Source organism: Dreissena polymorpha, chromosome 4 (assembly GCF_020536995.1).
Source record: "Dreissena polymorpha isolate Duluth1 chromosome 4, UMN_Dpol_1.0, whole genome shotgun sequence".
Lineage (NCBI taxonomy): Eukaryota > Metazoa > Mollusca > Bivalvia > Myida > Dreissenidae > Dreissena > Dreissena polymorpha.
Window position 1 is genome coordinate 80259761 of NC_068358.1, and position 72089 is coordinate 80331849.

Consider the following 72089-nt stretch of genomic DNA (forward strand, 5'->3'; position numbering starts at 1 on the left):
TGATAGCTTTACAATATCATTGATATGCTGTCTCAATGTTGTATCAATTCTTGTGCTTTTGTTAATAAATTTTGTTTTTTAAATAAAGTTGCCAAGTGGTCTAGGTTGAAAGAAGGAACGAAATTTAATAAGATAATCATTTGCGTATTTTATGTGATAAAGATTAAGTTTATTGATCGAACTAGATCTTGGCAAATGTCATTCTGTATGCGTTGATTAAACCCCGATGCAAACATGATGTCTTTTTTATGCAAGGAATATAACAACAATGAATAAATTGATGTTAGATCAAAAGGTTTATGTTATATTTAGTTCCGACTGCCAAGATATATTCTCCCTATTTCATAAAGAAAATTCCAAATGGCGCCGTTACGTCAAAATAACCGAAATAATGCATTCGTTATTTAAAATTGGCTGTCAGAAGTCTAGATAAATATTTATGCTTTTACCAAAAATTGAATTGTATGATTGCTGTTTATGGATTTATGTATGTTGAAAGAAAACGTTTACTTTTCAAACTGGTCGCACATCATGATCTGTGTCATTTTGTTCATGGCATAATAGATGTACATATTTGTATGTTTTAGGACAAGACATTCCTTTGTTAAGTTAGTTATACACGTTCACGATGTCGGATAAGACATTGTTTTGTCTTATTATATATATATATATATATACACACACAATTGCAAGATGTCGGAACCGACATCGGTTTTGTACGTATTTTAGCTGCAATTCGATATAATAACGCAATGTTTTCACTTCTGAAATGATTTGACAGATATAATATAAATACATATTTAAAAAGTGTTTTTTCTGGTTTCTCATATATACCAAATTACTTTGCAAAGATTTTGTTATTATGAACTAATATCGTGTATGCGAAACATGTGTTATTGCAAAAAAACGAGAAAATAATGAATTGTTTCTTTTATAAGCATATTTTGACTTAAAAACTTCTGGTGCGATCGCTTTTTTTACACTACAAAATTACGATCAATACAGTTATAATCGGCCGAGTTAATCACCATCGATGAATATGGCGCTGTATAAATACCATAAACGCGGCGTTGCATTGTCAGTAGCATTTTCGCATTATGAAAACAAATTATTTTTTGCACGCCCTAAAGCCCAATATAATTTATAAAACACGCAGGGATATTTAAAATGGAAAAAAAATCGATTCATTCAAAATTAACTACACATTACCAAAAGGGGTTTTATATGATTAATTTATGTATATTTACCTACCGGTACTATTTGGTTTTAGAAAAATAACTTAATATGAGAAAATAGCTTCATAAGTTTACAAGTAATACACCAACTTTCGCTTTCGACTATGGAATGTGATATTGCAAACTTAACAACAGGTGAAATGATATCATTAAGTTTTTTTCTGTATATTTATTCATGATTACATGTTTTGTAAATTATGCCACTCTTTCTATTTTATACATGCTTTGTGATTATTTGTTATTATTGTATAACTTTGCTGTTCGAATCTTCGATATCGGAGGAAATAAAGAATATATCATACACCTCAGGAAGAAGCGATTATTCAATGTGTTAAATGCCTGATGAAATAGATTGAATTTATATGGAAATACAAATAACTAACATTCTGTGCATTTTATTTCTAACAAAGCTCTGTATAATTAAACTGGAAGGTACCATAACATAGCCCGTCATTTAATTTGGCCCGACACATTTTAACAACAAAATATAGCATTTTGAAAACGTCGCACATTTTTGTTTTAAACCCGATGGGAGATTAATATTCGAAATCTCTACAGACCATCCCATTAAGAGTGATAAAACGTTATGACTGGTTCAGAACGCCTTCTTTTATTTAAATATCCATCCTTTAGCCGAAACCCCATTGAATATATCTATGATAAATTTACATTTTAAAAAAGTTCAAGTTATATATGCCTATACACGTCAGTGTATAGATAATTGAAAAAAACATCACGAGCATTTCAAAGACTTTCTGGGGAAATGGAGACGACATGAAATGCCTCATTCAATACAGTTATTAATCAAATCCCACTTTCTGACGCGCGAAAAAAGGCACCTTTGTTTAAAAATATTTATCGGTTCAGAATAATACAAAATAACAGTCATGTGCATATAAAAAAATATTTGAACCTTTCATGGATAAAAAGGCATGCACATCTTCGATCCTTATTTTAGTTCTGTTCATTGCTGGAGTTACTAGGAAGAAACTGCGATATGGATAATAAAGAATGCTATTGTAAGATGACCATGTTGTCTAATCGTTCTGAATAATCTTTATATAATACCTTACAGGAAATTTTATTGTGCAGTGACCTCGAGGAATTTACATCACGTGTACAGTCATTCTAAACCAGTAGTATATGCAAAAAAGAAGTTCGTATTGACATACACCCATGTGGTATAAGGGGGAGGTGGATACATCCGAACCACTGTCTATATGTCAAAGCGATTTGTTGCTGCAATGAAGCATTGGACACAATGAAATAGAAATATGTTGTGCTAAGATGATAGCCGATCATCACCAACCATTATATTGCTTAACGTCAATGGACAGGGAAAATTTGACAGAAATGAGTTACGTGTGTTAACAAAATTTGGGCACTGCAATAGGTAGTGGGATGGCGTTTCTTCTGCATCACATGAGCAAAGAGGACTATTAGTGATATATCTACGGTGTAACTCATAGTTTAATTTGCTACAACCTAGACGTAGTCGGCAGAGATGGACTGCGATTTTCGATGACCGATATTATAAAGATTTTGCGATCTGTGTCTGTGCGTGACTTTATGTTCGAATGCAGTTACCATAATTGCGTTTCGTGTGGGCGATGGGAAGAGATCCCATAACCCGATAGTTGAGGGCAGGAATTAAATCCGTTCTGCAGTATTAGGGAGGCCTTAAATGCATGAAGAAAAAGTATCATTTTTACTTTGACATAAAATTAAGTAATAAACAAGAGCTCCGCGGTAAGAGACATATGCCCCCCAAAACAGGGCTTTCAATAGGGGTCTTTCTGCTGTCCAATGCCAATGCACATGAGAAGTATCAAGCCAATCGGTTGATTTGTTAATGAGTTATTGATCGGTAATGATTTTCACACTAAATGTGACAGTGACCTTGACCTTTGGCCTGGTGACCCAAATTACAATAGGGGTCATCTACAGTCCTAGGCCAAATCACATGCGAAGTATCAAGCCAATCGGTCAATACTTTGATGAGTCATTCATTGGAAACAATTTTCACACTTATTGTGAAAATGACCTTGACCTTTGACTTAGTGACCCCAATTTCTAAAGAGGTCATCCACTGCCCAAGGCCAATGCACATGTGAAGTATCAAGCCAATCGGTTGATTCGTTGACGAGAACTTGATCTTAAACCAACTGGACCAACAGACAGAACGACCGACATCCAGCAAACAATATGCCACATCTTTTTCGAAGAGGGGCATACAAATATATGAGAATTGCGGGGCCATCAGTGTACTACCCAATAAAAACTGTTATTGAAACTAAGTCGTGTTTAGCTAGAATGTGACCCAAAAACTGCCTCGGCCTAGATATTACTAGGACACATTTTCTGACTAAGTTTCATGGAGAGTAATCAATAAATTATGCTTCTATGGTAGTCAAAAGATTCTTTCTTTAATTTGACGTTGTGAGCTAGTTTTTTTTATCCTATGTGACTCAGTTTAAAACTTGGCCGTGTTATCATTGATCTAATTTTTCTGACCAAATATGGGAAAAGTGAACCTAAAGCTGCACGAATGTTTGCAGAGTAGGCGAGAACAAGCGAGAAGAGCTGTTCTGAATATTGGTTAAAACACTGATGACATAAGTATGTGACTACAAAGCGAAGAAATAAAGGAACAACGAATAATAAAAAATTGACAATATTATGTCGTATGGAAAACGATGAAACGTTTCAGAAAATTGAATTTTGTCTCTTTTATCTATCTAAAAGCCGTTGTTTACTCTGCTTAAAATACTTTCTTCTGTTAATAAAAATTAAACCACAGTTAATATCGATTGATAAATTACACTGTGATAGTGATAGCCGATCTGAAACAATAATTGATTGTTTTTGGTTTTATATGTAGACAGTGAACACTGCATTTCATTCAAAGATGAACATTTTTGGAATGCCCTCACAACTGGAAGTTTTAATATTTGTATAATACAATCAAAGTTTTTTGCAAAAGCTCTGTTGAAAACTAATTTGGAGTCTGAGGAGGCGTGTGATGTACATTGATTTGCATAAAAGATGACTATGAAAAATACACAAACACAACATGTAATGGACAGGTGTGACTCGACTGTAATGTAATTGCTGTGCATTCAAAGAGCCGTAGCTGGTTCTAAACAGAAACATGGGAGAGGCTAGATAATACAAATTTATATTTTATCAACACTAATGCTGTTGTACAAAATGCATGTACATCAACTGAACATGTGCTCATGAACCTGAACAAATACAATGTACGAGTATACAACAATACATACGACACCAGAAAAATAGTTAGACAATAAATCGGGGTTTTAATAAAATTTCAATTACAAACTATAAGAAACAAGAGATGTGTTTGTAAGAAACACAATGCACCCTACAGCGCCGCTTTAAAATAAAATTTCTATTTATCATTTGGCAGGTATAGAAATCATCTCCCTTTAAAGCTTATTACTTCCCTTGGATTTTGTTTTTTGACCTTTGACATTGAAGGATGTCCTTGACCTTTCACCACTCAAAATGTGCAGCTTCACGAGATACACATGCATGCCAAATATCAAGTTGCTATCTTCAATATTGCAAAAGTTATGGCAAACATTAATGTTTTTGGACGGACAGACTGACTGACTGACTGACTGACTGACTGACTGACTGACTGACTGACTGACTGACGGACGGACAGTTCAACTGCTATATGCCACCCTACCGGGGGCATACAAAATTATAGGGAGGGCCTTTTTATTTGTTAACAATTTTTTTTTTAAGATTTGTATTTATTATCCTTTGAATGTGGACTATGTAAAAAAAAGTATTATATCCCTGCTTAAATCAGGATATTAAGATTAATATTGTACTGTATAAATATGTTTGTATAGTTTAAAAAAATGGTCATCAGCCCAATACAAAAGTCAAGAGGATAATAATTTCTCTACGGCTAATATAACTTGATGTTCACTTTTCCTAAGTATATAGTATGGTTCTTCTCTTAAGGCATACACTGGCAGAAAACAAATATATATATATATATATATATATATATATATTTTTTTTTTTACAACGCATATCTGAAGGTCTCCAAATCTGTGGTGCAGTAACCAACTGCTTAATGATGCGGTGAAAAACTGCAATTAGCCATTACTCTGTCAGCTGATTCAAACAAAATATGCTTGGAGATTGTACGGTGGGCCTATAAACAAAGTGGAATACCACATGGAGGGGCCCGATATTATTTGCGCTAGGCTTTAAAAACAGACAAAACGTTCTGGAAAAGAAATCAAAGCAACATCTTAACACTTAAATATACAATGTATACATTTTTCGTTCTTACAACATCATATATACTATTGTAACTATTGCACAAGTGCCTACTGTTAATAAAAAGGTGCGCAAGTACAAACGGTATTTTAAAAAATCTCAATTTTCGAAGTACTTTCTTCAAAACAAAACAATGTCTCTAATTCAGCAAACGGATTTCTTTACAGGAAAATATAAACTATCTCTAACGACAAAACAACACTTTCACAGATTAAAAATTCTGAACACTGGGACAACTTTATTATCTTAAACCTGTGTGGCGTTGAATGCAGTTCACTGTGCAGCATATATGGTTTTCTCATCAATAACATCTTTGAAATCATACATTGCACTTTTAGTCATGCAACATTTATTGAATGACCTCTGGAACATAATAATTTATTTATTTAATGACATGATTGGCTGCATATCATAAACTTGTCAAGGTCATGAACGTGAACACTGGCACCACAAGGTTGTCAATCTGCTGTGTACAACTTTCTAGAACTGCGTTGCAGATAATCGTCAATAGTAACGGCAGAGAAAGATGTGAATGTGTCACACCTGAAATAGAATATTGGCAACTCTGTGAATAATAAAAGTTCACGCTTTCATATATCACAGGAAGATATTTGTATACTGATTCATGCTCCCAAATACACATTAAATATTATATAAATGCAATATGAAATTCTGATTTATACACATGGCTGAACATTCATAGAGCCTATAGGTGCACAACTATTAAACAGTTATAAAAACAAGAGCTTGATACTTAATGTAATACATACAAGTGATATACATTTTACATAAAGCCACTATTTTTGGAGAATCAGTCTAAACATAAATGCCTTTTATTTCAAAAATCATATTCCTTAAGAAAAAAACTTCAGCACACCAGTATAGTATTATTCAAATATTATATTGGCAATAACAATTTGTATACAAATTGTGCTTTCCAACAAGCAGTTGCTAAAGAATAGACTAAACAAGAGATGTGTTTGTCAGAAACACAATGCCCCCTAATGCAACGCTTTTTTTTACCTTTGACCTTGAAGGATTACCGTGACCTTGAATCACTCAAAATGTGCAGCTCCATGAGATACACATTCATGCCAAATATCAAGTTGCTATGTTCAATATTTCAAAAGATATTGCAAAACTTTACTATATTAAAGTTTTAAATTTTTGACCTTTGACCTTGAAGGATGACCTTGATCTTGACCTTTCACCACTCAAAATGTGCAGCTCCATGAGATACACATGCATGCTAAATATAAAGTTGCTATGTTCAATATTTCAAAAGTTATTGCAAAACTTTAATATATTAAATTTTTACATTTTTTACCTTTGACCTTGAAGGATGACTTTGACCTTTCACCACTCAAAATATGCAGCTCCATGATATACACATGCATGCCAAATATCAAGACAGGCCAAAAACAATATACCCCTGATCTATCGATCCGGTGGCATAAAAAGAGGGGTAAAAAAGGTTACACTCAAACAACAGTTATAATGAAAACAACTCAAGAGTTCAACCTTGGACAATTTCTTTAAAGCAGAACATCCTACTAGTGTGCACATGTAAGTAAAGTTCCCAATACCCAATATTTAAATCTGGCAACTAGTTCAGGTTTCCCATAAAGAGGCATTCAAGTATGGCTAGTAGTCTTAACCATACTATAATATACATATCACAAGGTCGTGTGAAACAAATTGATAATACAGTTATTTTGTAATACTATCTAACATAACATATGACAGTGGGGGAAAACACAACATAATCACATTTTTCAAAGTATTTATTTGGCAAGGTTATGGCTAGTAGTTGAAGTTGCCCATAAAGAGGCATATAACTCTGGCTACTAGTTAAAGTTTCCCATAATGTGATATGTAAATATGCAGAGAAGTTTAAGTTTCCCATAAAGAGGTATAAAAAGCTGGCTTATAATTGAAGGGGCATGGACATCTGGTTAGTAAATGAAGTAACCAATAAAGAAGCATTGAAAACTTGCTAGTAGTTGAAGATACCCATAGAGAGGCATTGAAATCTGTATATCTGCATTACCTGTGTATACCAGGCCAATAACTGCTAACAGTTGGAACACGACTGATGCTGCTGTGCCTTCCAATGTTTTGCTGGAGTCTAAAATGTAATATACAGCTTCATCTTATTCATACTCCTGAACACATAGCCAACCAAAGATCTCTTTTGAATTTATTGTGTTAATGGTGGCATACATGATTATTATTGTGCAATTACTTTAAACAAATAGTTAACCTATCTAAATCTTTAAACAAATACTTAACCAATCTAAATATTTTCAAACAAGTTAATTTAGTACCAAATTTGACTTTTGACCTCTAAGTGTGAATTTTTCCTCTGAGGTAGGGAGACAAGTTTTACACTCCAAGGCTGACTCCTTACAGTGGTAAAAAGTGTTAAGTTGCTTCAAAAAATCATGATGAATGACGAAGTTTCAGTCCGTACAAGCTGTTTTATGGCCAAATTTAACTTTGAACTCTCACAACCTTGACCTCTAAGGTAAGAAGAGTATAAAAAAGGACACATTTTCTCATGATATATTTTTCTTTAATTTACCAATGTATGGCAAAATAATGAGACATGAATTTGTATGCTGTTTTATGGCTAAACTTGAACTTCTACACCAAAGAGTTACCATGTCCTTTGAGATAAGTTATTGCAATAACAAAGTTTGGAAACATTTTGACTGAGGCAGGATTTTTTGCCAAGATACACAGAAAAGCAGATGTACAGACAGACAATGCAACAGCTGCATATTGCTTTCCTTAAAGTGCAAATTAACATAAACAAAACATATATAATGTGGCTGTCCGGTAAGCACAGTGGTTGGAACAGCCACGTCTCACTTAAGCAACCCAAGTTCAATTCTTGTTGTCACAAGCATCTGAGTAAGGTTGCTGATCACCATATCAGACAGAGCGGGTGTACTCCAGGTATTTTGGTTTCTCCCAACAGCACAAGACCACTGAAGAACTAGCAAGTTTGTTGAAATGATATCTCCGACAAATAAATTGTGTTCATGGATGGGATAAAACTGTATAATCAACAAACAAATAATTAAGTGTGGTGTATTTATTTTAATGCATTGAAATTTTCCTCATCGATATCAATACACCCATGAAAATTCATGTTGAAATCTTGTAGAGTATCTGAGATAGAGCCCTAAAAGTTACATCATACAAAAACAACAAAGGGCAATAACTCTTATTTAAGAAAGTGAAGGGCTATGGCTCTTGTGCATGGCACATGTCATCATTGATGTCTATACACGCATGAAATTTCATTTTGATATCCTATATAGTTTCTGAGATATAGCCCTGAAAATTTGGGACAGATTTTGTGAGGGACAGACAGATGGTATGACCGACAGATGCCACGGACAGAATGAAGTACGGACAGACAGATGGACAATGCCAAGTCTATATCTCTCTGCCTGTGGAGGAAGATAATTAAATTACTTTCATTAAAAAATAAATAACTTGAAATTGCAGCTTTACTTAACTTAAAAAACATCCCATCTTTGAGTCTCGTAAATTATTTAAGTAAAAGTGCAGGGATGCACTCCGGGTCCTCACATACTTAAGCCTCAGGTGCAGAAGGACCTCATAAACTTCAATATAAACACATATATTGCTCATCCATACCAAGTGTAACTTACCTGGCCATTTATGGACTCCAAATTTTCTGCCTACAATGGATGCTGCACTGTCCCCAACACCAATTGAGAGCAGGCCAGAGAATAGTGAAACATGGGCATTCCCTGAAAAAACAGTCTGTGTAACAAATAATATGAAACATGTTGTGCAAAAGAGCATTATGCCATATGGGGCTAGGGTTGCTACAAGCTACCACACGCATTTGCACATTCTGGTCAGCAGCTACTCAGTCCTCTATAAAGTCACTCTCAAGGCAACCATGTCTCATTAGCCGACAAGTTAACCTCTCATAAGAGAAGACTGATGCTGAGGCATATCCGTAGCTACACTGTTCTGATGTCTTAAGACACAGTTGTGCCCGAAACAGCTCATAAAGTACAGTAATAATTGTCAACAAAAATATAATGGTATAATGGTCACTTTTCGAAACTGAACTATACTTTTCAAGCAGGACTGCAAAAACAACTATTGGAAACACTACATTGAGCATTTAGTGACTCATAGGAAGATTCCAAAGCAACCCCTAACATCAATATCTACAAAAATCACAATAAAACAAGATGTGTTTGTGAAACACAATGTCCCCCTAATTGATGTTTGACCTTGTAGGATGACCTTGACATTGTGAAGGATGACCTTTACCTTGACCTTTCACCACTCAAAATGTGCAGCTCCATGACATGCACATGCATGCCAAATATCAAGTTGCTATCTTCAATATTGCAAAAGTATTTATAAAATAAGCGATTAGGGCCACATTTATTTGACCTCTGACCTTGAAGGATGACCTTGACCTTGACCTTTCACCACTCAAAATGTGCAGCTCCATGAGATACACATGCATGCCAAATATCAAGTTGCTATCATCAATATTGCAAAAGTATTCATAAAATGAGCGATTTTGGCCACATATATTTGACCTCTGACCTTGAAGGATGACCTTGACCTTTCACCACTCAAAATGTGCAGCTTCATGAGATACACATGCATGCCAAATATGAAGTTGCTATCTTCAATATAGCAAAAGTTATTGCAAAATGTTAAAGTTGGCGCAAACAGACAGACCAACAGACCAACAGACAGACCAACAGACAGGGCAAAAACAATATGTCCCCCACTACTATAACGACACTCCCCAGTTTATCAAAAGATAATTCTTAGCATAAACTGTCCCTAGACATCATCCTCGAATATGCTTCCGCTTTTCCAGTATATATTGTTGGCATTTTCTGTCAAAGGCCTAACACAATGACACCAAATACATACATGTATTTGAGGTTAACCAAAGTACATGTACTTTACTGTACTGTACTATACTCAGACCTGTCAATTTTTAAGTACTTCAAGGGATGCCTCAACACGTTTGATAACTCACATTCTTCTGCATTGATAGACTAATGAGCATTGTCTGTCAGTAGACTGAGATGATGACAGCAAAGAAACATTTAATAAATTGAATATCTGTAGTACTTTGAGTCATTAGTAAACTGAAACCTATATAATTGATTTATTAATAACAAACCTATTTATGTTTATAATAAAAATATGAAACATGGCAATGCCACAAATTAGATTTCAGATGTTTAAGAAATAAATTAACTTAAATTTACTTCAATTTAATTAACTTTTAAAATCCCAATTAAAGTCTGCATTTAAGCAACATTCACATAAATTGTCCACTAATGTTAATGAGCCAAACCATTTTATCCATTTTTAAGAACAGTGACTTTAACCTGGTACCAAATGCAATCCTAGGCTAGGCCCTATTGCAATCTTGCCATATCCAAAGTTTCATGAAGGCATGATAGTGTTGTGGGTTTGGTCAGTGATTATATATATATATAATATTGACCAAGAATAAGATTTTTAGGTCAACATCTTAAGAAGATAGAGAGAAAACAAGAGCACCGCCTTGCGGGTGCAGACGGCTCATCTATATTGCGATGGTATTTCAAAAATAAAATAATAAAAATAAATATTTGTGTTTATTACCCGTTTCACAAAAAATAAATTTGGGGGTGGGGTGGGGGGGGGTATAGTGTGAGGGTGTGGTGGTCATTTGTGAGATGATCTTAAAAAAAAAAAAAAAAAAAAAAAAAAAATAGGGGGGATTCAGGCGGGGGGGGGGGGGGGCACAGAGGAAGGTTTGGGTGGAGTCTATTGTGGTATGTCAGGTAAGAGAAGTTTTGTCAAAGTATCAATCAAATCTAATCATAATTAAAGAAGTTATGGCAATTTTAGCAAAATGTAATAATTTTACCTTGAGAGTCAAGGTCATTCAAAGGTCAAGGTAAAATTCAACTTGGCAGGTACAGTAACCTTATGATAGCATGAAAGTATTTGAAGTTTGAAAGCAATAGCCTTGATACTTTAGAAGTAAAGTGGATCGAAACACAAAATTTAACCATAGATTTAAAGTTACTAAGTCAAAAAAGGGCCATAATTCCTTAAAAATGACAACCAGAGTTATGAAACTTGTCCTTTTACTGTACCCTTATGATAGTTTGCGAGTGTTCCATGTATGAAAGCAATATCTATGATACTTTAGGGGTAAAGTGGACCAAAACACAAAACTTAACCAAATTTTCAATTTTCTAAGTATAAAGGGCCCATAATTCCGTCCAAATGCCAGTCAGAGTTACATAACTTTGCCTGCACAGTCCCCTTATGATAGTTAGTGTTTCAAGTATGAAAGCAATAGCTTTGATACTGTAGGAATAAAGTGGACCTAAACACAAAACTGAACCAAATTTTCAATTTTCTAAGTATAAAAAGGGCACATAATTCTGTCAAAATGCCAGTCAGAGTTACATAACTTTGCCTGCACAGTCCCCTTATGATAGTTAGTAAGTGTTGCAAGTATGAAAGCAATGGCTTTGATACTTAAGGAATAAAATGGACCTAAACACAAAACTGAACCAAATTTTCAATTTTCTAAGTTAAAAAAGGGCACATAATTCTGTCAAAAAGCCAGTAAGAGTTACATAACTTTGCCTGCATAGTCCCCTTATGATAGTTAGTAAGTGTTGCAAGTATGAAAGCAATGACTTTGATACTTAAGGAATAAAATGGACCTAAACACAAAACTTAACCAAAATTTTCAATTTTCTAAGTATAAAAAGGGCACATAATTCTGTCAAAATGCACGCCAGAGTTATCTAACTTTGCCTGCCCAGTCCCCTCATGATAGTAAGTAAGTGTACCAAGTTTGAATGCTATAGCATTGATACTTTCTGAGAAAAGTGGACCTAAACGCAAAACTTAACCGGACGCCAACGCCGACGCAGACGCCTACGCCGACGCCAAGGTGATGACAATAGCTAATAATTTTTTTTTCAAAAAATAGATGAGCTAAAAATGTTGAAAACATCAACCTGATTGTTCAATGTACAAAAAGAGGCATAATTCTGCCTTATTGCAGGTAAGAGTTATGGGCAATCGTCAGTGACATTATATACAGACCATAATGGCATTGATTAAGTTTTCAACTGAATTTCATTAGTAGATAGAGATATATAGGTGTGGCACACACATGTTTAGTTTAAAATTATTACCTTGAACCAGAATATAACAAGAGCTGTCAGAGGACAGCGCGCTTGACTATTCGAGTGCTTGACAGTATAACGTAAGCCATCATGGAGGGGGGGGGTAAATGTGGGTGTGTGATCATTTAATAGATGATCTTTCAAAAATAAGAAAAATCATTTTTTTTTTGGGGGGGGGGTGGGGCTTGGGGGGGGGGAGAGGAGGGTATAATGTGGGTGTGCGATCATTTCATAGATGATCTTTCAAAAATAAGAAAAAAAAATTGGGGGGGGGGTTGGGGGGGGGGGCGTGGGGGATGGTTTGGGTGGAGTGCATTGTGGTATGTCAGGTAAGTGTTTTGTCAAACTTTAACATAGATTTATCATAAATAATATGCATATTCTAAGTATAAAAGGGGCCATAATTCTGTCAAAATGCTTGATACAGTTGTCTGCTCTTGTTTATAGGTTGGGGTCATGTTGGTTAACAAGTATGCAAAATATGAAAGCAATATGTCAATGGACGCAGGAAATATTTGGGGTAGAACGCAAACTTTAACATAGATTTATCAATAATATGCATATTCTAAGTATAAAAGGGGCAATAACTCTGTCAAAATGCTTGATACAGTTGTCTGCTCTTGTTGATAGGTTGGGGTCATGATTGTAAACCACAATGCAAAATATGAAAGCAATATGTCAAGGGACACAGGAAATATTTGGGGTAGTAAGCAAACTTTAACATAGATTTATCAATAATATGCATATTCTAAGTATAAAAGGGTAAATAATTCTGTCAAAATGCTTGATACAGTTGTCTGCTCATGTTTATAGGTTGGGGTCATGATGGTAAACAAGTATGCAAAATATGAAAGCAATATGTCAAGGGACATTGAAAATATTTGGGGTAGTACGCAAACTTTAACATTTGCACGCAAACGCCAACACACACGCTAACGTCGGGGTGAGTAGGATAGCTCCACTATATATATTTCATATATAATAGTCCAGCTAAAAACAAGCATAACACAGAAAATTGTAAACAATATATGGATTCATAAGGAAATGAAAGAAGACAGCTGAAATACTCAATAACAATTCTTTTGTCACTCTGAATCCTAGCGTTTCTCAAGGGAGAACTTTTATTATGTTCAATACATTTTTATGGGCTTCAAAAACTCAGCACAGAAAAATATTCATAACGAAAGACTTGTTAGTATGATACAGCCCTCCAGAAACTCCACACAGAATTATGGATTGAATGAACAATCTAGTTTTCTTAGATGGAGCATTCAAAATGAATATAATCATTAAATCAAAGATTAATCACTGTGTATTGTCTTTCACATAGCCATCTAAAAGATGAAATATTTATCAAGCATCTCAAAGGGTTTTGTTCAGGTATTATTTGGAGTGTATCATTTAATGCCTTAAGTTAAGAGATTTAAAAGACAGAATAAACAAGACAAAATAAAAAAAGACACACAAAGATTAACAAGTTAGCATAACCAAACTGAATCCAATGTCATTTACGTTAAAACTTTAACCATCTGAATTCCACACTGTTATAATGTGCCATGCATTTTTATATGTTCGACAACTGATCCTTTTAATGTTCTAAAATTAAACAAACACAAACACAACTTTAAACTCTAAATGGTTTTGCATCTGTTATGTTTTATAATTTTGTATTTTGAATGTGTATTTAAGCAATTAGTATTATTTTGCTCTCTGCTGTAACTTACTGTTGTTTTTAATCTTTGAACTAGTCTCTTTAAATATATAAGCAAACGCTTTTACAAAAACTGAATAATAACATTTGTTACATCATTAGGACACATGTTTGGACAGACGATGACTTTGACATTAATATAAATAATAATTGTCATGTAATTATTTTTTGGTTTTAAGTAAACCTTTCTTACTAGATTTTTAAGTTGTTAAGGCTTCATCTCCAAACCTAAGGTACTGATGAGCAGCAAACAGCATAAAATCTGAACAGACTGCGAGTTACTCACAGACTTATCTGGTTTTATGCTGTTTGCAAATAGCTATTTTGCTCTGCTTCTAAGTGGGAAAGGGTTAAAATGTTATGACAAACAAACCAAAAACTGACGGGCTAATAATGAAATTCCTCCCTGAATTACTAGATGCTGGGGCCTAAACAATTTGAATATTTGATTTCTATTGCATCATTACATTGGGCATTTTAATGAAGGGGTATTTTAATGAAGTGGTATTTTCAACACATTATAAAATATTAACAATCTTTTTGAACAGTTGAACATGCTTGGAAAAAGTCACATGCATTTACATCAATTTATAAACAGTCAAAATTGGTCATTTCTATTACATTGTTAACATTCTACAGCAGTTTGAGCATATTCTGCCTAGATGTTTAGGTCAAGCCTGGACAATAAAAGTTCAATAGTTGCTAGAACAACTCTATGAAATGATTCCTACCCCACTCCCAATTTTTAGCAGCATTAACAGTAGTCCTATTAAAACAAGATTTTAGACCTATCTTCATCTTGTTATGTTTGAACCCACCCAAATCTATGAATAAGTATTTGTGTTTACTGGCATCCTGCTGTTATAGCAGATCAGCTGATATCAATACATGTACACAGACGAGTCTGATATTGTGCCCTCAACCATCACAAAGTTAGACAAGAGAAAACAAGAATAGGATAAGAGATTTTAAGCACACACCAATAAACGGAAAGGCCTAGTAAAAGGAATGTATGGTCCCATAATGGGGTATTCTACTTTGTATTTTCATCCATTATTCAATATTTTCCAATTCCATTCAGCTCAGTTGGTAGGATGGCGGTCTTGTTCCCTGGCCTGACCACATAACATTTGTGAAAATAAGTCACGAAATTCTTTTTCCGCCCAACTTCAGATCTAGTGAGGCAGTTTCAGTCTACCTCACAAGAGTGCATGGAGTACTGGTATACCAGCCAGCCCGGTAAAAGTCTGAGTTTGTTAACTAACCACCGTGATATGTCAGAAATATGGATGTGAAAAGAGAAACAATTGAACTAAACAAACAAAACCAAGCACAATATCTCTCTTTATCATACCACCCCATTGATATCTGCCTGATATAACGTTGCCTGATATTTTTTTTACATCATGGTCAACAGGAAGTTCTTATTTCAGTCATGTGTGGAGGATGGTCATATTATTCGGATCAACTATTAAGTTTTCATTTTTAGTAAAATTGAATCCAATCAACAGAACAAACATTTTGATACCCAAAACTGATACCAAAAGAGGCCCATATCAAAGTTGCTATGACCAGGCAGATTTAAAATTGGCGTTTGATGCAGTGATGATAAATCACATGTCTGTACAGAGAGCTGCCACTACTTATGGTGTACCAGTTACTACACTAAAAGACAGGGTCCATGATAACATCCCAATAGATAATGTGCCGTCAGACCGACCCAGTTATTCTCAAAAGATCAAGAAAACATGTTGGCCCGGCATTTGATTTCCATGGCAGATGGATATTATGGAGAGAAGCTATTAACCTGGCATCTGACTATGTGGTCCACCTTGGCCTAAGAGATAAAGATCACCCTCTCACACCCAGATGGCTATACAAATTCCTGAGCAGATTTCCTGAGTTGTCCGTAAAAAAGCCTCGCAGTCTTGAGTCTGCCCTTGCCAGATGTGCCACCAGAGGTGCAATTTCAAATTACTTCACGGAGCTTAATAAGATCCTGAGCGAAAATGATTTGCTGAGTCGGCCGGAAGCAATTTTCAATATTTATGAGTAAGGCCTATCAGTTGACCACAAACCCCAAAAAATTATCACTGGTGCTGTAGACAAGGCCAATGCAATAACATCTGGAAGGTCTCAAACAGTAACCTTGATTGAAGGAGCCAATGCCATGGGTATTCAGGAACCACCATTTTTTGTCTTTCCCGGCAAGCAAATGTTACCTGAATTACTGCATGGTGCTTCAACTGGAGCTACAGGTGTTGTTTCCGAAAAGGGTTGGTCAAACACTGATATTTTCAGCCAGTACATGAGGGAGCATTTAGTGAAGTATTTGCCACTCCACAATGCCAAATCCCCAGTGCTTGTCCTCTATGATGGTCATAAAAGCCACATATCACTGCCACTGATTCAATGGGCAAAAGAAAACCAAATAATCCTGTTTGTCTTGCCTGCACATTGCAGCAACTTGCTTCAGCCATTAGACATCAGTTGTTTTGGCCCATTTGAAGTTTCCTGGAACTCAACATGACATGGCTACATGCAAGAATCTGGTGCAAGAGTAATAAACCGGTACGATGTGTGCAGATTTGCATGCAAGGCATATGCAAACACTCTGACACCATCCAATGTTCAAGCAGCCTTCAAGAAGAGTGGAGTATATCCTCTAAACCCGAATGTTGTGTAAGACCTTGAAATTGCCCCATCATTGAGCTTTCCAGCTGCCAATGAAAGTGACAACAACAAAAACAAACAGCCTGAAACCAAAGTTGTAAACACTGACACTGATGCAGCAAACACAATCCTAACAACAGAGGTAGACACATTTTGGAAAATGTTAAGGTTACTAAATCTAGAAACACCCTCAGCAAAGTTGTAGGAGGCAAGGCAATCACTAATGAGGATGTGATAACAAAAATACAAAATCACATTCACTCACAGTCCACAACTATGAAGAGAAAATGTATTCCTCCATTTAAAGACCACCAAACACACCAAAAAGAAACCTCTATTCTGAGTTACACAAAAGGGAAACAGCCACAAGCTCAACACAAAAAAGTGAAGACAATCACTGCCATGGATTCAGATGATGACATAGAATCTGAAAAAGAAAAGTGTTGTGTATGTGGCAAATTCTACCCTGAAAAATCAGATTATGATGACATAAAGATAGTTCAGTGGGGACAATGTGACACTTGCAACAAGTGGGTCCACCTGAAATTCTGCTCAAGAGTGAAAGTACTCAGACGTGGTGATAGTTTTCTCTGTCCCACATGTTGCAAAGCAGAAGAGTAATCAATAACTATTAAACACCTTCCTGTAAATAAGTTCAATTTAGTTCAAGTTATCAACTTTTGACTCTTACTGTTTATGTAATTGAAAATTGCTGTATAGCCCACCATATATTGACCCCTATGATGAAAAAAATATCCACCAATCAAAATCGTTGAATTTAGGTGACCTTTCATTCACACTGGAAGTGAGTCATATGGCGCCATTTTTGTTGTCAAGTTACGATAAAATGGTTGTTCATCAACTTGGAATCCATCCAAGGTAATAAAACTAAGTTCAAAGTAAATGACTATGTGATTTAAAAGTTCAATGTTTCTTTCATTTATTTGTTATTGCTGTGCGTATCTGTTGCATCGTCGAATTTAGCTTACACCGGGATATAATTTTAAACACAAAATGCAACACAAACAGCAAAAAACATTTTTTACAAATATTAAGTGCGCTTGCTCATGACATCCTTATGAACACATCAAACAACAAGTCATATTCTTTCAAGCTAAAACTGCAACTTTTAAGCGATTTCTTTCATTATTTCTTAAAAATCGGGGACTTAGAGGTATGATAAACAGAAAAACAGGTTACTACCTGATCTGTTTGTAATATATATGACTCAACACGAATAAAATAACGGCTCGGCAAGCCTCGACGTTATATTACTGTAAACGTATAGAAATTGGTCGGTATAAAATTTCTTGGTTTAATCAAAAACAACTAATTCGTTGACACGTAATTAAGTGGATTTCAAATAAAAAAAACTAATTCGTTGATATGTAATTTTGTGGATTTCAAACTTTCGTGGAAGACTGACCGACATAATAATTAAACTTTTACTAAAACAACCAGAGTAATAACCAAGCATAATCTGCTTATCTGTGTTGACAACAAGACTTGAGGTTAATGTGCACTGAAGCAGGAAAGTGTTGTCAATAATTGTCGATAAGAGCAATAAAGTGACGCACTTTTGGGTCCACGTTCGCCAATTGCCATCAATGTTGTTTTGACTATATTTGCAATTCTTAGTGCAATCGGTCCCATAGTAGTAACAATTGAGTAATAAGGTCCTCAAAATACAAGTGTGAAAACCATTATGTCTCTTTTAACTTTAATTGGCACTAATTGACAGATGTGATATATCTGCAAACTAATAATATGACAACGTCACATAAAAGAGGATAATCGTTGATGTTATATACTGCAACGCGGTATTCACTTGCGTCTTGAAAAGATCTTCAAATATCAGATAAATGATTGAAAGGACAATCATTTTTAACTTAACTTTATTTGACATCTGCCTTTTTATGAAGAAAATCCTTTAATATAAACTGCTGTATAAACAAATCTAACACCACTGTCTGTCATTATTGTTTATTTTTTCTCCCGGTAGATTTGACAAGAAAGTCACGCAGGTTTGTTTATAAACATAAGCCAGAGGGTGCTAATGAAATATCACGGCTTAACCCTACCGGCGAGCTAACTGGGTTTGAGTATACTTATTAACCATGATGAATAAAAACGTACATTAACGATGATGAATAAAAAAAGAAAAAACTCACAAAACTTTAGTGTTTTATTAAAGCACGGGATGGCGAACAAATTGATTTTTTATATAAACACACTACTTGTTATGCATACTAAGTAGTCATCAACATCGTAGTTCTCATCATACTAAGTAATTATAAACATCTTAGTTCAAACATATATAATTTACGTCAAATGGGTGGAAAATATTAACAACAATTTCGATTCGGAAATATTTTATTGTCAAGATATAGTGTAATGTGACCTACTGAAGTAAAGTAACTATTACAAAAAACTAATATCTCGGATAACCGACAACAAAAGAAAAATTTGAACTGACATTCGGAAATGCCCGATTTCTGATTAAAATGTATATATAATCGTTGGTACTTGAATTTGTGGTTCAGCAGACCAACGAAATCCACAAAAATTCGTACCACACAAAATTTACTGGTTTTACAGTATTCTAAGCCTTGTCTGATATATTACAAAGATCAGGAAGTAACCTGTTATTCTCTCTATATATAATAGTTTCTCTCAGCTGACTTATCAATAGTTAACTGCACTTTTTCTTCTGCATCTGTGTGGTAATCACAGCTGATAAGGGCTGCTGCAATGTGACCTCAATGGGATGCCAGTACAATTAGATATTATACAAAGAATTTGGAAGGGATTCAAGAATAGAGGGCTTACACAGGGCTTTTAAAGTGAATTATACGGGTGTACTACCTGTGTTTGGAAGGCACCAGAGAGGAAGTGAGCAGCCTAAAATGAGGTAGAGAGGGGTCAGGATTATCTGCCCTTTGTCCTGTGTGTCCACAAACACTGACAGGTAGGAGTGCAATAACTCTCCCATGGGTGGCAGCAGCATGTACCGTATGAACTGAAATATGAATTATCACTGTCAAATTCAGGGACACCAAGCAAATTCTTTAAATTGATATCCCCCACCAATATGCTCCTGGACACAAAAGCGTGATATTTGACACTAAAAAAGCATTTTTTCAAGATACAAATGGCCATAACTCCGTTATTAACAGACAGTGTACAATGCCATGTGGCATGCATCATCCTCTTATCCATATATATACTCATACCAAGTTTCAATGAAATCTGCCAAAGCACTTCCAAGATATGGCTCCGGACACACAAAAAAGCATTTTTTCAAGATACAAAGGGCCATAACTCGGTTATTAACAGATGGTGAACAATGCCATTTGGCATGCATCATCCTCTTATCCATATATATATATACTCATACCAAGTTACAATGAAATCCGCCAAAGCACTTCCAAGACATGGCTCCAGACGGACGGAAAGATGGACAAACAGAAAGACGGACGGACGGAGGGACAACACCAAAACAATATCATCGCCTATGGCGGGGAATAACAACTATGGCAAGTTTCATGGCTTAGTTAAGGAATGACTAATAACCTTTTGATCTCAATGTGTGACCCTGGCAAGTTTCATGGCATAGTAAAGGAATGACTAAATAACCTTTTGACCTCAATGTGTGACCTTGACCTTAGCCAGAAGGATTATGGGTGTTGAATGTGAAGCACCGCCAGATGCTTGAGAACAACTATGGCAAGTTTCATGGCATAGTAAAGGAATGACTAAATAATAAATAAATCATCAAATTTGTGACCTTTTGACCTCAATGTGTGGCCTTAACCTTAGCCCCTAGGATTATGGGTGTTGAATGTGAAGCACCGCCAGATGATTGAGAACAACTATGGCAAGTTTCATGGCATAGTAAGGAATGACTAAATAACCTTTTGACCTCAATGTGTGACCTTGACCTTAGCCCCTAGGATTAAGGGTGTTGAATGTGAAGCACCGCCAGATGATTGAGAACAACTTTGACAAGTTTCATGGCATAGTAAATGAATGACTTAATAATGAATAAATCATCAAATTTGTGACCTTTAAACAAAATTTGTGACCTTGACCTTAGCCCCTTGGATTATAGGTGTTGAATGTGAAGCACCGCCAGATGATTGAGAGCAACTATGGCAAGTTTTATGGCATAGTAAAGGAATGACTAAATAATGAAAAATTCATCAAATGTGTGACCTTTTGACCTCAATGTGTGACCTTAGCCCCTATGATTATGAGTGTTGAATATGAAGCATTCCCAAATGATTGAGAACAACTATGGCAAGTTTCATGGCTCTGGCTCATGTGTGAATGGAGATAAAGCTCTAAGTTTATATTAAAAAGCATTTTTTTCAAGATACAAAGGGCCATAACTCTGTTATTAACAACTGGTGTACAATGCCATTTGGCCTGCATCATCCTCTTATCCATATATATACATACCAAGTTTCAATGAAATCCGCTAAAGCACTTCCAAGATATGGCTCTGGACACAAATGTGCCGAACGGACGGACAGACAGACGGACGGATGGACGGACGGAAAGACGGATGGACAGATTGACAACGCCAAAACAATATCCCTCTGCCTATGGCAGGGAATAATAATGATGAAAATGATGATAAATATCTTAGTACTTTTGTTTTTGTTTCTGCTGGGGCTTAATGCTGCTGCTGATGATGTTGATGTTGCTGCTGCTGCTGATGATGGTGCTGATGATGATGATGCCGCTTCCGCTGCTTCTGCTGATGATAATCATCATCAGCAGCAGCAGCAGAATTGTGAGTATGAAGAGTTGAAGGATTACACAAGCAGCATTAATAAAGAAATTTACTACGTTTTTTTGTTCTAAACATGGTTCCTTATTTTGACTTTTGACCAAAATGTTGGTCGTTGTCATGCAGGCCATATCATCTCATATAGGTAAACATGCGTGCCAAGTTTTTCTATATCCTTCATTGCAAGGGGAATCTGAGACAAGTTACGAAACATAGAAGCACTACCCATATTTCAACAAACATTACCTCCATGATGAAGATCACCCCAGTAGCCAGGGCAGATGCCACATACAGCAGACGAGGCGTGTACATGAGCCCAGGGATAAACACAAGCAGCAACATCAGGTGGAAATACTTCCGTGTAACAGTAGACACATGGGCCTGAATACTCATAGTATCCCTCCAACTATGTTTGTGAACTTCGACATTATTTCTTGTGTGTGATGGGACTGCAACTTTACTATTCTTGCAACTGATTGATTTTGAAATTTCCTTGTATTCTGAGGCTTCAATCTGTTGACCAGATGTGTCAGGAAGTTTGTCAAACTGTCCGATGTGTTTTGTAAGTTGATCCCTGTCTGATGTTGTTGTTGTTGCAGACGGGACATTTCCCATCAGCGCCACCACTAGAATACTGCTGACAGTGAGGGTAGCCCACCAGGCAAGCATGACTACCTGCCAATCAATAGTCAATATGTAATGTATGCATTGAATTGAAAACTGTTCTTTTCTTGTTTTATGTTTAGAATATTACTCCTTCAGTTATAAAGTGCATGATTTATACTTTTTAATCCAAGTAAAACTGACATTGTATTTATTTTAATAAATATATGAATACGTTCATTTCCTACCATATTGTAATGAATTAGTGAAATAACACTAACTGAAAACAAACATATTGGAGTAAGATGTAGTTTACAAATATCATCATATAACATGTGTAGGGTTTCATTCTGTAATGTTCAAAGTATACACTTGGAGCATTATTCTACAAATACATGTAGAAGTATAGAGTATGAATATAATGGAATTGGTCAATCATTTAATTAAATCATGACTCAGAAGGCAACAGATATATTCAGTTTACCCTTTGCTCCATAATAAGCAATGTGTAAATGGCTTTTGCAACAGGAATAAAACCAGAACAGCCTGCGAGTAACTCACAGTCTGTTCAGGTTTTATGCTGTTTGTTGCTCATCAGCATCTAAGGGCTGGAAATGAAGCCTTTAAAACTTTAATCAAGTAAGAAAGGTCTTGAGTTAAATTTTACTTTATATGGGACTACAAATGCATCAAAATACGTTTCTAAGTGGTAAAGGGTTAAAGCAGACAAAAATTACCTTAATCATAATGAAATGCCAACAGGTGAGGCGTATAGCTTAAACAATAACATGAAAAGCAATCTAAACACAAAATTGAAAATGTACTGTTGCAAAACCCTCTTGATTTGAATCTTTGAGAAGAAACCTACTGAAGTTCTGGAGAACATCCACACCTGCAGCTGTGTCAAATTCACCAAAAAGTGCAGTGTAATAATGGCTGTAGTAAGGCCACACACAATTAGAATCCCCCAGACAGCGAGTGGTGAGAGGCCAAGTTGCCGTGACAACAAAACTATGGCAACAAACACATGCACTCCACAAAATGCAACCTGAAACATTATTAGCATACTGTATAAATAGCAACAAACAATTATAATACAGAAAGGCAAAAGTGAGTAACAAACTCCCATTTTTACGGTTTCTATAGTCATTTACAAATAGGCACTATTGAAAATTGGAGATATTTGGAAAACATGTCTGCCATTGATTGTGTATAGTTCATGCAAATATGACCCTGACCTTTGATCTCTTGATCTCAAAATGTTTGTTTTTTCCTTAACTAATAAGGAAAAAGCACACCATAACAATTAAGATGACCTTAGGTAAAATAATTCTCTGATATAGCCCAGAAACTGATTTCATATTACAAGTCCATGTGACTTTTGACATTTTGACCTTAAAAAGTTAAAACCACTAGGTGTTTTCCTTTCCATGATCATACATCAAAGATCAAGATTCAAGATGAAACAAATGGTATACTGGCAGACTGACTATCTGATAGATTCAAGGTTGCACTTACAAAATCCCATAATTCTGTTTGATGATAATTAATTTATGTATTAAACTTGTCTTTAGATTTACAACAAACACTTTATGCAATGTTCAATTTAATATGCATTTAAAAAGTTTGCCAACTCAATACCAATGCAACACTTTTAAAGAAATATAACATTGTTTAAAACATTAAATGTAAACAATCATCAACTTGGATATTTAAAGAGCTTGTACACATTTTTAGTGATCATAATAAATAGGACAAACATTTAAATTAAATTGAACAGCATATTCATTCAGAACATCTCTGGTTATAAAAGTGAAACGTTGAAAGTTTTATCATTTTGAGTAAATATAACATAATACAATTTAAAAGGCTTTTTCTTGTACAATTTGTCCACACATATGTCATAAGTGTAAGACAATCATGTTTGTGATAGTCTTCCAGCAAGAATGGCACACAATCACAGTTGATTTCCAAAATTTTGATTGTCCAATCCATAATACATGGAAATTACATGGTACAGTCAGAAAATATCTTAAAAAACTAGAGATGTGTTTGTCAGAAACACAATGGCCCCTACTGGCCGCTTTGAATTATTATATATTTTCTTATAATATCTCTTTTGAAAAATATTACTTCCCTTGTAAAAATGATCTGTACCTGCCAAATGATAAATAACAAGATGTGTTTGTGAAACACAATGTCCCCCTATATGACGTTTGACCTTGTAGGATGACCTTGACCTTGACCCTTCACCACTCAAAATGTGCAGCTCCTTGAGATACACACGCATTTTAAATATAAAATTGCTAACTTCAATATTGCAGAAGTGACATTACATGCGCAATTTTGACCCATTTATTTGACCTTGAAGGATGACCTTGACCTTTCACCACTCAAAATGTGCAGCTCCATGAGATACACATGCATGCCAAATATCAAGTTGCTATCTTCAATATTGCAAAAGTATTCATAAAATAAGCGATTTGTGCCACATATATTTGACCTCTGACCTTGAAGGATGACCTTGACCTTGACCTTTCACCACTCAAAATGTGCAGCTCCATGAGATACACATGCATGCCAAATATGAAGTTGCTATCTTCAATATTGCAAAAGTATTCATAAAATAAGCGATTTGGGCCACATATATTTGACCTCTGACCTTGAAGGATGACCTTGACCTTGACCTTTCACCACTCACAATGTGCAGCTCCATGAGATACACATGCATGCCAAATATCAAGTTGCTATCTTCAATATTGCAAAAGTATTCATAAAATGAGCGATTTTGGCCACGTATATTTGACCTCTGACCTTGAAGGATGACCTTGACCTTGACCTTTCACCACTCAAAATGTGCAGCTTCATGAGATACACATGCAAGCCAAATATGAAGTTGCTATCTTCAATATAGCAAAAGTTATTGCAAAATGTTAAAGTTGGCGCAAACCAACCAACCAACAGACCAACAGACAGGGCAAAAACAATATGTCCCCCACTATAGTGGGGGACATAAAAATTCTCCCTTTAAAGCTTGTTACTTCCATTGGATTAGTTTTTTTTACGTTTGACCTTGAAGGATGACCTCGACCTTGACCTTCACCACTCAAAATGTGCAGCTCCATGAGATACACATGCATGCCAAATATCAAGTTGCTATCTTCAATATTGCAAAAGTTATGGCCAATGTTAAAGTTTTCGGACAGACAGACGTCACTACAGATGTTATTACACCTGGTAGATGTTCAATTGCATTCTACACCATGAAATATGTTCTTCTCATCTCCAAAGATCAGCAATCAACACACTATCGCACTATTTTACATAGCCAGCCACTTACCATGCCAAGTCTTATGTGATCTTCCACAGCCTGAAAAGTACAGACATACATTATAAATACAACATCAAACACTTTTGCACAAATCCTTTAATACAATCAAGATTGAATAGTTCAAATAGTTCAAATAAAAACTTTAAACTGAACCTAAAAATATCCATTTAGAGTTACATAATACTGTAGTACAAAAATATTAGGGATGCAACAAGTAAACCAATTTAGCAGTTAATCTACTAAAACAATTAGTTAAAAGGTAGTAACATTTTAGGAGAGGTTAACCTGAGACATTTTCAAAAGAAGTCATTGTTCATGGAGTTAAACGCACATTTTTTATTTGTGAGCAAAACATTCTACGAACTATTTCTGGTGCCTACTTAAAACAACATCCCACATCATCAACAGGAATAAATTGCCTGTTAATAAAAAACAGTAATAAAGCAATAAATCAGTATCTTTGTGGTTAAAAACATGGGGTAAGTTTTGATAATTGGCACTATTGTTTTGTTTTAATCAAAAACAAATTAACTTGCCAAATGTGGGGAGTGGATGCTAGTAGGATAGACATTATTTACATATTTATTTAACACACAATACAAAATCAATCAGTTGAAACTTGGTGGGCTTTTTTATGTTTTGCTAAGCAATAACCAAAACTGATGGATTGTTGGGCAAAATAAAGGGTTTAGATTTTTTTTTTTTAAAGATTACCATTCCTTGCTAAAACCATGATGATTATCATCGCTATACATGTATCAGAATTTAACAAGACTATTGCCAAGCAATATATGTCCCCTACCGACTCCACCATTGTCAGAAATTCCAACATTGTCAGATTATGTTTTTTTATTTGTTGCCATAGCAACCAGAATTTTTGATGTAGTTACAAAATGAAATGATGTGCATAATGTCCATATTGCCATCTATCCATGTTTCAAGTTTCATGAAAAAATATGAAAAACTTTTTAAGTTATAGCAGGATCCAGAAAACCACCATTTTCAGCAGTATTTCTAGTCTATTTGTTGCCATAGCAACCAGAATTTTTGACATAGGAACAAAATGAAATGACGTGCATAATGTCCATATTGCCATCTATCCATGTTTCAAGTTTCATGAAAAAATATGAAGAACTTTTAAAGTAATCGCAGGATCCAGAAAAGTGTGACAGACAGACAGACAGACTCACAGACGCACAGAGCGCAAACCAAAGGTCCCCTAAGGTGAAACATTGGTTATTTACTTCATCAACAATGTCACAATAACAGTAAGAGGACAGTTTAATAAATTAATTAAAAGAGGCGCGGAATGGTACATTAAAAAACATGAGTAACAAGACTATTGCCAAGCAATATATGTCCCCTACCGGCTCCACCATTGTCAGAAATATTTTTTTTTATATTATTTTATATTTGTTGCCATCGCAACCAGAATTTTTGACGTAGGAACAAAATGAAATGACGTGCATAATGTCCATATTGCCATCTTTCCATGTTTAAAGTTTCATGATAAAATATTAAGAACTTTTTAAGTTATCGCAGGATCTACAAAAGTGTGACGGACTTACAGACTCACGGACTGACTGACTGACGGACACACAGAGCGCAAACCATAAGTCCCCTCAAGTGAAACCGGTAGGGGACAATTATAAGTATTTGAGTTCATAATACTTGTCCTAATAAATATAGATGATTTCAAATACTTTTATTTTGTTCAACCTGAATGACAGACACCACCAAACACAAAATAATGATGCAGTGTACATGAAAATGAACATTGTTAATTTCTGTAGTTTTTAGAACTTTTTAGCCAAATGCTATCACTAAAGATAAACAAATTCAAAATCAAACAAACATTTACAAATCTATTAAAAGTAATTGTATTATTTTTTATCAAGAAAATGACGTTGGCAATAATGTTACCAACATCAACAACCACGAATTACTTTTGTTTTAAGAGGGTACATGTATGAGCAATATGAAGTTTCTTTATAGTGCCCTTGAACATTTATATGTTGTTCAGATAAGCACTTAATTCCCCATTACAATAATAGATTAACAGGGTTTTTTGTAACCTGTTGCGACTCTATAAAATAAAACAAGTAATACCATGTAGCTTGAGGAAACCTTACCAGTTTTCACATTTCAATCAACAATAAAAACTATGTCTGATGTTTTTCTTTCCTATAAATTACAATATGTCAAATGATACGTTTCCTATGTCTACCTGGAAGTGCTGTCCAGCTTGCACACACATATACCATGCGACTGTGTACAGCTGACAGGTCATGGCCACCTCACCAAAAGTAAAGCTGGCCGGGAATTGATTAGGGACCTTGATCAGGAGCGTGACATACAGGCACAGGGCCAGGATGTGGGACAGTGTGATGCTTTCCTCTCCCACAGCTAAATGGAACAGATATACACTATTGTACAGGGATAGAAACTATTATTTGATCATGGTTGCTCACCCTTGGTCTTTCAATACTTTTTGTGCATTTAAAATATGTTGCTGTTGATTTCTTTTTTTTTTTTAATCTAGGAGCCCTCTTCAAAACTAAGGGTCCATTGGCATCTGATTAATATTAGGGTGCGTTTTAAATCACTTATAATATAACAAAGAAGAGCACATGTTGTGTCAAGAAAAGCTAATATTTATATATATTGTCTGAGAAAAAACTTAATTTTTACTGAACTCGTTAAACATTTTTAATGAATCAAATATATACTGATACAGCATTACAGTTTTGGCACTGAAAAATTGAAGTACAATCAACCATGGATAACTTGTCACAGAGCTTTATGCAAGACTAAATATAATTAATGGAAAGCTTGGGTTATTACAATACTTTAAAATGGTTTGGAGTTCTCATTCTTTGAAAAAAAATAAAAATAATAAGACACTTTTTTATATATCAAAGACACTATATATCGATGAAAAGGGTAATCATTTGGGCCACTTTCTGGGAAAACTAGGCTTAATGCACGAGTGTAAAGTATTAACCTGAGAACTCCACAAAGACTAATCAGGTACAACAATATCTGCCTGAACTAGATTTGTGTATAAGAGATACTTACTTTAAACAAAACATTCAATAAAGTGTTGCATACATATTTAAAACTGTGCTTACTTCACAGGCTACTCTTGAACAATACTTTATGCACATGGTTTAAGCCCACTTTGTCCAGAGCTCATTTATTTAGGTATCTTACTGAAGGAGTTGTACACGAGATATCCTACTCTGCCACATATATAGAGGACAATGATTGCTACAGTGGTCAGGTCTGCCTGCCAGTTGGTGTGGAAGGTCCACATGTACACCAGGAGAGAGGCAATGACCAGCAGCTGACTCATCAATGGTCCTAAAACATGGATTTTACTTGTACAAAAATCAGTCAGTTTCACTGGTCAGGCACATTTCAAAATGGTGGAAATTCAGAAAAACAGTGTGAAACAACACACATAGGTGAAACCAACCTTGGCTGCAAAGAAGAACTGGTACCACCAGGCAGCACCATAACCCAGCATCTTTGTGTCGAAACCTGCAGGATAATCATTCACCATATTCATATTAATTATTTAACAAATACCATATGTGTTTTCTTTTATTCTATCTCATCTTAAATTTGCAAAAGATGCTACCTACATGTAGAACTATTTTCTTCATTATAATATGCTGTTTATAATGTTCAAAAAAATAACGCTCAAACAAAATTATGAACAAGAAGCTGTCACAGAGAGTGTATCCCAAGCCAAGACAACATTGCAGCTGTTAAAAGGCATACATAGACTTTTGCAGTTGCATGTTTTATAACAACATTGCAATCACAAGTCCCTGTTATTATGCCCTGTGAACAGAACGTGTTGATTATGATTTCCTTACTTTTCGATTCTTGTATACGTTTTTAAACAAAGGGAAATAACACCTTAAAAAAGACAATGTGCTCTTCATCACTTACGGTACATATAATTAAAAATAAAAGAAATTTAAGACAAACATTGCATGAAACATGTGGATGATATTGCAAACAGCTGATGTTAGACATTTTTTTTTAAATAAAAATAACTCCTTAAAAATAAAACATGTGCCAAATCATGACAACATGAACTGCAGTACATGTATTTGGATATAACTATTCAGTAAATGTTGACAGCAATCACATGCAATAATTAAGGAAGCGTTGCACACAGAACCTTTTATATGCAATTTTTAGCAATTGGTTTTCACTCACTTAAAATAACACAATTTTGAAACCTTGACAATATGCACTGTAGCAGTCAAATTTTGTACCAAAAATCTTATGGAAACAAGGGACAAAATTGTCACAAAACCAGGTTTTCAATTTGAAAAAACAGTCTGATAGGGGGAATCAATTCAAAATGTGCATTGTTACCCCTCTTGTGTAATATCTATTTTTACTCGTGGCGACCTTGATTTCAATTTGAAAAAGAAAAGTCTGATAAAGGGAGACCAACTCAAAATGAGCATTGTTCCTGATTGTTCAAATTTACCCCACTTGTTTCAAAATCAATCTATGTTTAGTCGTGGCGACCTTGACCTTGGAGATATTGACGTAATTTTTTCGCGCGTCTCATCGTCCAATGATGGTGAACAAATGTGCCAAATGATTTTAAAATCTCACAATGAATGACATAGTTATGGCCCTGACAAGCTCATTAATGGACATTTTTGTCATTTGAACTCAAAATGTGACCTTGACCTTGGAGATATCGACGTCATTCTTTCACGCGACACACTGTCTAATGATGGTGAATAAATGTGCCATATGATTTTAATATCTCACAATGAACGACAAGTTATGGCCCGGACAAGCTTGTTCCGCCCGCCCGCCAACATTCACCAATGTAATAACCAGTTTTTTCCTTCGGAAAACCTTGTTAAAAATGAAGGAGGAGTTCCACACAAACACATTTAAGTATACTAAACATAGGTCGAACACTGCTTTAACACTCACCATGAAGGAAAAGTTTTAGAAACATTCCAATTCGAGTCCATATACAACGTCAGCAACAAGTCCATGAAAATGGTTGCTGAAAAAAGGCACTTGAACATGACTGGAAACAAAACTTGGAAGCTGAAATGTGTTTCAGGAATTTACTGTTAAACTTAAAGAAAATCTCACTGATAAATAGCTCTTATAATATGAAGTTTGTAATATGAAGTCCCCACACTGATCCTACATTTTTCTACCTGTTCAAACGCACAGTTGCACTTTACTTTAAAAAACTTATTTGTTAAAAAAGATTATGATACCGATAGAAAACTCTTATGAATGAGTGGGCTCTCCACTTTACCCATAAAAAAGGTGAAATATTAAAATAGAGATCCTTAAAAAATTTAACTTAGTCGCGCTTTATTTTCCGAACACAGATCTGAAAAAGTCACGTGGTATAGGCACCGTGGTCACAAAAGACACAACGACACCCTAAAGTTTGTTTTTATGAACGGTTTGGGAGTCTTGAGGACAGTACATTTAAGCTAACTATTTGGGCATAATTGTTTGGGTGGTTTTAGTGTGTTTTTCCAGACTTATAAGCTGATTATATAAGATCACAAGTGATTTAAAAAGTCATTAGACGTTCAAACATTTACCTTTACAGCTTGTCCAGGTAGACTGCACTGGATGTTGAAAGAACGACAACACAAGTCCAACAGTGACTGTGGCCTGCTCTATCAATTTGGCAGCCATCATGCTGAAGCATACAAGACACTGCTGATGAAATTTTTATATATTTAAAACTTTAAAGTAAAAAGTAAGCAAAAATCAAACACATGGATCTTATGGCCCTAGATAGTTCACCTGAGTTTGAACATCTTTCTTAATTAGTTTTAAAGAAAGTTTCCTCCTCTTGTTTACCTACATGACGTGATCCACAGGGTAGACCAGCACAATGTTTTAACTCAAAGAAGACTATTTTATGAAAGTTTCAAACATACAAAATACAAAAGCAAAAAGCTTTTTAGATTATTTTTTGCTATTAACTCTATAAAAGGCATAAACGCCCAGTGAAAAGATTTAGCTCTTTGTAAATGACCACTGCATGCTTGAAACCACAAAAGCTTGAGATTTCATTCATACTATTTGATAATCAAGTCCGTGTAACTCAGTTTTAGTCAAGTAAGCCTATGTGTATGGCAAGCTTTGACCACATATTTAACAATAATAAGAACTTTTTAATGTAATAAAACCAAAATGAAGCCTCTGGGTTTGTTTTTTTTTAGAATAAAATTGCATTTCCAAACCCTATATACTGATGAGCAGCAAACAGCATCAAACCTGAACAGACTGAGAGTTACTCGCAGGATATTCCAGGCAGTTCTATGCTGTTTGCACATAGCCATTTTTACTTTGCTTCTGAGTGGCAAAGAGGTTAGATTGGAGTAGTTTGAGATACATGAGATACCCAATCCCGGAGACAACATAGTTGAATTTAGTTCTTCTTGTTAACCCATTTTTTAATGTAAAAAATTATGTCTCACGTATGTCTATAAAATCGAGTTCAATCAACCTAATACATCTTTACAAACACAATACCTGTTATTACCGATATCAATTTGCGAGTGAATTGTGGAGAAATACTCCAAACAAAAACTTTATACAAAAACCGTTATCAAACCGAAAGCCGAAGTTTTGAATTGACAATTCGATCTTTCTTACGGATGTTCCGGAGATAGTTGGTATATTAACATTTAAAAGAACCGTTGACGTGTTTGAAACTTTGGATTAATATCAATATTATGCGAGCATAACATATCATGTAAGTTGTTTTAATTTGCGCATTATGGGTATATTTGCGATCTTTTTGTGCTTATTTATGCCAGAAAATAGTTTATGTGGCTAATATTTCTGATTAAACTAAAGCCCAGATTCTGGGAGGCAAGTTTCTTTGGAAAATCGGGTTGTCAGTTGCAACTCCAAGCGACCCGGAAGGTCAATAGCTGGGAGTTGTATTATTGCCATTAGAAGACAACACTGAGTCAGTGCACCAGCTATGATAAGAAAGGGCTGGGGGCTCTTTTGTTAAACAGGCCACTCTTGGCTCAACATTAACGTAAAAACCTACTTGCCCTGCTGGGCAAGTACTTAGAAAATCTACTTGCCCTGAATGTTAAGCCACTTGCCCAAACATGAAATATCACATTAACTGAGAACCTCGTATTTTATAATAATGATCAAAATGATACACCAAATTAACCTTCTTTTATCTTTGCACATTTAACAATATGATTACAGCAATTAAAGTCTAATTAAAGTCTTAATTTAATGCTCTTTGTTATTTTTTGCACTTGCCTAGACGGACAACTAGATTATAAAATAACTTGATCAGACTCAAATTTTACTTGCCAGAGGCAATAGGACAACTGTTAATGTTGAGCCCTGCTACTCATGCTTAGTAAATATTTATGTAAATGTTTTGCAAATAAAATAATAAAATAAGTTATGAACTGAAAAGTTATTGTGAATAAGCCGAGACAGGCGAGAACTTTATCCGAAAGAAAAACATCCGAACTAAATTAATACGGTGATTAACGTAGGTATTGTCCGACGCATGAAATTAATTAACAATGTAAACCTTTATCGTAACAGACGAATAAAAATTCATTTGAAGTTTAGTTTCTCAAAAATACTCATTATATCCGTTGGTTAATATCCGAACTTTTGCTGTTGTAGTTGTTGTTGTGATTGGTCGATCTAGGTCAACTATAAATCCCGTATTTCTTACACACTTACGCGCGACTCGGACTTCCCGCGCGGAAATTTGACTAAATACTTCTCGGTAGAACCTTCCATTACAAAATAGCATTGCACAGAGCAGGGCATCTATTTCTACTTTGTAAATCGCTGCAGTCAAAATTGACTATTATGCGACGGATGGTGAGAGAATAAAATATTGATGAATAGTAAAGGAAGAAGAGTTTGATAGTTAGAAGACAGGACAGTAAAAAAGGGTCCCAACGCGTAGATTCATTCCTCTTTCTCATGCCTCTCCGGCTGCGATGGTGACTGGTCGCCAAGATGTCTTAGTTTAGTTTAAACCTATGGATCTGCCATTCCATGCCCTACTGTTTTGATTGTTATATTTACTTAGGTTAATCTACACCATGAAATATCAAAATAAAAAAGGTAAACATCAATATTTAAGTATCCATCGTGTATTTTTAACATCAAAAAATAAAATTAAAATAACTAAACCATAATAAACACCATATTAACGGACAGCGATTACCGTCTGCAATTTCCTTCTTTGTTCATATCGTATGCAGTTTTCAACGTTATCTATATTGTATGCAAATTCCGTAAGCGTTTTAGTGAGACCCCTCAATTGCATAGAAAGTAATTCCTACTTATTTGAAATGCTCTCGAGTCCGTTTCCTGGGCCTAGAACCAGTACTTGGTGTCTATATGGGAGATCGAAAGAACGCTCCCACAGCGGGGATCGAACCCGTGACCTCCCGGTCGCTAGGCGGACACCATATCCATTACACCACAGCGACCTTAAAATCCTGGTTAGGTTTTCCAAGTAGAAATTATAATTGGGAAGAAGCTGTGCCTGAAATTTAAACGATGTAGATGTGGATGTAAACATAGACAAAGGAAAATTGACATAACAAAGACATGTATCTATACAAACCCGTTACGCAAACATTAGTTTCTGGGTCAAGTTTTAAATCACTTCGATTTTCCAAAGACCTATAGATAACACAGATTGGAAACTTCGCGCCTTATCGGGCTATCTCGCGGCGGGGTCACGTGGTCGAGAAACCGATAAGTACACTTAGCATCAGCAGACGATTTATTCCATGAATCAATCGGAGTAGTCCGGAGATAGCCGGTGTATCACGATTGCGATAAGATAGCGACGCGTCAGTAGCAACGGCTACGATTATCGAGCAAAGTTATGCGAAAATGTTACGGCGCTATAGAAAGGCGGCTGTAACGGGGTCAATAATGATCCGATTTTTACAAAATAAAGTTTCATAGAAACATGAGTAATTATGTTTTTATAAAATCTCGATTTTATTTACCTATAATAAGAATTTATAATGCCGCGATCGTTGAAGAAATAGCGCTAAGAACTTCCAAATCGCGGCGAGAATGATGTGGAATAGTTTATTTGAAAGGCTTTTGCTGATAAAATATTCTTGTATAATTTGGTATTTCAAACAGTTAAAACCTTATAAAATATTATTATTTCAAAACGGATAGATATATGTGGACACATAGATCTAGGTCTCTGATTAAAACAACATTACAGTATAATAAATGCTATGATCGTTCGATCCAAAAACGGTTTCAGTTAGACTTATTTCAATATTGATTGTGTAGATTTTGTCAATTGTTTAATTCTCTTTTTATTTAGATCTTATTCATGAGTTATAGATTATTAAAGTTTTGTTTGTAATCCAGTAGTTTTTTCTTTTGGTAATTAAATTAAGCTTTCAGTATCGTGGGCTAGGATTTCGCGAAAAGAAAAAAAACACATTTCACGCGCGTGTTAATCGTCGGATCAATTTGCGAACTGAAGAAGATGCTTTGGTGTGTTTTTTCTTTATTCTTGAGAATTAATTAAAAGAAGGGATCCTAACTTCACTTATCAGTTTGCGTTGTTGATTGATATTAATTGTGTGGTCAGTGGCCGCGGCCGGCAAATTATAGTCATCTCACAGCTTTTGTTTGTGTTTTAATAGTAATCTCACAGCTATCTGTTAAAATATGTTTGTATATTAACTTGCATGTGTAACATTGACAGGAAAACTTATAATACTAATAAAAGAAGATATTAAATGAGAATTTAAACCCATACATTGTACTTTCATCTAGTTTTTTTATTCATACCAAGATAAACATATTACCCAGAATAAAAATCTTATTTCTTCAATTTGAGGTGAATAATGACGAAGTTTTTCACAATGAACCAAAGCACGTTTGACGACATGTGTGTATAATAGGGTAAAAGAGCTTAAAATTGTGCCATCTTTGTACATGGCCAAAATCCTTTAAAATGAACATTTTCCTCCAGTTTAGTTAATTCATACCTAGATTAACATATCATCAAGCATAAAAATCTGACTTAATCTATTCGGGATTCAAAATGAAAAAGTATATCAAAAAGAACAAAAACACGTTTGACAGCAATCTTGTACAACAGAAGAAAAGAGCTTAAAATTGTACCAACATTGTATAAGGCCAAATACTTTAAATTGATTATTTTCTTCTAGTTTGTTTAAATCTATACTTAAATTAACATCTTGCCTAGCATAAAAATTTTACTTCAGCGATATGGGATGAGAAATAGAAAAGTTTTTCAAAACGAAACAATTTAAACCACTTTGGCGACAGGTGTGAAAAATGATTGAATGGAATAACAGTATAAAATAGTACAAATTGTACAAAGGCAAAATCCTTTAAAATACCTCATTTTCGTCTACTTTTTATAAATCATACATAGAGTAACATCTCACCTAGCATAAAAATCGTACGTTATCAATATGTGATGCTTAATGAAGATGTTTTTAAAAAAATGCTTCGGGCCTTTCAATTTTTCAAAAATTATCGAAAATGAACGAATCCAGTGTTCTCTTTCAAATTTCGATAAATTAATAATTAATTGGAATAAAAACTACCAAAACCTAAAGAATTATCAACACAGAAAATAAATACTTATTTTTATTCACACAGAAAATATTCAATATGTCTTTTTTCGGCGACCGACTTTGCTCACTACGTGAAGTTCGTAACGTTGCGCTTTCAGACATTCATTGCTCTGTAAACTGACAACCGAGCGCTAAAAACACTAATTAACACATTAAGATTGTTAATAACAATATCAAAATAATATAAACTACCAGATCATGCTCAGAAAACCCTACGACAACAAATATTAACGACTAATTACGAAGAATAATTGATTGCTTTATAACAAAATGGCCGACAGTAGCTGGGACAGGGAAGAATCTACAGGTACACCGGCATCTCCAAAATCAATGTCACGTGACCCGCGTCCGCCGTTAGATATTATCGTATAACGCTATCGGGAAGACGAGAGTTTCCAATCTGTGTTATCTGTAGGTCTTTGGATTTTCTCACAAAAAGTCACAATGAAGTCTGAATGATTCATACTGGCGCTGTCTGCTAACAGAACGAATATAATGGTGTACAGCACTAATTAAATATGTGTCTGACGTACTAGTGTACATTCGCTCACAATGTTGATTGCTGATTTGTGTAAACAAGTTATCCCAGAACCTACAATACGTCTTTAATGAACGATAACTTATTTTTACCTTTAACAAAAGGTTAAAATATAGGTTTAAGTCATTTAATAATAAAACATGGGTGTATAAATCCAGCGGTATCAACAGGAGAGATAGCCTTATTAAAATATTTAATTGCATATAACAAACGAACAAACATATGATAAATATGACAAAGCACAAAGTTATGTTATCGGTACGTTGGTTAGTGCTTGCCTCCGTGGCACTCTGCCATTGTGTAGACCAAAACCCACTATCTTTGATAACGAAACAATCAAGTAAATACAAAATCCTACAAAATCATAGTCTACATCGCCGCGGCGTACTGGATATAATGTCCGCCTGGCGACCGAAGGTCACGGGTTCGATCCCCACTGTGGGAGCGGGCTTTAGATCCCCCCATTTAGATCTCCCCCCCATAGACACCAAGAACTGGTTCTACCCAGGTATCAGAACGTTGCAATAAGCATTTGGTTATCGATTCAATCGAGATAAAGTCAATAAGCTTGAAACTAAAAGCAAAGACTGATCAAAACAAACGGTGATCTAACTGTCTCCTTATTATAGTATACAAAATTAAAATTTATATTTAAATGATAGACTTATAATTCGGACATTTCCCCTTTTCCCTTCTTCCAAACCGTCTCCCTACTCTAATATCATCATTCAATTCCAAAAAGTGGTTAGTTAATCTCGGCTTATTCGAGTTAAGCCTGGCTGACTATCTTCTCTAGACGTCGTTTATTGCACAGGTGGTTAGCGTGTGGCTATGATATTAATTAGTGAAAACATCATTTTGAATGATAAATAATCATATTATAACGAAAAATTAACTTTTCTGAAAAAAAAAATTTCACTATCAAATATATATATATAACAAGGTATGCAACTCAAAATCACCCCAAAACGGGGTGCATCGCTTTGAACAGCCATATCTTCATCAATTGTGCAGCGATTTTCACGATCTCGGTCTTATTCAACGCAGAAATGAATTTCCTTTCTGGAAATGTATATGTCTTGCAATATTTTTACAAATGCTGGGTCAACTTTTAAGAAATAACACGATACACAACACGCATGACCCAGTTGACAGTGATCATGTATTCTTTATGAATGAAATCTCCAGTTGTAAAGACACACCTCCGCATTGGACCAATGAAATCACTCGTATGTTTAAAATGTCAGTTAGTTGAAATGTATGTAAACAAAGGTTTCAAACGGCGCTGGACAGTTAGTCTTGATGCAGAATGTAACGACAAGAACGGTAATAATGTTTTTTCATACGTTTTATTGAATTATGGTATCGAACTACATGAACTTTGTAGGGAAGTTGCCCTTTACTCCGTGAAGATTTCAGTCTTAAAGACAGCATGATCACTGTCAACTGGGTCATGCGTGTTGTGTATCGTGTTATTTCTTAAAAGTTGACCCAGCATTTGTAAAAATATTGCAAGACATATACATTTCCAGAAAGGAAATTCATTTCTGCGTTGAATAAGACCGAGATCGTGAAAATCGCTGCAAAATTTATGAAGATATGGCTGTTCAAAGCGATGCACCCCGTTTTGGGCTGATTTTGAGTTGCATACCTTGTTATATATATATTTGATAGTGAAATATTTATTTTTTTCAGAAAAGTTAATTTTTCGTTATAATATGATTATTTATCATTCAAAATGATGTTTTCACTAATTAATATCATAGCCACACGCTAACCACCTGTGGTTTATTGTACAGAAGACGGCGTTTAGTTTTTGTTCATTCTACATTATGACCTCGAATGTTTTCATCGAGAGTTCATTTGTTGAATATCTGTCAACAAAAGTAAGTGGTATTAAATGAATATCTTAACCTTTGTGTATTTTTAGAAACTTGCATTTTTAATGTAGAGCTATACAAAAGACATTTGGAAGAATTCAGTCATTTGACATAAATATGAAAGTGCGAAATAACTTGTGTATCCTCCAATTACCTTGAGTCGAGCATGACCCAAAGTCGATCACTTTGTTTACATTAAGAACGCGGCTCTCGTGATGACGTCACACGCATGCGCTCCGATTATTTTGTTTTACTAACATTACTACGCTTGAAAATAATTACAGACACGACTAATATAAGGAAAAACCCAAATTAATTGTATTTAAAAATCTTACTTCAACTAAAATAGTCCAAATTTATGACCATTTCTTGCATTTTTTCGGTACTCTTCATATTAAACTTGCACATAAATTGCAGACCACTGCCCTAGTTTAAACACAACAAATTCATGTATTTGATTTATTTGAATGAAAATTATTTAATTTTTCACGATTCCTAGAAAATGTTGCATGGAACAATCTGTGAACGCACATCGCGAAAATAGTTTACATGACGATATACTCACTTTCAGAGGGTAAACCTTGTCCCGATTGGGTGATAATTTTATCAAATCTTTTAATAGTAACACATATATGCCAACATTTTATTTGAAAAAATTGCGAACGTTATTTATTTTTGAACTCTTGAGCACTTTTTCGTGTCAATGTTGCTCAAGAAAAGATCGGCCGATAAAACAGAAACTTGTTAAATGGTAAATAGAAGATATGAAAAAAGTTAAATTGATCTTTCAGTTTCTCTAAATTTGTTCAGTGAATCAACTTTTCGAAGTTTTGTTGACCTCCTGCCTATTGCAATCGAGTACTCTCACTTTTCGGATGTGACCTCTCTACTAAAGGTAAACAACGCGCGTAGTGTATGTCATTTGTGGGTGTGTATTGAACTATCGGCTTTGCGTGGTTTAACACGCTGTATATAAACCATTTTGACATTGGTTGAACGGGAATGAAATAAATCTTTAAAGGTACATCGTTTATTGCGGCATTGTTTGAATTAATTCTGAAATTATTTTAGTTGTTTCCTTAACCGCTCGACTCAAGGTAATTGAAGGATATAGCAAACAAAAGTAAACAAGAACATTTTTGCCGATCTACCTACCCAATCTTAGGAAATTGTTGATGAAACAAACAACTTATTGTTGGCCGAATGTCATACGATTAATTTTAAACGATATCAACGGTAGGCATATTACAGTTGAACTGTATTTAATAATGATTATGCATATGTTAGTACTTCATTTCTCTCCGATGTATCGATAATGTTAACTTAACAATATGATATAAATGTACGTATGATATGATACAACACCAATTGAAAAAAAATAATTCGTCAGCCTTTGAACGGGCCTCTGCATTTATCTTGTATAATTGTATAACAGTCACCGAAACGCTTATTGTTTTAGTGCATGATACGTATTTTGCAAGAGAGAGTTTTATATTTTGTTTTAGAAAAGGGAACATTGCTGGTTTTATCTGGGATAAAATAAGTTTAAGTGCAGTAACATTCCGAAAAATGTCCAGTTTCAACCAGGAATTCAAGGAGCGATTCTTTAGAGGGGCCGCTTCGGGGGAAATTGATGACGTCAGACTGTATATTAAAGGTAAACTGGACTTTGCTAAACTTACAAATAAGAAGACATCCACTGGTCAACAGCCTAGATATAATGTAGGTAATAGACCTTAGTTGTCCGCTACGCACTGTCATACTTACTTGTCTTTTGCACGAGACTGTAAACAAGGTGTATTGATGCTTCACACCGGGAAATTGACGACCTGTGTCATATCTTGAAAACGGACCATTCTTTATGTTACACGTTTCCTACTTACTGATCCGGGGCCAGTCTTCATAGGTCAATGGTATTGTGCAAACGATTATTTTATGCACTCCAAAACATTTGGATCAGACCAATAAACAATATTCATTGTTGTGTTTTTATTGTCTCTTTTATATAAATAAAATGAATTTCCATATAGTGGTCAATTAAACATTAATCTAGATAACTCATTACAAGGAGTAAATTACAATGTAGATAGTTTATTTGGACTCTTTATACCTGTCTATGATGTATACACTTGTTAAAAAAAATACTCGTGTACACTCATCATCTTTATGATATTCTGTGTGCGATTCGTAATTGCACAAAAACACAATAGAGGAAAATACATTTGACCTAAATGTATTCGCCGTATGTGTCACGGTTGTCCGTTGATCTCTCCGTAGGTAATGTAGACCTTAACGAACGGAACGAGCGCGGCTGGACGGCCCTGATGTTTGCCGCGCGCAACGGACACTTGCATGTTGTCAGGGAGCTCGTGCAGCACGGGTACGGAGTGGTGGTTAACAGGGATAATGTGCAACCAGAGTAATGGTCTCACAATAGAAATCTTAACGAAAGTTGTACATTACTCAGATCAAATTTTCTTTACGAAATCCTTTTTTCTGTTTTCAAAATGATGTTGCAATATTAATCACTCTAGTAACTTTAACGTTTTGATACAAGCCGCAGAGCCAAAATAGTAAGAGACTTTAGAAATAGTTTTAATTGAATGGATGTCTTTCAGGGGCATGGCGTATACAGGCACTGATTGGTGTCATGTGGCGTATAAATGCAAATATGACCGACTTAAAAGAAAAAGGAGAATATTTGAAGTACAAATACTATTTCAAATGAACCACTGAATCTTTACTTACGATGGTTCCACCGGGAGCATTGATCCGGTTTTACGGGGAGCATAATCGTTTATTGAACGCAGCATCTTCTTCGTTTTTGTTATTAATTTCTGTAGATAGTTGTATGGTTTTAGTTCGTTTTCAGTCATAGTTACATGTTCGCTGTTATAAATGATCAAAGTTGTTTTAATATTGATTATTGTCTCTACACCAATCAACACAAGGTATGACGCCATAGAAACTCGTATTAGTTATGAACGTGCATTTGATTTGGGTTATGTCGTTGCATGTGTTGTTGTTGTTTGATTTTGTTTTTTCTTGTTTATTGGATTAGACCTATCGATGGAAATGTTTCATTAAATAAACACTCACCAGGAGGAAAAAATAACATAAACATTATTTTAAAATGAAATATCATCTGTACTGATATTAATTAAACAACTATTGGTACCTTTAAAGATCAGCGTTGTTTATACCTTTGGAATAATACGTTTTATAAGACACTCCGGGACAGGTCTATTAACACCCTAACCATCTTCATGACACTTAACTTGTAATCCTGTCACCAGCTGTGACACGTCAGTGATCAACAGTACCGGTCAGACAGCGCTAGATATCGCTCTCTTCTGGAACCATGGAGACGTGGCGCGTCATCTACAGGCGGGGCAACGTTACCTGCATCCGGATGACAACTTCCGCAACTACTTTTCGCTAAACACGCTCAACAGGTGTTCCGATAAACGGAAGGACCGAGGATGGTTGGCAAATAAAATTAACGACGCAAACACGCGTTTCGTAGTCTTTCGTAATTTGGAAGTTTTGGCGACAAAATTGCCGAAGAGTTCTAGTATGTATCGCTACGAACTAGGGAAAATAGAAATGAAACCCATAGAGACCATATTAGCTTGTAATCCTGTTACAATATTTTTGGGTCTCGTTCAAGAAAATAGACAGGTGCCTTTGACTTTTAAAGAACCGGCCCTTTTCGCCGTCGATCTATCCACTATGTCGGAGGAGGATGTCCGTGCCCTGTCACCCGGAAGTGAGCTTTTGCCTGGGTATCCGGCTGCAATGCAGCTTCTTCCAGCGGAAGCCGGTATATTCGCGGAGGCGCGCTCGATGCTGGCGTGGCACGATCGCTACCAGTTCTGTCCCACGTGCGGCTCAAGCACGCGATTAGAGGAGGGAGGCTACAAGCGTGAATGCGCGAATTTGGAGTGCCGCAGTCACAAAGGTAGAAAGCGTGTTTTTAAAAGAACCGAAATTTATGTATAAATATTATTTGGGCTTTGAAATTCAGCGTATGAAAAGTGGCCCGATAGCTTGTTCTGGCTTTTTTCGATTATGACGCTGAATTCAACGTTGGAGCTATTAATGTCTTTTTTTTTCTTTTTTTTTATAAATTCCATGATAATTACACGTTTTCCTTCGTGAAGTACATTCCATACGTCATCGTCTTGATAGTTAAATTATCAATATAAAAATCATAATATTAAATATGCTGTACTGCATTTATTTGTTTTGATTTTTCGCCGTGTTCAACTGTATTTCAATAATATGACTGCTGTCACTTTTTCTCGGGTAAGCTCGTTTTCCAGCTCTAAGTGCGATACATATGAGGTCATATACACGTATATATTCGATGTCTGTGTAACTTACTTGCTCTGAAGGTGTACACAACACGTGTTATCCTCGCACGGACCCGTCCGCCATCATGCTCGTCGTGTCACCAGACGACAAGAGGTGTCTCCTGGGAAGGTCGCAACGTTTTCCCGCCAAAATGTACTCCTGTCTCGCGGGATTCATGGAACCAGGTAATTCAACACCGATTGGTATTTGAGTTATTTGAATGAACCTTTATTGAAATCTTTAGCTCGCAACATTTTAAAATGGAAGTAATTTATTATCCGAAGGGCATTCCCAGATGTACTTGATTTTGGTCGGAATCTCAGAATAACGGATGACATCGTGTTATCATAACCTTAGTCATTTTACATTATTTACGAATACTGGCGTCTATGATAGGCTGTTAAATTATCCGCGTAGTTATGAGAGTGCTTAAGGTAAGCCATTTTATCACACCATGTCGGTCGTCGTGCGGTTCGCGTGGTCAACTTGTAGATAGTTACCACTCAATAGACCACAATTTTATATAATCTTGATGGAGCATAGTCAGAATGTTTATCTTTGCAAGCCTTCTTTGAATCTAGCTTCACGTTAGTCCCAAAACTAGATCACCAGGTAAAATCTTAGGGAAACATTGTTACCACTCTAGAGGCCATATGTATTACTCAATCTTGATGAAACTTAGACAGAATGTTTATCTTGATATTTTCTAGGCTGTGTTCGAATATGGGATTCGTGCGTAAAAAAAGCGAGGTAAACATTATACAAACCTTGTTTCCACTCTAGAGGCCACTTTTTATGACTCATCTCGATAATACTTAGACAGAACGGTAATATAGTCAGTGCCGATTTGTCATTTACAAGTAGGTCCACCTATATATACTAGTAACTAGCGTATCAGAAATTAAGAAACGATAATGCGTTGTTGTGTGATTTGAACAGGGTTACCCAATTTAAATGTTTAAGGTCAGTTTATATTCTGATATCTCCATTCAAGTACGTCTTCAGCTTTCGTAACAGTATAAATCCTTTTTATAAACATTCGTTTACAACGGGTTATATTTCGCTCACAAAAGCCCACAGCTTAAATTCTTACGACGACATTGTTTATTTAACTCGTTTCTTGGTATTATATTAAATCAGAAATAATATTTAAAGTAAAGTTATTTTATAAGAAAATATTTGCAGTTTTAAATAATACGGGAATATAAGAACCAATCCCTTAAACTTTTTCGTTCGAAAGAAAACAAAGCCGTCGCTCTTTGCTGCAGGTGAGACGCTAGAGGACGCCGTAAGACGGGAAGTAGAAGAGGAGAGCGGGGTAATTGTCGACCGGGTGGAGTACCACAGCAGCCAGCCTTGGCCCTTCCCCGCGTCTCTCATGCTCGGCTGTATCGCGCATGCCACCACGGAGACGGTCAAGGTCATAAGCACGTTCACAGCTGTCCGCGTGACCCCCATGTTAAAACAATATGACCTCCAGAGTGTAGATCCATTTCAAAATTAAGCTGATCATTATTTTCTAGCATAGATCTCTATCTATGCGGACCTCACACAAAAAAAATAATTTCAGAAAATTAATGTATTGTTATGCGACTAAACTCATTAAAACAGCCCTTTGCATACTCTTTATAGGGAATTTAATTTTGAATATTGTAATGTTATGTACAATCATAAAAATCTTTGTTCGGAATTTTCGAAAACGGCTAAATCCGTAAGTAGAATAAGTTTTCATATCATTCTAATTTATTTTGAAATTGTTATCTGACTCACTTGTTGTTTTTTTCAGATCGACGAAACCGAGTTAGAAGACGCTCGCTGGTTCAACCGACCGGAAGTGGTTCAGATGCTCACGCGGCAGCACCCTCAAGGCCTCTTCGTTCCGCCGGAACAGGCGGTTGCACATCAGATCATTAAGACGTGGGTCAGACGAACCGCAAACCTCTGAGCATTATAATTATTAATTTACATCTAGTGTTCTACCAGTTAACATTATACACACATTTATAGGGTTTTGGCAACAATGGGTAACCGGTCTTCGAATAAAAACAGAGAGTTCTGTAGATTGAAAAATGGAAAAAAACGTTTGACTCAAAAGTCCTGGAGGTTACGAAATCCAAGACAGCGTAAGATAACATAAGATAAATATGACTCAATTTGAACAATTACTTTTATTAGCTGGCGGTTTGCTATTTTATTGTCTTAACTGTCTTAAATCTTAATGCACATGTATAAGTATTTAATATTTATTTAATGTTAACATTTTTAAATTAAGAGTTATAAAAAAATTCTGTTCACGTATTATGCGACTTTGTCAGTTGTTTAACATATATGTCTAAATTCAATAGGCACGAATTATGTCTCTCTTTTTCCACCATAAAAGAAAAGAAAAACAATATTTGAATTACAGATTTCCTAAGTAAGTAAAGTGCACAATTGTGTGGCTTGTAAGCAAATATTTTTGCATAACTACTAATGAAATAAATTCGAACAATAATAAAATGACAAACAATGCTCTGTATCATTATGTATCAAATTATATTGATTTTATAATGCCAATCGGTAATTTATTGAAAATTGATATCATTTGCATAACGTGCGTAGCAAAGGCCATAGCCAATTAGAATCTTGTAACATTAAAACAAAAAAACGAATTTCTTTTACACACGTGTATGCAATGAGAATTTTCAATCTTCAATGTTATTCATTCGACAATTCTAAGACATATGAAAACTGGTTAGTTTAAGTCGTAAAAAACCTAACTTATGCCCGTTTAACTAATACGTGCTCGGTACCAATAGCCATGGAGAAATCATGATGTGGATGCTTTTACATGCGTTGGACAGACAGACTATAGTATATTTACGTCTCACTTGTGTACATAAAAACACAGTAAAGCAGACGAAATCAGTATTTACAAAAGAGATACGAGAGACGATGGTTATAAAAATCCTAAAAGTGTTCAACAAATATATTAATCATTAATTCTTTTACATCTGTTAGAAATGTAAAAAAAGATCCTGAAGGAAATTAAATTCAAAATGATTAATTTTCGTTAAATATATGTAGATAAACACACATATACAATAGGAAACACTGGAATTTGTACAATGTAAACAGTTTTGTAGTTATGAATTACAATGTGTATTACTATTTGATACGCAATTTACTATGCGCACGCGAAGAGACTAGGACGAATGATGAATGTATAACAGTATAATTATCAAGTTGTACGTAGAACACGTATTTTTTGTTCATAAATTGAATCCCATTATAGGGTCGCATCGACGGTACGTCTGTAACGCTGCATATCCAAGTCAATACATACACGTCATAAAAAGTGAATACTTAAATTCTTATTTAAAGTATCGTATATAAGATAAGCCAAATAAAGTTCATGTAGTAATACAGTTCCCAGAACCTTGATACGTGTGTGTGACAGAGTCGTTGAGAAATGTAGAATAGAGCAAACAGATTTCTTTGAATGATTTTGTGTTAGTTGAAATCCTACTATGATATTTCGTGGCAATAAACAACTGTTTTTCTTTTTTCTTCTTAATTTTATTTTAGAAAATATCACTTATTTTCAAAAAACATCCAAATATATATATTGCGAAAAAACGTCGATATGCCCTTAAAGAGGAAATGTTGTTAAAAAGTTACAAATGTCGCTGGTGTATTTTATTGTATATTGTTAAATAGTATAGTTTTGTATCCAAATGTTTATGTATAGAAGTTTACTGTTTTGAAAAGAAATATATTTTGGAAAAAAAATAATTTAAACACGAGTATTACAACATGCATAAATAAATAAGACCACTCTTGTCCTCTTACTGTTTAATCATTATTTTAACAACGCAAAGTTTTTCAAAACCACGAAAGTCTTTTCTATAAATTGGAATTGGCCGTTTTGTTCCGGTCCATCATCGACATCGACCGGCATGTGATTTGACCGTCGAGACCCGACATCCACACCCAGTAAAATGGCGGCAAGTATAATACGTTTCACGAGCTTTGGATGACGTCATTGCTCGTGAAAGATATTTGACGTCATGAACGCAAGATTTAAAGATGGAAGTACAAAGAACGTCGCTTTGTTAACCGCTGCGAAAGGGTGCGTATTTTCTTTTGTTAGTTTATATTAACGTTTTATCAGAATCGCGCAATAATGTCAATTTCGCTTCTGAGTAGAAAAAAAGAATTGATATTAAATTATTATGATAAGATTGATCCTAACCTTCACAATTATTGTATTTTCTTTTTTTATAATGTGATGAGATATTATGAATTCGCGGTTGTTTCACTGCTCTGATGCACGTGTTTACTCATTAATAACTAAAGTTTCAAGGCCTGTGGTACTGTATCGTTTATGTAATAACTTTAGTCTGACATTTTGGCAGTTTTATACCATATTAACGATTAAGTGACCTTTAGATTTATGTTTATTCACTGTTTTTACAAAATAAAATGCATTAATATTAAAAAGTATTCTGTAAAATTTTGTATTTCCCGCTGATAAATAACTATCTTCAAAATAAACACATCGTTTCATTGTTCACGAACCTCTCAACATATGCTTGTTAATGTTAAAGTAAGATAGTCCGGTAAGTTTTTAAATATCTATTATGCACCCACATATAATATATTAACACTACACATCATTCCCAGTTTGTGAAATAATATGTTGGAAAAAAAAATCTTACCAAAAATTGGACAAATTTCTCCAATGATATAAGCATAGTTTAAACATATTTTTAAGATAAGAAGTATTTCAATAGTTAGGGTTTCCAGAACTGACACAGTATTAAACGCATTATTGTTTTCTTTAATTTAAAAATGTCAATTATGATTGTATATATATATATATATATATATATATATATAACGTTATTCTATCCAGAGGTTTTAAATCGTTACCACAAAATATTAGGATTACACCAATTTTATAAGGATTCTTTTGTTAACCAGGTTTTCCGAAGGAAAAAACTGGTTATTAGATTGGCGAATGCGGGCGGGCTGGCTGGCGGGCGGGCGGAACAAGCTTGTCCGGGCCATAACTATGTCGTTCATTGTCAGATTTTAAAATCATTTGGCACATTTGTTCACCATCATTGGACGGTGTGTCGCGCGAAATAATTACGTCGATATCTCCAAGGTCAAGGTCACACTTTGAGTTCAAAGGTAAAAAATGGCCATAAATGAGCTTGTCCTGGCCATAACTATATCATTCATTGTGAGATTTTAAAATCATTTGGCACATTTGTTCACCATCATGGGACGGTGTGTCGCACGAAAGAATCACGTCAATATCTCCAATGTCAAGGTCGCCACGACTAAAAATAGATTTTTTTTAAAAACAAACTTACAAAGGGGGTTAATTTTGTTTGTTCATTTCAAAAGTTCAGTTTGAGTTTTCTCCCTTTATCAGATTTTTTTTTCACAATGAAAACCTGGTTTTGTGACAATTTTGTCCCTTGTTTTCATGTTGATTTAAAGGCATTCATCAAAAGTTCATCACCAATGCTTTTGTTATTCTAGATTTACTATACACATGAACGACACTACCTCAGATTTCCGCAGACGACACCACATCCTCAATGGCGACGCAGTCAAATGATATGAATGGAGATGAACACTCGATCACAACATACGGAGTGTCATGTACGGCGGGCGTAGCCCGTAACGGTATCGTTGTTTTAACTAATAATTCTATTGTGATAATGATTCAGCTTTAAACACAAAACGAATCTACTTTTTATTTTACCAATGAACAAAACAAAGAAAATGAAAACAAGCGCAGATATTTTAAATAGTTGTAAACGTTCTTGTTTCAGTTGCCAAAGATACATAATGATGAAATCGGATTGTTTTGTAATTGCTGGTATCGGCAAACAAACAACTCTTCTTTTTATCACACGCAGCTAACTACACAACTTCCTGGTTGATAAATAGATAAACAGGAAAGATGAATTGTGATGCTTTAATTTATTTTTTACTTCATGTTTCTTAAGGGTTTGACACTCAAATTATCGTCTTTGAAAATCAGGCCACCCCCGACTACACAAACACTATTGCCTCGTGTTAAGAAACAAAAATAGTTATTGAGTTATCTTAACTATTTATGTTCGTACTATGTATCTTATTCCATAAATCCATAAACTGGATGCATATATATGACAAAACAAATAGTATGTGAACCCTTTGTGTTTTTAAGTTTTCCGTTAGCTAAAATACTCCACGCATGTTCAACACGATTTTTATGTTTTGTTATTATAAAGGCATAGGTATATATGTTTGAATATTTTCTAAACGTGCATTCTACTAAAAAACTTAATTTTGTTGTAAAATGTATTACTATAGGAATACATATGTATGTAGATTGCTATGGACGATTAACTTATTTACATGTAAAAGGTCGCATAGCATTATATCCGTACGAAGTATTGTTTGATAGTTTGAATATAATGTTATCATTTAAATATGTTTGATAGTTTGAATATAATGTTATCATTTAAATATATTCAATACATACATTTACCTGCGGGCAATGAAATACCTATACACAAGCAATATACTTAATGTGTATTTATGTACTTTTAATGCACCCGTGTCATCGCTTATTTCAGCACGACAGCGTTCACCAAACAACGTCATACTGCATGAAGACGCAAAATCGTGGCTTCTGAAAAAACACGACACTACATTTCGCGATAACTCCCAAGCGAAGACTACTAAACCATTCAGTTATCCGACGCCCCCTAATCAAGGCTCCGGTTCCAGTTCCATTGCGGTATTATCAGTAAACGCTGGCGAAGTAGAGAACACGAATCATGGATCGAACAGTTTAAAACTGCCTATTATTCTCCCGCGACCCGTTAACAACGCTGTCCCCTCCCCGGGAGCTGATCAAAACAGAAAGCAGCCCGTCTACACAGTTCACAGCATTCCGGTCGTGAACAACGCCCCCTACCTTGCACAACAACTGCTGACTCAGGCGACACCGGCCGCTCCCTTAACCTACAAGCTACCGCGCTACAAATACCACGCCATGGAGAAGCATGTGATGGGTACATCAGCGATAATCCTGCCCAGACCGGATGTGCTTCTGGGAGTTGGTAACGCTACGAACGAGATGTGCACCAATAGCAGACCCCGAAACACACAAGCGGGAAATAAGACACAGACGGAGGCGGTTAATCGTTCAAATGACAAAAGCGATGCATTGACTCCCCGGCGTGTATTTCTAGTACAAAAGGGTGATGAAAATAAAGAGACACTAAAAGCCTCTAACAGTACTGCAATTAATCTCCCGTTTACCGAGACTAATGTGCATAATACCGTCGGAGAGTTTCTTCATTTTACTGTGAAATCTGAAGGACACGAGCAAAGCGCTCAATCGGTATCTATTTGTATCGATCGACGTGATGGAATGCAAACGGATAAAGCCATAGGATCTCACGCCGGAAACCATGAAGACCATCTGATGGAGGCCATAAACAGAGTCGCCAGTGGGGAAGCGGAATTTGAATCTCCCGAGACTCTCGCGAACAAGCGGAGAAAGACTGAAATGCAGCCTTCTTTGCAAATACTGACTCCAACAAGATCAGCCGGTAGTGCCAATATTCTTAAGGATCAGACTGAGAACGATTTGCTACAGGCGCATACTGTTAAAACAGAGAGTGATACAAATGCGACGCGTTTGTCTATTGAAAAAAGACCCAGCACGGTTCACGGATTCGCAAAGACAATGGAGTCTCTAACTCTGCGATATGGGAAGGCTTTTGTGTCACGTAACATTGACGGCGTTATGAAATCGAGTAGTGACGCCATAACGGCCGTAGAGACCAACAAACTCGCCTTGGTTAAAAATCATCATTTGTTGGCAACGAAACCGAATTCTTGTGAAAATAAGTCGAAGAACGTACAATCGCCGTTATTACAAGAAGCAACTTCTCCTCAAGGACTAAACGAACGTGCGCCAATTGAGAAAAACAAGTTAGAAGTAAGCAAAGATATTGGTCATTCAGCGCATTCGATGAGTATCGTTCACTCACTTGTTTCAAATACAGACTCTGAATGTAACACAGACAGTCCACAAAGTTGTCCAATCGTCATAAACAATGCGGAGGCAACAAGGCCACCCCTCACCGCTTCGATGAACCCTGTTGTGCAGCTTAACAAGTTATCTGGAATTGAAGCCAGCTCAACAGTGAAGGTAGCCACAAGTATCACCGGTCCGACGAACGCGAACACCAAGAAAATTTACTACATTCTTAGTAACAAAGACATTGAGACTCTCAAAGCCAAAAACAAACTGGCGAAACTCCCGAGTTCATATCAGATTCCAAGCTCGGGCGAGGGGCAAATGGCTATAACGCCTGCGACACAGAATTCGGGCGCCGTAACGTCTGGAAGACCTGACGTTCCTTACGGCGGCAACGTTACGGTGGCTGAGCTTTTGAAAAGAAAAAGAGAGGCTAATCAGAAAACAGCAGAAAGCAAGTCCAACGGCACAATTAAGTTCTTCAGTAGAACTGTAACAGAAATTGAGCACAGAAAAGTTTTAGCAAGCCCATTTAAGGATACTGTCAGCGTACCAATTCGTGCAGATGAAACGGGGAAATCAAGCAAATATGCAACTTGTGATGCCTCTGAAGGTATAAAAGTGTTTCGACCTCAGGATATTGTGATCAACAAAGCGAACCGAGCGTCAGTGTCACCGTGTAGTTCGCCAGTAGCAGGCAACTTAAATTCGAGCCCAGAAATCAAGCAAGCCACGATCGACGCTCTGAAGCGCTTGACCTTCAAGGATCAAGAGCACACAATTGCTCAAGCGGTGGGACGAAATGATCATGTATCTGTGAAAATAGGACCAAAGACATTTATTGTAAAAACCACCGACGTTCCAAATGCGACAGCTGCACGGCGTACGACCCTTCCGGCACCTAGACCGCGAAAGGACCTTGGCGATAACGACATTTGCAGAAAGAGACGTAAAAGCCATACATCGACGTTATTTTCAAAGAAGAACAAAACCGATGATTTAGGTGAAATAAGCCCAAGCACATACCAACTGAATTCGCCATGTCTTGAGCTCGCGTACTCTCTTAATTTGATACCTTATCACCCTGGTTTAATTAAACAGGGAGTTATGTATTCAGTGAATGGCGCCGTCGATAATTCTGGTCAGGCGGGGAGTGTACAGGATATGATTCACGATGAAAATGACGTCAAATTTGCAAACATTGTTCAGATATTCAAGCACGATTCAGTGCCATCATCATATCACCTTGCAAGTGTTAAACTCACGTTAAGTTCAGGGTCTTGTGGGGAGTTTCGAAGATGGTTCGACTATTCGGACTACCCATGCGCCATTCACATGTCCGACGACGGTGTTATAGAGCATCTTGAAATAGAATCTGTAAGATCGGGACTGTATATCGTCATTGACTGCATTGAAGGGCTGCCAAACCGAAGCCGGTGCGTCGTGAAGGCCGTGCTGTCCGTGTACCCTCCGCACTTGGCGGCTATTCCTTCCAACACATTGGCCATAGTAATCGGCGACATCTTTGAAAGTGAAGCTGCGAGCCGGGACGCGATGGACTCTATCAGCAAGACTATGAGCATGGAAGAGGTTATCAAGACATTCCTTGAATTGCAAAAATCGCATTTCAGTCCTGAGTTACTTGACAGGAAGTATGGCTCAACAACAGATCGCAGCCAATCTCCGAAATACCATTCGCCGTTATTTTATTCGAAAAGTATGCACGGTATCTTTGAGCAACACATTCTCCCGACGCCAGTGAGTTCGCGCCATAGTATAGCAGCTAGTGACAGTTGTAGCAGCAGCGTGACAGTGAGGGCCGGAAGTAATCTATCTCATTTAAAGCCCAATGGGGATTTTACACGGTTCAGTGAACGCGCGATGGCGTTGAAAATCCGTCAAAACGAGTTGTTTGCGTCCTGTCAGAGACTCAAAATAACGCACTTGAAGAAACGACCGATTAAGCGTAAACGTCGTGAAATAGAAAAGGAGGATCATACTGATAACTCTGTACTCATGGGCATTGCCGTTATAAACGTTTGTGATACAGTAAGAATGAAGAACTGTAGCAAGTCTGACGCTAACGGAGTAATCGACGTAGTGAGTTGATGTGAGTGGTGTCGTCCGTACGGTTTCTGAGTTCGATTTGTTACAGTCAAAGAACGTATGTTTAAGGTTTGTTTTAATAAACGTGCGTATATTACTATTTCCGGTGAATGTTTAAGGCTCTTGTTATGATTGAATGTGTGACAGACAATATTTCGCTCGTTTGCATCAAATGTGTTACAGACAATACATCGCTCGTTTTCATTTAATGTGCTACAGACAATATATCGCTCGTTTTCATTGAATGTGTGACAGACAATATATCGCTCGTTTTTATTGAATGTATAACGCGCAATATGTACTACGCTCGTTTTGATTAAATATTAAATATGTATCTGGCAATACATTGTATTTACTATTCTCATTTTCAGTTAATGTTACTTTACTCACAGTATGTACTACAGACATGTTCGTTGAATGTGCTTCTTACAATATGTACTATGCTCGTTTTCATGGATTATGTTTCTGACACAATGCACCGCACTCGTGTCCGTTGCATTATTACTATCAATGTATGCTTCGTTCGTTTTGATTAAATATGTTACTGACAGCATGTTCTTCACTCGTGTACGTTGACTTAGTTACTTCCAATATGTACTGCACTCGTGTTCGCTGTATGTGTCAATGACAATGTGAATACAGTCAGTACATGAGCTGATTATTGACAAACATTATTAACCTCAGATATGTTCCGATATTGCACCTTTTCCGTTAAATATGTATATGCTTAGTTTTATTTTGGTAAGTCAATACTTAAGGTATAAATACAGTTACCTCAAGCGCTCTTGGCGGTTCTTCTTTACTTGTTTGCTTTCATAAATGCATTTTACGAAATTTTAATATAAAGGGATGTTCAAATACGCAAGATGCGTGGGTGCCGGCGGAATAGTATACTATTGAATCTGAAATATAATATAACGTACCACAATATAATACAATACAATATAATTTATTTCCAATCATAGATCATTTAAGTAACACCAACAAATCATGATATAACAAGACTATTGCCAAGCAATAAAAGTCCCCTCCCTACACAGGATCCACCATTTTCAGCAATATTCGTAGTTTATTTGTTGCCATAGCAACCAGAATTCTTGATCTAGGAACAAAATGAAATGACGTGCATAATCTCCATATTGCAATCTACTCATGTTTCATGAAAAAATATGAAGAACTTTCAAAATTATCGCAGGATCCACCATTTTCAGCAATATTTCTAGTCTATTTGTTGCCATAGCAACCAGAATTCTTGACATAGGAACAGAATGAAATAACGTGCATAATCTCCATATTGCCATCTATCCGTGTTTTAAGTTTCATGAAAAAAAAGAACTTTTAAAATTATGGCAGGATCCACCATTTTCAGCAATATTTGTAGTATATTTGTTGCCATAGCAACCGGAATTCTTGACGTAGGAACAAAATAAAATAACGTGCATAATCTCTATATTGCCATCTGTCAATGTTTCATGAAACAATAAGAAGAACTTTTAAAGTTATCGCAGGATCCAGAAAAGTCTGACAGACACACCGCGTTTCACCGGTAGGGAACTAAAAATTAATAAAGCTTAATTGGTTGTAGACAAAATAGTTAAATAAAGAAAAGTGAAACAAACTAAGGCACATGTGTTTTTTTTAATTAACGGATCGTCACTTGCTGTGTCCACAAGTATCTATTTATCCAATTAAACATTTGCGCTTACAAATCGTGAACAAATATCTGTTAAAGCCACTGGAAACGATGTATCGTCAAAAGCGCTACGGCATATGTGATATGTTTGAATTCTTTGAACAATTTATTTATAAAAAATATATGTATTCTTTTTGATTCCACTCTGGATACATTTGTTGAGAATCCATTCGTGGATGTTTCGAAATATTCGAAATATTATATATATTATATGTTATTATATATTACTTAATAATAATAACGCTTTAACGGAGCACTTCAACGCCTGCTTCGGTATTATGTTATCCAAAATAGCGAAATACTTAATACTTTAAGTTATGGGTGGTTTATTTATATGTAGGTGCCATTTCTATAAACGCATCGTAAATTATTTTTTTTTGTTATGAAAACGTGTTCACAAAGGCAATATCGCGGGCGCAGGAACTATAAGCAGCAGTTTCATCTGTATTAATGAAATGCAAATTAATTACCGCTATGTGCGTGGCAACTAAGGATATATGAACTGTTTAAACATGAAAACACCTTTAGCAATTGCGTCAATGGAACATTGTATTGCCGTATGGGCGTTTAGGGTTCATCCTTCGACCAACACGTTTGGGTTTCTAAATATATTATATCTACGATTTTAGTCATAGATATACATCTTAATATCATGAATCGTATGCAAAGAATGACATTCTCATAATAAGTATACATTTTAATTATATATAGAATGATGTGTTCCGACGGTAAGATACCAACATAATTAATACACAAATACAACTATTAAAACAAAATAAATACAATAATACAACAAACAGACATGAATATAAAAGATGTATAAAATATATTTTTACCTAAATATATTATATTTACGATTTTAGTCATAAATATACATCTTAATATCAAGAATCGTATGCAAAGAATGACAATAGAAATAGTCATCATGCAAACGGATGCGGTCGAGTGAATAAACTCATGCGTGACAAGCCAAAAAGTGTTAGTAAAAAGAGTTCAACTTTCTACTCTAATCAAACACTACAAAAGAACGCTACTATCCTATTTACAGTTAAAATCTACTCTGCCCAATCATTAAACAATGAGAGCAATGTTTCCTTTAAAAATAATTTACTTCAATATCATTCAGAATAAATATATTTATGAAATCAATATATTTACAACAACGACAATTTAAATACGTCTATAACACATTTCCCCTCTCTAAGAAAATGTCGTCCTCGACATTATTAAAATTCAAACACCGCTTGTTCAGCGAGGCTGATTAATCTCGTGAAAAAAATATCTATGAAAGCATCGTTGTTAAAAAATAATGACAATCAACAATATAACCGTTTTCGTTTGCAACTGTTTATTTTCAATTTAAAAACAATGACAATTTGACAAAGAAAAACACAATACAATAATTTGTATTTTAATACTCAGAAGTGAATTTTAACAGCTGTGTATCTTTCCAATACAATTCCACACATGTTAAAATTATGGTGTCACTGTTCTTAATGTTTATTGCAAATACATAACACCGATCACAATTTATACTCCCCGGATGTAGACCACGCCGGCCGACGGGTCTGACGTTGGCTGCGGCGTCGTGGTATCTCCTTCCGTTTGGAGCTTCGTGTATCTGTTTCCACTTTCGACTGCTGGCTGTCAGAACTCGTGTTCTCTGCGCGTTCATCCACGTCCGTGGAGGACTCGTCGGAAACCTCAGGCGACGAAACACGCTGCACTTCCTGTATCGGTAAGAAGAAACACGGCAGCAGATGATTCCGATGGACGGTTTTAATGCCCACATCGCCGTTTTCCTTTTGAATGCGAAATACGGGAAAACTTAAATTAGACTGATCTAAAATAACGTAAACGTCAGAAGACCATATAAAACTCTGTTTGTGTTTTCCTTTTATTCCGTTATTCCGAAGTAGACACCTGTCACCCGGAAGTAATTTCGCCTCCTGTACCCTGATGTCGTAGCGTTGTTTAGCCTTATCAGCATTTTCTAGAGCGCATCGGTTGGCATATTTGTATGCGTCGGCTAAATGTAGCTCAAGTTGTCGCATATATTCTGATGGCTAGGCTCCACAAACTCGTTGACCTAGAATGCCCAGTACAGCGTCAATGGCGAGCCGTGGTGTCCTGCCAAACATAAGGTGGTACGGGGAGTATCCCGTAACCTCACATTTGGTTACATTATATGCGTGTACCAAGGCAGAGATTGCTGATTTCCAGTCGGACTTTCGATCTGACTCTAGTGTGCGCAACATTTTGATGAGAGTTTGATTGAAACGCTCACATTGGCCATTTCCCTGGGGATGATAGTGGGTGGTACGCGAGCGTTTCACACCAGCAATCTTACATAGTCTCTGGATTACTTTTGATAGAAAGTTCTGTCCACGGTCACTGTGTAGTTTTATGGGGAACCCATAGTGCACGAAGAAATTTGCAAATAACACTTTGCGGTGGTCCGAGCGGTCTGATTTTTCGTCGGTAAGGCTTGAGCGTACCGCGTAAAATGGTCGGTAATTTCCAGTACGTTCTCGTAGCCGCCTTTAGATGTTTCCAGTGACAAGTAGTCAATGCATAAGAGTTCCGTCTAGCTTGATTCAATATTGACAAGCCCTGTTGCTATACCGGCGGGCTTTTACTTCGAAGGCATCTCTCGCACCTGCTAACCCACAAAGCAACGTCTGTCGCCATCCCTGGCCAATAAAAACGTTCTTTAAACAGAGACAGAGTTCTATCACGCCCCTGGTGACCTAAGTCATCGTGTAACGCACGGAAAATTTCTTGTCGAGCAGACTCTGGCAAAACAGTCTGATAACTGCGATCTTCTTCTGATGTAGTGCGATGGTATAAAACACCATTGGATATATGCAACTATTTAAAATGCCGAAAGTACTTTTTCACTGCTTCCGGCGGACATTTATAGTCAACCATGTCGGGAAAACGTCCGCCTTCTACGAACGATTTAACGCGGGAAATAACATCATCCGCATTTTGACCGTGTGCCCAGTCATGCGTGCTTAATGTCTGGCACTTTGTTTGATCGTGTCGTGTGTCTGCGAACGTCTCGGTAATCGGTGTATCGTCAACAACATGTGTCACGAGAACAGTGCGTATGACATTATTTCCCACCGAAACGGTATCGACATGTGGTTGTCTTGACAACACATCGGCGTCAATATTTGATTTTCAACTTCTGTATTTTATACAGAAATCGTAATTTGATAGTGCCGCTTCCCATCGGAGACCACACGCATCCAGTTTTGCGGTAGTTTTTACATATGCGATAGGTTATTATCTGTAAGAACTTCAAAGGGCACTCCATACAGATAGTCATGGAATTTTTCCGTGACTAACCACTTGAGAGCGAGAAATTCCAGTTTGCTCGAGTGATAATTTTGCTCTGACGGTTTTAAACTTCTACTCGCATAAGCGACAACCCGTTTTGTATTGTCGTCCTGCATCTGGTACAAGACGGCTCCGAGAACATTCAAAGATGCGTGCGTGTGCAAAATGAACGGCTTATTGTAATTGACAAAGGCAAAAACAGGCGCCGTACATAATTTTCTATGAGCGCTTCAAACGCTTTTTGTTGTTCTGGACCCCAAACAAATGGACGTTTTTTCGATTTGTTTTCGTACCCAGCCAACAGATCGTTTAATGGTCAAGCTATTGTAGCAAAATTTTCCACAAATTTTCGACAATAGCTCGCAAAACCTACGAAACTTCTCAGTTCTTTGATGGTGGTTGGTACTCTCCAGTTGCGGATGGCTTCCGTTTTGGATGGGTCAGTTTTGATCCCTTCTTCGCTCACCACGTGACCAAGATAGGTAGCTTCCTTTTTCAGGAAGTCACATTTGGATGCCTTTAATTTAAGGTTATGTTCTCTTAACCGTTCAAAACAGGCTCTGAGACGCAATATGTGGGACCGAAAGTCGACGGAGAAGATGATGACGTCATCGAGGTATATGAGGCATTCCCTGCACAGCCAAATAGAAGACAACGACAGATCACAGAGATTAGGAAAGAGCTGAAGTCACTGAGGAAATCCTACCAAAAGGCAAATAAAGAGGAAAGACCCGGACTTCAGCAGCTTAGAGATGAACTCAGATAGAAACTGACCGATCTTCGTAAGGCAGAACAACTCCGAGACAAGCGGAAGAAGCGAGCCAAGAGGCGAGCTGAGTTCATAGCCAATCTATACAAGTTTTCCAAAGGACTCCTAGACAAAGAAAAATCTGGGAAGCTTGAAAGCAGTATGGAGGAGATACAACAGCATCTAAAGGACACACATCTCACCCATGCCTGCCTCCAGAAGCTTCTGAAATGTAGCGGGGGCATTGCAGCACCCAAACGGCATCCGGTTGCATTCGTAGAAACCTAGGTTTCTCACCTGGAACGCCGTTTTCTCCTTATCCTGTTCCTCGATCTCCACTTGCCAATATCCGGCTTTTAAATCAAGTTTACTCAAATACCGGGAACCAGCTAATAGGTGTAAAGAATCGTCGATCATTGGAAGTGCGTATGCGTCTTTATGTGTCCGGCTGTTTAGTTTCCGGCAATCGAGACAAAATCGTATCGACCCGTCTTTCTTTCGCACTGTGACGACATTCGATAAATTTGGGCTGTTCGACGGTCGTATGGCCCCCATGTCTAGCATTTCCTGTCCATGTTCTCTTACCGCACTGACTAGGCCTGGAGGCACTCTACGGTATGGTTCCTTAAACAGTTCGGGATTGTCAAGATGTATTTTATGTTTGACTATGTCGGTGCTTCCTAAATCTAGGGGCCCTTTTGAAAATACATCTTGAAATTAAAAAACTAAATCTTTCAAGGGTTCTTGCATTTCAGGTTCTATATGGCTTAAGTCTAGTTTCAGTTCAGTGATAACATCATTTTTTTTCTTTCTGTGATGGTTCAGTTTTACTTGTTATTTCTGTCTTGCACCCTGAATCCGGTGACAATTTGCGCAGCACTTTCGCCTCTTGTAGTTCGCATAGAACTGATTTTGGCGCTATTTGAATCTTCTTGGCTGAAATGTTAAAAACACGAACATGCACTCTGACTGTCGTACCAACACTTCCAGACTTACTACCCGTGGACAGACGCCTAACCCTTTGCAACCAGATTTGAACGGTTCGGTGATAGCAATGCACTCATTGTCCGATTTCCGTACCATTCCCGATAATGTCAATGTCTAGTAAGGCTGTATCTCATTTGGTCGATTATTCGTCGATACATTTCCTAAAGGCGAGCCTAACGACACGGCGGATATTGCCGATTGCCAAGCGGTAGACATGTCTTCGCACTCAAACGCTTTTAAGAAGCGAAGAACATTGGTTCCTACTATCATTGGTACCGCCAAATTAAAATCGGCATCGCTCACGACAAGAACTGGAACATATAATATTTGTTCAGTTATGTCGGGAATGGTAATGCTCACTTCTATGTAACCAATATATGGTATTTCAATACCATTGGCCCCTGAACCCGACAGCTCTTCAATGCTATGAAGTGTTGGCTTTGGCTGTAAACTTTCGTAGAAAGACTGACTTATGGTCGTTACCATTGCACCGGTATCAATTAGTGCTTTTGTGCATAAGCCATTTACACACGCATCTACTTCATTTGACGCACCTATCAAGCGTTCAAATAATGTAAATCTCTTTGCGTTCGGGTCACTACTCTCGACACCGTCCGTTTGACCCCCAACAGCGGCGTCTAAACAGTTAAATGTTTGTTAGTTTCTGAGGTGCATGTTGACCTTTCTGTTATATGTCCATTGCTCGCTTCGTGTTTATTGCTTATAAATAATCAAATGAATAGCTGGGGGGGATCAGAATTGTTTATAAACATTCATAAATATTTTTTAGGAAAATACCGTCGATTGACCCATTAAAATAGGCGTCGAATGTTGACTAGTAATTTACTGATTTATATGTATTGCAGTATCATGCAGATATTTCTCCTAAATTATTATGTTAAGAGCCCAGAGGCCGATCGTTTTTGTTAATATTGTGAAATGAATATATCTACACGAAAAATTATGAAAGACGCGTAAGACGTAAGGGGAGTTTATATCAATTGAATGTACGTTTTTTTGTGCGTATATGGAGAATAACGGATTTAGAAAGGTAGGAAACAAATATTACAAAAAACACGTAGAACAAACTAACAGGGTCATAAGTATGTTTGTTTCGTAAAGAACACACTTATAGTTACACAATATAAATCTTTATAACTCGTTTACAATTTATTTTTTTTTTAACTTGTTACTGATGTCGTTGAAGTACCTGTTATCGAACAGCACCTGTTATCGGACGTTTTGTTTTGGTTCTGTATTTGCATGCGCAAAAGTGCGCATGACGTCACATCCATAAACAAATGGTCGTACATGAAGTTCATGACCTACTTGCCTACTTAGCTTGAAACAAATGCGCCGAAACAGGTCAAAGGAATGCATTTATTGTTATTTACACGGTTTTATGTGCTTTTTGCTATTACTTTTTAATGCATTTATCAAAACGTACATATACTCACCAAAAAGCATATTTCCGTTTGCAATTTTGATTGCAGCAGACGCAGATTTTTTCGCCGAGTCCGGGTCACGTGATAGTCATGCGACTTTGTATATACTGGAGTAGTATTTATGAACTGTCCGGTAATAGGTCATGTTTACATCGGACGCCATTTTGTTTTGTCTGCTCGAGGCGACAATAACCAGGGAATCATTGTTATGAATTCTCGAAGGATATTTGCTGGAAAACTTTACATATAAGTTATTAAATGATTGAACTGTTAGTAATTTGTAAAAACATAATGTTTTTGTTATTTTAAAGGGGCCTTTTCACAGACTTTGGCATGTTTTGAAGTTTGTCATTAAATGCTTTATATTGATAAGTGTAAATATTGGATCTTAAAAGCTCCAGTAGAAAATCAAGAATAAAATTTAAAAAAGAAAAAAAAGTAATCCTCAGCAGGGATCAAACCACTGACCCCTGGAGCCCTGGAGTAAAAACCAATTAGACCACTCGGCCATCCTGCCAAGTATATATGACGTATTTTATAGTTTATATAAGCATTCTTCGTAGTTTCACAAAATATAACGACAACAACAAAACTCTTCAAATTATTCAATCGTTTCGCGTTGCAACGCTTTATAATTTTCAGGTTTTAAAATCGTCAAAAGATGCATATAATGGCTATATTAGAGCATGGTAAATGTTCAGTATTACTGTTTCCTCACAAATATCATAACTAAAACGAAAATTTGCAAATCTGAAACAACTTTTTTCAATTTTGTAAATTTCCCAAAACGTGAAAAGGCCCCTTTGAGTGTTTCAATTTTAACGTAATTCCTTAGGTGTTCGATAACTGGTTCGTCCACCAGAATGAAAACACATGTACTGTATTTGATAGCCAAGTCAAGTGTGTTCTAATATTTACCGCGTTATAACGTATATTTCTAGCCAATGATGACACCATTTTCAGCCCCGACTATGTGCAGTTTTGTTAACACTATAAACAGGACACCCGTCTGTGCGAACACACTCAACAAATAAAACACTACACAATGTTATATCAACAATTGACATAAGCACATTATTGTATAAATAAATAAAATTACAATAACACAAGAGAGCAATAGTACAATATAGAGTTACTCTAGCATTCAACATTTCACAATTAACATTCGATTTTGACTAAATACATATAATTTGCACACAGCCATTTCTGGAATAGCATACATATTATGATTCACGCTTATCGGACAATTGTTTGTATTTATTCGTGTTTTAAATGAAAACGGTTAAAATAGATTAATTGCACTATATCTTTAACACATAAAAGATCTATACAATAAAAAAATTCTTATTTCTAATATGATATTGCCACTATTTTGAGTTTCATATGTGTGGGTATATGTTGCCGAATAAAATACATTTACCGATCAAGTGGTTTCACGTTTCTTCAGTACTGCTATTAATCAGGTACAGTTTTATCAAACTTGTATGATAAAAAATTTGGGGTAAATATGCACTTAACCAAAGTATACTAATATCAGTTTATGATCCAAACAAAAAAGATGAATGAACATAAATAAAAACCACGAAGCATAAACAAAACGTCATACACTACACGCAAATCATACGCTGTAATAAACATTCATATAACAACAATAATCATTTTCCAAAACAAAGTGATCTATTAAAAAGCGAAGGTATACATTTAATCAAGAAGCATCAGACTTCTAAATGCGAAAAAAATGTTTCTTTATATTAAATCCACATTCAAAATATTGAGGTTTTTCTTATGCCTCATAGATAAAAAAATGTATTTGTAGCATATTGTTAAAACTGTGCTGATTTTAGAGCCGCAGTGGTAAAGCGTAAAATTTTCTCCTAAAGGTTACCGATCCGAATCACAGGAAAGACGACCCTTTTTTCTTGCTTGATTATTATTATAATGAAATTTAATAATTTGATGAAGCAAAGCTCTTGAATTATATATAATAACACAATAGAACAAAGCATCGACATAAATGAATAAAAACTAAGGCGAAGAAATAAACGAGACACACTTCTTCCATCGTCCTAACTTACGGTGACACGTAATAAAATATTTTATTTACACACCATTCTACGATGAATATATAAACACATTTTATATATAATACCGTTTATGTATGTACTTAATTATAATACGGTAACAGTTACTGTAGAGTACTGTGTTGGTACATTTAATTGTTTACAGCTATCAAATTAGAAAACTTGAAACGATGGCAGAAAACTGCTTAATTTACTAAAAGCATCTATGCGAGTTCAAAGTTCCGATTTTATTATGTTGTGTTTAGTTCAACTGACTTATATATATATATTTTTAGTATGCATTGCATTACATTACAAACTGATGACCAGCTCTGAAAGTAATCAAAACAATAACAACATGTCATAATGTTCATAACCTGGGGCTCTATGGGGAATTATTAACATTATATGAGCCAATATTTCATCCGGTTGCATTAAATTAAACATACATTTATTTTTTCATTATGCCTTGTTTGAAAATAAATCACAACAACTAAATCACCATTTACTAATGGGGGCGTGGTTTGTCATTAGGTCAGTCATAATAAGGCGTAATAAGTTGTGATGAGACGTGGAAAGGCATATATTTATAATGCAGAGCTGTTTGATATTATGAAGCGATAGATTAAGAATGTTATATCCGTAACATTTGAAACATAGCCTTGTTTAAAAATAAATCACAACAACTAAATCCCCAATTACTAATGGAGGCGTGGTTTGCCATTAGGTCAGTCATAATAAGGCGTTCTCAGTTGTTATGAGACGTGGTAAAGCATTTATTTATAATTCAAAGCTGTTTGATATCTAGAAGCGATATATTGAGAATGTTATGTCTGTAATATTTGAAACATAGCCTTGTTTGAAAATAAATCACAACAACTAAATCACCAATTACTAATGGAGGCGTGGTCTGTCATTAGGTTAGTCATTATAAGGCGTGATCAGTTGTTATGAGACGTGGTAAGGCATTTATTTAAAATGCAGAGTTGTTTGATATTAAGAAGCGATAGATTGAGAATGTTATGTCCGTAACATTTGAAACATAGCCTTGTATGAAAATAAATCACAACAACTAAATCACCAATTACTAATGGAGGCGTGGTCTGTCATTAGGTTAGTCATAATAAGGCGTGATCAGTTGTTATGAGACGTGGTAAGGCATTTATTTAAAATGCAGAGTTGTTTGATATTAAGAAGCGATAGATTGAGAATGTTATGTCCGTAACATTTGAAACATAGCCTTGTATGAAAATAAATCACAACAACCCAAATCACCAATTACTAATGGAGGCGTGGTCTGTCATTAGGTTAGTCATAATAAGGCGTGATCAGTTGTTATGAGAAGTGGTATGGCATTTATTTAAAATGCAGAGCTGTTTGATATATAGAAGCGATAGATTGAGAATTTTATGTCCGTAACATTTGAAACATAGCCTTGTTTGAAAATAAATCACAACAACTAAATCACCAATTACTAATGGAGACGTGGTTTGTCATTAGGTCAATCATAATAAGGCGTGATCAGTTGTTATTAAACGTGGTAAGGCATTTATTTATAATGCAGAGCTGTTTGATATCTAGAAGCGATAGATTGAGAATGTTTTATCCGTTACATTTGAAACATTGCCTTGTTTGAAAATAAATCAAAACAACTAAATCACTAATTACTAATTACTAATGGAGGCAGGGTATGTCATTAGGTCAGTCATATGAGGGCGTGATCAGTTGTTATGAGACGTGGTAAGGCATTGAGAGAGAATTAAAACAAAACAAAATAGAGACTCCCTATAAACTAAACAATTTAAATATTATTTCGAAGGGACTTGTTTTGCGCAAGAAAATGCCATTACATGAATTTACTTATACAACTGAAATGTTAAAGATAGATTTTAATGACAAATAACATGGAAAAAAGATAAGATATCTTGGTTGCATCCCTTGGCCTTGAACTAAGAACATCGCGTAGCTAAATCTAATGTACTGAAACTTCACAACGCTTGTATGTACAGGGTAGTAGAAACAATTGACATGACGCCGCCTGTCAATTAAATCCTTATCTAAGAATTGATCTACCAATCAGCCATCGATTAATCGGGCGCGCGAGTTAGCAACGAACTGTCCGCCATTTTCCTAGACAAGCTATGTCTAGGTTCACTTTTATTTAAACGAGTTTCTTTTGTTTTCCTCTTTAAAAAACGTAGATTAAAAACGGTGTCAATGGGGATTATGTAACTCGGACAATCGATATACTGACAGATTAGTTGGTGGAATTGATATTTTATCGTTTCCAAAGTCGAAAAGAGATCTTGAGAAGTGTAAGAGATAGATAAATGCAAGGGTCGTCCCAAAGAACAACTTAACGTCAACACTGTCAAAGACAATTACGATATCTTATTATCGAATATACTAGCAGATTTAAATAGTTTATGTTATCGATATGATTATCACATAATAATTCATGTTTTTAATAGTTTTGTCAGTTACTAGGTGATTAATAGAAGCAAGGTTCATCTGCTTTACTTTAAGAGAAGTAACACCCAGCATGAAGCCTAAGTCATGCTGTGTTTTATTACTCTGATAGTAATGCACTTTATTGTCATAATACATGTTATTAGAAGGTGGCACGTGATATCTTATCTTAATAACGGTATCTACACATGTGCATACATGTGGTGTCACCAATGAACGCTTTTGAACTACTCTTGGAGATCCAGAGACGTAGATAACAGGTATCTACGTCTCTGGGAGATTGAATGCCTAGTTCTCTTTTTTTTTCAACGAGTTTCGTTTATTTTGTTTGAAAAAAAAACGGAAATGAAACATGGCAAAACGGTGTAAACAGGTATTATGTAACTCTGACATTCGGTATCCATAAAGATTTCCAACGCAGAAATGCGGTCTTGACAAGAGCGAATGGAAGCTTCAATGTGTAGAATTACCGAGATCCACCGTATAGAACATTTATTTATTTCAAAAACTGAAAATGTCATATAGTTTAAATTACGCAATAACTAAGCATTATTAAGTATAAATTATATCACGTGTGCATGTAAAATAATAGAGAATATTGGTACCCACTTTGCGTAACTTAACGAAATCCCCGTTATAAATCGAGTGTTTGTGTGTGTCAGAAACAACTGAAAACCATTTTATGTTACTATTTTTATAAAAACATATCGATAAATACCATTGTATAAGAGTTATTATTACTGATATAACCAATAATTGCGGTAACTTGGGGGAAGTCGGTACCTCTGATACTGGTAGCTTTATTAAGTAGCCTGACTGAATTTTCCTTCATTCAACGCTAATTTGACAATGACAATCGAATTCCTTAGAATCTTTTAAGAAGAATTTAAAAACTTACCTTTTCCGTGATTTTTATGGACTTTTCTGAGATTATGTATTTTAATCGAAATACCGTATACGGTTCAATGTTTAAAATAACCCTGATCTTATCTCTTTTACCAGGTTTATAATTGGTTTATTATTTATATATTGTTTAACTTGTTTTATTTTCAGCTTATTGTAAAACTATGGTTCAATGTTTTATATAACCCCGATTGTATCTCTTTTACCGGGTTTATAATTTGTTTATTATTTATATATTGTTTAACTTGTTTTATTTTCAGCTTATTGTAAAACTATGGTTCAATGTTTTATATAACCCCGACTGCATCTCTTTTACCAGGTTTATAATTGGTCTATTATTTATATATTGTTTAACTAATTTTATTTTCAGCTTATTGTAAAACGCCATTGAATATGTATTTTCATAGTAATTGGCGTTTAAGCAAATAAACAAGTTTCAAGTTTCAAGATTTCGGTAAGCGCGCAAGCGTTTGAGAGCGTGTTTAATGTACCGAAAAAACCGTTATAAATAGCTGATGTTCTCTATAAACCTATTTTTTTGCATTTGCATAATAACTAAATGACACAAACCCCTTTTACAAGTGTTATATAATGTGAAAAAGTACATAAAAATCTTCCGGAATATCGCGTAAATCTATATGCAATCTATAGGCAAAGAAGCCATTTTGGTGTTAGCTTGTCTAGGTTTGCTTACCGCTAAGCCACGTGATCATTTGGGCGGAGCGATCATCGTCCAGGCGTCATGTCAATTTGTTGGTATACTGAATTACTCAAGTTTTCAAACACCTAACAATAAGCATTTTTTTTCATGTCCAAAAATTTAGATACGAAGTATATTAAAAAATTACAGGTGCCCGAAAATTAAGAGACAAAAATTATGGTGTTCGGAAATTATAATTATATTGAAATTAATGCAATAATCAATAATAAATTTTCTTGTGATTAATTCTTCTTTTTCTACTTATACAAAATAAATACAATTTCACAGCTTTGCTAAATCTTGCCTGAAATGATATAGAACAAAAACGATAAACCAGAAATCATTCATCTTACTTAATACGACGAAATTGATTCAAATGCTGTTGGTTGAATCCGTTACTTTCTACCTGTATTCATGGTTATTTACCCAATACGCGAATGTAATGGTCGATTACCCTCAGTCATGAATCTGCAAGGTTTTATTACCTTAATCCCGTTGTAAAAATCCATGATCGTAGTTTCTCAAGATAAGCGAAAACAAGGTCGAGGTCTGTAGAAAAGCGCGGTAAATTATACCGTCCGAAAATTGAGATACATTAATTATGGTCAAAATCTCGTATGTCCAAAAATTCAGAGTCACGAAAAATAATTTTTTTTGCTAAAAAAGAGGGTGTCCGAAAACTTAGTGTCCGAAAACTTAGAGTAATTACGGTAAACTGGATTGGCTAAGCTGTCAATGAAAAGCATTACAAATGCATTATTACTTGTGTGATGTTGTTGTATGATTATTTATCAATCAAAACATATAAAACATATAAAACAAGCAAAGTCGTTGAATTGATATCCCCCGCCAATATACTTCTGGACACAAAAGTTTTCTGGACTGATGGACAACCCCAACGTGCATCATCCTCTTATCCATATATATACTCATACCAAGTTTCAATGAAATCTGTCAAAGCACTTCCAAGATATGGCTCCGGACACACAAAAAGCATTTTTTCAAGATACAAAGGGCCATAACTCTGTTATTATCCAATGGTGTACAATGCCATTTGGCGTGCATCATCCTCTTATCCATATATGTATATTCATACCAAGTGTCAATGAAATCCGCCAAAGCATTTTCAAGATATGGCTCCGGACACAAAAAAATGATTTTTTCAAGATACAAAGGGCCATAACTCCGTTATTAACAGATAGTGTACAATGCCATTTGGCGTACATCATTCTCTTATCCATATATATAATTATACCAAGTTTAAATGAAATCCGCCAAAGCACTTCCAAGATATAGCTCCGGACACAAAAGTGCAGGACAGACGGATGGACGGAAGGACGCAAAGACGGACGGACGGAAGAACAACGCCAAAAAAAATATCCCTCCGCCTATGGTGGGGGATAAAAATTATTAGTCATGAAGTTTGCTGAATATATTGCAAACAATGTTATTGGAATCATTTGGCTAAACTGTGGACCCATACCTTTTTTGTTTTGTGATAATGTGTGATTAAAAGTTGCACATGACACTTATTCTGCATAGGATAGTTTAGCATTTTATTGCGATATTTTCTATTGAGTATTAAATAAAAATGGAGTATCAAACAAATACACAAACAAAATCAACAGTAAAATCTATTCACAACTTTCTGTTCTGGTGTGTGTGTTTCTTTTATTAATGGAACAATTCTAATGAGCTTGTCCGGGCCATAACAATATCGTTCATTGTGAGATTTTAAAATCATTTGGCACATTTGTTCACCATCATTGGACGGTGTGTCATGCGAAAGAAATACGTCGATATCTGCAACGTCAAGGTCATACTTTGAGTTCAAAGGTCAAAAATGGCCATTCGTGATCTTGTCCGGGCCATAACTATGTCATCCATTGTGAGATTAAAAAATTGCTCGGAACATTTGTCCACAATCATTGGACGGTGTGTCATGCGAACGAATTACGTCGATATCTCTAAGGTCAAGGTCACACGTTGAGTTCAAAGGTTAAAAATGACCATAGATGATCTTGTCCGGGCCATAATTATGTATTTAATTGTGAGATTTAAAAATAACTCGGTGCATTTGTTCACAATCATTTGACGGTGTATCATGCGAATGAATTACGCCGATATCTCCAAGGTCAAGGTCGCACTTAGTGTTAAATTGTCAACAATGGCCTAAATGATCTTGTCCGGGCCCTAACTATGTCATTCATTGTGAGATTTTAAAAGGACTCGGTGCATTTGTTCACAATCATTGGATGGTGTGTCATGCGAAAGAATAACGTCGATATCTCCAAGGTCAAGGTCACACTTGGTGTTCATAAGTCAAAAATGGCCATAAATGAGCTTGTCCGGGCCATTACAATGTAATTCATACAATGTAATTTTAAAATGACTTGGTACGCACGGATTATCACACTAATTTTTAACCAGGTTTTCAGAAGGATTGGTGTATGTCGGCGCGCGGGCGGGCGCGCGGGCGGGCGGAACAATTCTTCCGAGCGCAACTCCGACTTCATTTCTCAACGGATTTCAATGAAACTTTCACAAAATGATTGTCACAAAGTGCCCTGGCGCATATTGTCGGGATTTTATGATTCGGTCGAAATAAAGATCGCCACGACTAATTATAGATTGAATTTGACACAAAGGGGGTAACTAGGAACACTCAGTAACAATGCACATTTTGAATTTTCTCCCTTTATCAGATTTTTTTTTCAAATTAAAAACCTGGATTTTCGACAACTTTGTCCCTTGTTGATAAGTTAAAATATACACCCACGAGTTCTATTCTTCAACATTTTCTATAAAGTTTCTTAATCCTTGGTAACATCGGATATTAAAATGTGTTCCTTAAAGTTATTCCAAAGACATTTTGAAAATAAAATCTCTTTCTACCTTAATACCTATAACAAAACGAATACCTATTTCATTTAGACTTTTATATAAATATGAATATTGTTAATTTTAAAATAATGATAATAAATTAGCGGCACATACAGAATATCATCACATTTTATTAATGGCTGCTTTTCAAAAACATTATATAGCTTCTTCAAGACATCGAGCTAAAATTAATTTATTATTTGTAAACATGTTTTGTCGGCATGCAATTTACCAGTTTTAAAAATTCTAACACAATACGAATTTAATGGATACAACTGAAACTTTATATAATGAGAGAAGACTTTTAGAGGAAAAGCGCAATGAAAGAATCGTAACTCTTTCTTTGATATTTATAGAGAAAAGGAAATACCCTTTTTTCAATTTCCTTGTGCAACGCATATAAGTATAACATGTATTGTAATAAAAATTCATAAATAAATAGAACAGTCTTAAATTGCAGTTTTCAAATAATAAATAAATACATAAAACTGATTAAATTAACGTACGAACGAACAAACTATTAAATCAAAACATACATAAATTAATCTTCTTAATACATAAATTAACTAAAATGTTTGATGTTTTGCATATTGCATTTTACCGGTTTATATGTGTGTGTTTGCAATTAGGAAAACACATAAGTTGGAAATAATAAAACATTGTTGGGTTTTCCCAATTTTAAGACAAAAATAAAAAAACAAACTTCAGGGTCATTCGGCACTTTAAGTGAAAACTCTGAATTGATTTATCTTGTAGAATATATTTCGAGAAAAGAGGTCATGTCAATCTCAACTCCCATTTCTCATTGATGATATTCTTCAGGCTGTTAACCTAAGAAGCCAAGGTGACCTCATATTTCTTGACTTCTCAAAGGCTCTCGATATGGTAAATCATGAAAAACTAGTTTAAAAGCTGCACTACTTTGGAATTAGGGTTCATACTCTTAAGTGGACACAAAGTTTCCTCGACAATAGGTAACAATCTGTAGTTGTCAATGGCTACACCTCCAGTACCATCCCTGTCTCCTGCGGTGTTCCCCAGGGCTCAGCCCTCGGACATCTCTTATATAAATTACCTTCCTGAATATGTCCGCTCCCCTAGCGTAAGACTCTTTGCTGATGATACTGCCATCTATTTCTCCCTCAGTAATGCTTCTTACTTTAGCCTACTCCAACAAGATGTAAAACAACTCGAACAATGGGAAAAAAGTGGGACATGCAATTCAATCAAAATGTCAAGTCACCCAAATCACAAGACGCAAAACAGCCATACCAACACAATCTTACATAACACCATTTAACACCATAACAACATTTTTCATTATATATATATTAATATATATATATATATATATAT

General features: G+C 35.7%; 3 protein-coding genes across 10 annotated transcripts; 2 read left to right on the forward strand and 1 right to left on the reverse strand.

Annotated features, from left to right (window-relative positions):
- Positions 1-4397: 4397 nt before the first annotated feature.
- LOC127879143 (uncharacterized) lies at positions 4398-33611 on the reverse strand. 3 transcript variants are annotated; one of them, XM_052425813.1, is made up of 13 exons: positions 33498-33611; positions 31516-31616; positions 30878-30953; positions 29379-29443; positions 29114-29263; positions 28128-28306; positions 25910-25939; positions 23434-23617; positions 22213-22637; positions 20037-20190; positions 9245-9346; positions 7609-7686; positions 4398-6101 (listed from the first exon to the last, which is right to left on the reverse strand). In XM_052425813.1, the coding sequence occupies exons 2-13, from the start codon at positions 31613-31615 to the stop codon at positions 5968-5970; spliced, it is 1677 nt and encodes a 558-aa protein (XP_052281773.1). In that variant the 5' UTR covers position 31616; positions 33498-33611; the 3' UTR covers positions 4398-5967. The 3 variants fall into 3 exon arrangements, with proteins under 3 accessions (XP_052281773.1, XP_052281771.1, XP_052281772.1); XM_052425811.1 differs by lacking the exon at positions 33498-33611 and adding an exon at positions 32201-33408; XM_052425812.1 differs by lacking the exons at positions 7609-7686; positions 33498-33611 and adding an exon at positions 32201-33411.
- Positions 33612-38921: 5310 nt separating this feature from the next.
- LOC127879086 (NAD-capped RNA hydrolase NUDT12-like) lies at positions 38922-45652 on the forward strand. 3 transcript variants are annotated; one of them, XM_052425692.1, is made up of 7 exons: positions 38922-39003; positions 40503-40654; positions 41275-41416; positions 42294-42958; positions 43395-43538; positions 44622-44773; positions 45140-45652. In XM_052425692.1, the coding sequence occupies exons 1-7, from the start codon at positions 38960-38962 to the stop codon at positions 45296-45298; spliced, it is 1458 nt and encodes a 485-aa protein (XP_052281652.1). In that variant the 5' UTR covers positions 38922-38959; the 3' UTR covers positions 45299-45652. The 3 variants fall into 3 exon arrangements, with proteins under 3 accessions (XP_052281652.1, XP_052281653.1, XP_052281654.1); XM_052425693.1 differs by having other exon boundaries at positions 41275-41377; XM_052425694.1 differs by lacking the exon at positions 38922-39003 and adding an exon at positions 40001-40018.
- A 1736-nt stretch (positions 45653-47388) lies between these two features.
- On the forward strand, positions 47389-54284 carry LOC127879552 (uncharacterized). 4 transcript variants are annotated; one of them, XM_052426474.1, is made up of 3 exons: positions 47389-47464; positions 48889-49035; positions 49977-54284. In XM_052426474.1, exons 2-3 carry the CDS (start codon positions 48948-48950, stop codon positions 53501-53503), a joined length of 3615 nt encoding a protein of 1204 aa, XP_052282434.1. In that variant the 5' UTR covers positions 47389-47464; positions 48889-48947; the 3' UTR covers positions 53504-54284. The 4 variants fall into 4 exon arrangements, with proteins under 4 accessions (XP_052282434.1, XP_052282437.1, XP_052282435.1 ...); XM_052426477.1 differs by having other exon boundaries at positions 48889-49011; XM_052426475.1 differs by having other exon boundaries at positions 48921-49035.
- Positions 54285-72089: the final 17805 nt, after the last annotated feature.

What these genes read in the sequence shown, in the direction of transcription:
- LOC127879143 (XM_052425811.1), bottom strand. Translation starts at nt 32,346, where the DNA reads ATGTTGTCTCCGGGATTGGGTATCTCATGTATCTCAAACTACTCCAAT. An exon ending in AAGCTGGACAGCACTTCCAG is followed by an intron (nt 25,940 to 28,127) that starts GTAGACATAGGA and finishes TGTACTTTTCAG; the next exon opens with GCTGTGGAAGATCACATAAG. An exon ending in GTTCTCCAGAACTTCAGTAG is followed by an intron (nt 22,638 to 23,433) that starts GTTTCTTCTCAA and finishes ATTGGCAGGTAG; the next exon opens with TCATGCTTGCCTGGTGGGCT.
- LOC127879552 (XM_052426474.1), top strand. Translation starts at nt 48,948, where the DNA reads ATGGCGACGCAGTCAAATGATATGAATGGAGATGAACACTCGATCACA. An exon ending in GGCGGGCGTAGCCCGTAACG is followed by an intron (nt 49,036 to 49,976) that starts GTATCGTTGTTT and finishes CGCTTATTTCAG; the next exon opens with CACGACAGCGTTCACCAAAC.
- LOC127879086 (XM_052425692.1), top strand. Translation starts at nt 38,960, where the DNA reads ATGTTTTCATCGAGAGTTCATTTGTTGAATATCTGTCAACAAAA. An exon ending in TTGAATATCTGTCAACAAAA is followed by an intron (nt 39,004 to 40,502) that starts GTAAGTGGTATT and finishes ATTTTGTTTTAG; the next exon opens with AAAAGGGAACATTGCTGGTT. An exon ending in CGTCAGACTGTATATTAAAG is followed by an intron (nt 40,655 to 41,274) that starts GTAAACTGGACT and finishes ATCTCTCCGTAG; the next exon opens with GTAATGTAGACCTTAACGAA.